This window comes from Neovison vison, chromosome 1, assembly GCF_020171115.1.
Source record: "Neovison vison isolate M4711 chromosome 1, ASM_NN_V1, whole genome shotgun sequence".
NCBI lineage: Eukaryota > Metazoa > Chordata > Mammalia > Carnivora > Mustelidae > Neogale > Neogale vison.
In genome coordinates, this window is record NC_058091.1 from 276,767,547 (window position 1) to 276,839,635 (window position 72,089).

The 72,089-nt window shown below is 36.2% G+C and overlaps 1 protein-coding gene across 1 annotated transcript; it reads right to left on the reverse strand.

Moving 5' to 3' along the window:
• Nucleotides 1-11,100: 11,100 nt before the first annotated feature.
• Nucleotides 11,101-14,376, reverse strand: SPINK13 (serine peptidase inhibitor Kazal type 13). Its single transcript, XM_044230095.1, has 3 exons — nucleotides 14,307-14,376; nucleotides 11,881-11,918; nucleotides 11,101-11,232 (listed from the first exon to the last, which is right to left on the reverse strand). The coding sequence occupies exons 1-3, from the start codon at nucleotides 14,374-14,376 to the stop codon at nucleotides 11,101-11,103; spliced, it is 240 nt and encodes a 79-aa protein (XP_044086030.1).
• Nucleotides 14,377-72,089: the final 57,713 nt, after the last annotated feature.

The window sequence follows — 72,089 nt, forward strand, 5'->3', positions numbered from 1 at the left end:
TTTAAGGTGCCACACGGAAGAGAAAGATGAGCCATCAGAAGGTTGGAGATGAGTAGTAGAATTAAATTTGTGCAGGACCAGATTAAAGACGTTCTGGGTCAGTTAGCTGGAGGGAAAGAAGGAAGTAGCACCATGGCTGGGCAGTAATCCAGGTATAGTATAATGGCTGTAAGAGGGGAAAGGTACAGTAAGAAATTTAACCATATATTATGCACTTACTACGTGCTGCACTGTGTTACACTTGGCATGTGCGTTATCTCATTTAAGATTTAAAATAATCCTATGAGATTGGTGTAATTATTTGTCCTGTTATTTAGCTGAGGCAATAGGGACTTAGAGAAATGGCTAGTTTAAGGTTAAAAGCCAGGGCATTTTAATTGCTCTTGTGTATTGCCTTTAAATCTAAATCTAAGAGATAGATTTGGAGACACATTGGAAATTAGAATAATAGGAGTGAAACTGGTCAAATCAGGGAAGTCAAGAAGGACAGCTAATGTTTTAAATGAGCAGGCAGAAGGAACTGAGCGCTGGATCAGAGTATGTCACCTTTTCATGGGTGAGGATCATCTGGAAAGAAGCAGGGTCCCAGTGGGGAGAGAGGGTGATCTAGAGTCAGAGGACAAGTGTTCCTTCTGCATCATTCCACTCTCATCTGTCTAAGGTGCAATGCTGTGACAGTTCCTTCTCTACACTGTGCTTCCTGCTTCTCCCACATCTCCTGCGATGGTTTGAGATGGGTGCTTCAGGTTTTCAAGTTAAAAACCCTTCCTTGAAACACTAATATGTACAACTGATAAATAAGTCTGTGGATTGGAGGTGGTAGAGAAGAAGCTGCAGCTCTACTATTTAATTCTGTATTTACCTCCTAATTGCTGTATCAGCCCATTCCAAACCCCCTAGGTTCCTTCCTTCCTGGCCTCTATCACATACTCCATCCAACACCCTCAAGGCCTTCTTGTGATCATTTTAAAATCAATGGCCTAGATTTGGGTGGACTAGCTCTTGCCTTTTGTTTCTCTTCTCTTTCTTCCCTATGTGGCTCCTTCACATTCTAGCTCTTTTTCTTCTTCCTTTCCTTTTCCTTCACCTCTTCCTCCTACTTCTTTTTCTCTACCTCCCCCTCCTCTGCCTTCACCTCTTCCTCTCCACCCTGCCCCTCCTCCTCTTTCACCCCTCCCCCTTCTTTCTCCCTGCCCCTCCCTTGCTTCCCTACTCCTCCCTCTTTCCCTCTTTCCCCCTCCCCCTTCTTCTTTGTAATCCTCACTGTTCCTGCCCTTTCGTGTACTGGGACACTATAACCTAGAGATATGGATATTTGCATTTTGATCTTGTGTCTGGCAAGAACTTGTTCCTTGATTTTCGCAGCAACAAGGAGTTAGCACATCCAGGGACCCTATGCTTTGATTCTCTTTAATATTTTTTTGGAATTGCTGAGGCCAAACAGTTTCAATTATGGGACAAGGTGATGTAAATGAAAGGTAACAACTCTTTTTCCTGTTGGTTCCTTTTGCTCCTGTGTGACCTCACACTATCAGGATTTAGTTTTACACATACACACACAGCTTCCAGCTCCTACTGGTAAAGATCACGCCTATCAGTCTATCATGCTCGGTGCTGAAGGAAACATTGTTTCTTTTGGGAAGACCCACAATGCACTTTATTTTATTAGCTTCATTAAACATCTGTAATACTTTAACTCCATTTTCTCCAAAGTTAATTTGCCATAGTTTACTTTACAAAATCTACAGAGATGTTAGTGTTGAGAACTAAGGATTTACTCTAATTTCCTCGAGGGTTATGATGTACAATATAAAGATTTGTTACTAAGGAAGATCACTGAATTTTTGGTCTGTTTGGCCTGCTTAGCAGTTCTTCATCATATGGAACAGAACTCCACCTCGGTAGGGCTTCTATATGGCTGTCTAGTGTCCTCAGTGGAGACTGAGGGAATGAGTCTGCTCTCTCTTTCCAAGTCTATCCCTTCAGATATTCAAAGGCAGCTCTGGAGGTTCTAGTCAAAGTCCTTTTTCTACAGATGATACAGATCAGCTTCTTTAAAAGTTCTTTTACAGTGTAGAATCCCTTAGGTTCTCTAGACCCATTACTTAATAACAGTGAAACACAAGCCGTAATCACCCTCACCATTTCCCTTTGCTATTCTGGTCAGTGTCATCCTCACTGGAGATAACAGAGAGAAATAAGGAAGACAAAAATCCTACTTCTTAGAACTTCCTTTCTTGTAGGATAAAAAAGGGAAAATAATAAAAAATAGTAAGACAATTTCATATTTCGACAAGTATTTAAAAGAAATTGTATCATGGCATTGGAAGAGTAAAATGTGGAAATAAGGAATGTATTGCATTGGGTGATTCGAGAAGTCTTCTCAGAGCCTGAATGATGAGGACAGACACCTGCATGATGACAAGGAGCCATTTTGGAAGAGCCAGGGAATCAGTGGTGCAGAGAGAAGAGTTAGTATGATGACCATAGACACATCAAGCCTATGGAGGGATTCCATTTTCTCCAATTCCAGGATTATATAAAGTGGCTGGCTTTTCTTTAAGAGTCAACTTATAAGTCAGTGAGGCTCCAGCCCATGTCCTTTGTGATTAGGCTACATGTTTTCCACTGAATTCTATGGGAAATTGAATTACTAAATTCTTTCATCTATTTTTTCTTCTTTAGATGTTTTTTCCTCCATGTGTCTCTTCTTATTTCCTATCATAATCTTTCCTCCTGGTGACTTCAATTAGTGTCTGTGTCTGGGAGCTTATGGTCTCACACATCCATTTAATGTCTACTTACCGAACTCCCATTATATGCCTCACTTATTATTATATGACCTTGTTTTATTCATTTTCATCACAGCATTCATTGTTACCTGTTATTGCCTGTTGCTTTACTTGCACATTATTCATCTCTGGCTCCTGCGATGCAGGTTCCATGAGAACAGGATCTTGCCTGCCTTGTTTGCTTGCTTCACTAGCCCCTAGTATACAGTACATTGCAGAGTAAGAACTGCTCCACAAATCATTACCAAATGAATGAATGAACAATTTTAAGATTCCACATCATGAGTCACAAGGTAGAGTAACAACAGAATTCATCCAGCATTGGGAAGAAATCATCCAGCTTGCATCACTGAATTTAAAAAGAAAGAAAGCATACCTCACTGGAACTGACACAAATTTCTTCATTTTAAGATTGAACTTTAGATTAACTTCATTAAGAAGAGGAAATTGTGAAATATTTAACATATTCTCCTCCACTTTGTTTCCCAGATGACACAGAATCTCCTTTAAGTTGAGTGCTCGCTTCGGCAGCACATATACTAAAATAAGTTGAAATCACTATTGTCTGAGTGAACAGGGGCTCTTTTGCAGGGCCCCCTTCAGTGGCAGAGCCCAGAGGGTAAATGTACCCACTGGAGCTGAAAGAGAGTCTCTGCCCTGTTCCTCAGCTGCTACCATCAATGCCAGGAAGCTACCAATCCTAGTGGTACCCATAAATAGATAAAAAGATTTATCAGTTAAGCAAAAGTTTCTATGAATTAAGGTTATACCTACGTATTTTACGGTGGGTGCTATCTAAATGTAGCATGTCAGATGGCCAGGCTAGAAAGAAATACATAACTATGTCCCCATCTTCTCTTACCAAACTTCTCTCTCTTTGACAGTCCTGCCTGGAAGGCAATTAATTTCCATTCCTTGACTTTTAACTTGGTGGAGTTACTGTTCTACTGTTCCATTTCTTTGGTATGCCTTTTATTATTTTTGAAAATAGAGATGGAAAGATGAAATAATAAAATAATGTTAAATTACACAAGATGATCAAAATTAGCAAGAGAAGATCTGTATTTTAGGAGACTCTTTGAGAAAACAGAAAGACTTGAAACAATTTTCCCCAGCTCCAAAGATATCCAACCTGATAGGCCCTACTGACCAGGGGTGCCAGGGGAAGGAGAGAGGATGATGTAAGAGGACAAAAGCCCTGTTGCTAGCAAAACTGAGCTGTGTCATAGCCGGAAAGGGGAGGGGGAAAGCAGAACTGTAGGGACCATCCCGTCAAAGAACCGGTCAGATTAAGATAAAAGAGTGAGGCTGACATCTAGTGGCAGCAGTAGGTAATGGTACGGAGGCCATGAAGTGAAATTTCCCCAGCCTCAAAAGTACAATAATGGCTTCATCTCCCTGTATTAGTCAAGATCTTTCCGTTATAAGTGAGAGCTTATAAGACGGATTAAGCAAAAATTAAAAATGAATTTATTGACCAATGTTTTCGGAACAGCGGAATGATTAAGGATTAAAAATGCTAAAACTAAGGGGTCAAATGATATTTACTCTTCCTCTGAAAAACATACTTTCCCCCAGAAGTTCTTGCGACTCCTCCCTCCTTCTATTAGCATATGAACATTTTTTTCCTCTAGTGAAGGTGAGCTTCATTTACGAGTACGAGGTAGAAAGTCTTAAACAGCCGTGTTTGTATGTGTGCTTGAGATGTTTTCTTATGCTCATCTTTAGGTGAGATTAGTGGGGCCGGGTCAGATCTCACAGGTGAGCCTGCACTTTGGGGTTGAGTTTAATTCAGGAAGTGACAGATCTAAGACGCAAGGAAAATGAAAGCTTATTTTAAACAATCATTTACACAGGGTAAATGCCACCTCTTTCATTATTATCTTTATTTGTAATAAATGTATCAGTTCTTCATTTGTTTGATTCCTTGATTTTTAGCTTTGTTCCAAATTTGGGTGTAGCATAGATGTCATTTATCATATGCCCTTAAATTCCAAAAGAAATAGTTTTTGGAATTAAGTAGTGAAATGAATAAGCAACTGTAGTACTCCGTCACTCATTAACCACATTTTCCATATTTATAAAACTTAATATGAGGACCAAGTTCCCTAAAGAGAAGAGATTTTTAAAAATGAGATTAGTATCATAAGGAAAGTAGGTATTGCTTCACATTCTCTCATCTTCCAAATGTAGTCCTGAGCAAGGGAGCTGCTTTGCAATTCCCTTTATACCCTTCTCTTCCTGCCAACCACTCCACATTCCTTCTCTATATCTTAATTATTCAAAATGGTGTTCTGTGAAGTTTTTCAACAGAGAATCTTTCATCTTCTAACTCATTCCCATTTTGATACCTTTGGATTCAACATAACAATGCCAGATTTTTTTTTTTAACCAAGATGTAAAAGATGACCATAACAAGAATGTTATGCCTAATAATTCACATAATTCACACACTGTCCAAATTTTCACCAGGTTTACACTGCTCATAGACCACAGTCTATTCTCCTTACTCTGGTATATATTTTCTCAGAGGGCTAGCTTCCGCCTAACCTTCCCCTTTGAGGTATTACTGTTCTCTAATATACAACATTCATCTCAACACAATTTTTCTCTTAAATTTCCCTAAAGACCCCGCACCATTTTCTCGGTTCCAGATGTTTTCCAAAGCAGAGAGCCCTGTAAAATTTCCCATTCTATTTTCTCTTGCATTTTTAAAAGAATCCTTGAAACTTAGCTTCTTTCAAGAGACTCCCCACCCTGACCCCCATCTCAGGCTGGCCGTTGATGTATATCTGATCAACTCACTTGGGTAAGGGATTGCAAACATGTTAACTTGTAGGAGCCAAGCTGGTAATATAAATAAGTGGAGGGGGTCACCTTCACCACAGAAGAGAGGTGGGACTGTCTGAAATGCCTGAACTCCATTTAGATGGGCAGCGGCTACTAGGCAGCTGTTGCTACTTTTTTTTTTTTTTTTTTCCCCATGTGAAATCCTAACTTCCTATTAGCACAACTTTAATTTTTCAAAATAAATTGGAGATCTATATTTTGGTTAAAATCTGATTTTTGAAATGCTGTCAACCATTTCAAGACTTACTAAAATGTTGTTTGGTTGAACAAAACCAGTGTTGTTTTCTATTATCATACTTTCTATTATCATACTTTTCTTAGGCCTGTATTCTTTTTGCCAAATGAGATCAAAAACTTCTGAAGCACCTGGGATATTTTTCACTCTATTTTCTTGGTAGTTATTATGAGAGTCCTACACTGAGTAGGCTTGAGGGATTCTTTTAAGGATAGCAGCTATGACTGTGTATCAATTCTAGCCAAGACTTGCACTCTTCTGTTTTCTTTTGTCTAGTTTCAAGTTTTTATTTAAAACTTTAGTTTTAAAGTTCTTTTGTCTAGTTTCAAGTTTTATTTAAAACTTGAAAAAGTGCAAGAGTGTTCCCCTTTCTCCACATCCTCACCAACACTTGCTGTTTCTTGTGTTGTTAATTTTAGCCATCCTGACAGGTGTGAGATGATATCTCATCATGGTTTTCATTTGTATTTCCCTCATGATGAGTGAGATTGAGTATCTTTTTGTGTGTCAGCCATCTGCATGTCTTTTTTGGAGAAATGTCTGTTCCTGTCTTCTGCCCATTTCTTAAGTGGACTATTTGTTTTTTGCAGGGGGTGGATATTGAGTTTGATAAGTTCTTTATAGATTTTGGATACCAATCCTTTATTAGATGTTCCATTTACAAATACCTTCTCCCATTCTCAAGGTTGCCTTTTAGTTTTGCTGATTTTTTTCTTTCACTGTGCAGATTTTTATCTTGATGAAGTCCCAGTAGTTCATTTTTGCTTTTGTTTCTCTTGTTTGTGGTGATGTATCTAGTAAGAAATTGCTACAACTGAAGTCAAAGAGGTTTCTGCCTGTGCTATCCTCTTGGACTTTGTTGGATTCCTATCTCATATTTAGGTTTTTCATCCCTAAGAAATTTACTTTTGTGTATGATATGAGAAAGTGGTCCAGTTTCATTCTTCTGCATGTGGCTGTCCAATTTTCCTAACACCTTTTTGTTGAAGAGACTGTCTTTTTTCCAGTGGGTGTTCTTTCCTGCTTTGTTGAAGATTGGATGACCATAGATTTGAGGGTCCATTTTTGGGTTTTCCGTTCTGTTCCATTGATCTATGTGTCTGTTTTTGTGCCAGTACCATACTGTCTTGATCACTACATATTTGTAATACAGCTTGAAGTTTGGACTTGTGATGCTTCCAGTTTTGCTTTGCTTTTTCAAGATTGCTTTGGCTATTTGGGGTCTTTTGTGGTTTCATACAAATTTTAGGATTTTTTTTTTTTGTTCCATGAAAAATGCTGGTGGTATTTTGATAGGGATTGCATTAAATATGTAGACTCCTTTGGGTAGTATAGACATTGTAACAATATTTGTTCTTCCAATCCATGAACATGGAATATTTTTCCATTTCTTTGTGTCCTTTTCAGTTTCTTTCATAAGTGTTCTAATTTTCAAAGTACAGATCTTTTACCTCTTCAGTTAGGTTTATTCCTATATATTTATCTTATGGTTTTTGGTGCAGTTATAAATGAGATTGATTCCCTCCTTTCTCTTTCTGTTTCTTTATCATTGGTGTATAGAAATACAACAAATTTCTTTACATTGATTGTATATCTTGTTACTTTGCCAAAATTGTGTATCAGTTCTAGCAATTTTTTGGTGGAGTCTTTTGGGTTTTCTACATAGAGCATCATGTTGTCTGTGAATAGTGAAATTTTTACTTCTTCCTTGCTGATTTGGATGCCTTTTATTTCTTTTTGTTGTCTGAGAGTTGAGGCTAGAACTTCCAGTACTATGTTAAATAACAATGGTGAGAGTGGACACCCCTGTCTATTTCCTGACCAGAGAGGAAAAGCTCTCAGTTTTTCCTCATTGAGTATAATATTAGCTGTGGGTCTTTCATATATGGCCTTTATGATGTTGAGGTATGTTCCCTCTGTCCCTACTTTGTTGAGGGTTTTTTTCAAGAATGGATGCTGTACTTTGTCAAATGTTTTTTCTGCATCTATTGACAGGATCATTTGATTTTTGTTCTTTGTTTTTTTAATGCGGTATATCAGGTCGATTGATTTATAAATATTAAGCCACTCTTGCAGCCCCGGAATAAATCCCACTTGATCATGATGAATGATTGTTTTAATGTACTGTTTGATTTGATTTGCTAGTATTTAATTGAGAATGTTTGCATCCATGTTCATCAGGGATATTGGCCTGTAATTTTCTTTCTTAGTGGGGTCTTTGGTTTTGGAATCAAGGTAAAGCTGGCCTCATAGAATGAATTTAGAAGTTTTCCTTCCATTTTTATTTTTTGGAACAGTTTGAGAAGACTAGGTATTAACTCTTCTTTAAAAGTTTGACAGAATTTGTCTGTGAAGCCACCTGGTCCTGGACTTTTGTTTGCTGGGAGATTTTTGATTATTGATTCAATTTCTTTGCTGGTTATCTGTCTGTTCAAGTTTTATACTACTTTCTGTTTCAGTTTTGGTAGTTTATATGTTTCTAAGAATTTATCCATTTCTTCCAGATTTTTCAGTTTGCTGGTATATAATTTTCCATAGTATTCTCTTATAATTATTCATAATTTTGTGGTGTTGGTTGTGATCTCTTCTCTCATTCATGATTTTATTTATTCGGGTCCTTTCTCTTTTCTTTTTGATAAGTCTGGCTAGGGGGTTATCAATTGCATTAATTCTTTCAAAGAACCAGCTCCTGGTTTCATTGATCTCTTGAACTGTTGATTTTTGTTCGCTTGTTTGTTTCTATATCATTTATTTCTGCTCTAATCTTTATTATTTCCCTTCTGCTGCCTTTAGACTTCATTTTTTGTTCTTTTTCTAGATATTTTAGGTATAATGTTAAATTTGTATGTTTGAGACTTTTCTTACCTCTTGAGGTAGGCCTGTATTGCTACAAACTTCCCTTATAGAACTGCTCTTACTGCACCCCCAAAGGTTTTGGACCATCATGTTGTCATTTTCATTTATTTCCATGTATTTTTTAAAATTTCTTCCTTAATTTCCTGGTTAATCCATTCATTCCTTAGTAGGATATTCTTTAACCTCAATGTATGTGTGGTCTCTCCAAATTTTTTTCTCTTGGTTGACTTTCAAGTTTCATAGCATGTGGTCAGAAAATAGGCATGGTATGATCTCAATCTTTTTATACTTGTTGAGGCCTGATTTGTGACTCAGTATGTGATCTATCCTGGAGATTGTTCCATGTGCATGTGAAGACAATATGTATTCTGCTGTTTTAGGATGAAATGTTTTGAATATAACTATTAAGTCGATCTTGTCCAGTGTGTCATTCAAAACAATGTGTCATTGTTTTTCTGTCGATTTTCTGCTTAGATGATCTGTATATTGATGTAAGTGGGATGTTAAAGTCCCCTACTATTATTGTATTGTTATCAATGAGTTTCTTTATGTTCATTATTGTTTAATATATTTGGGTGCTCCCAAAATGGGGGAATAAATATTTACAACTGTTAGATCTTGTTGGATAGACCCTTTTACTATGATATAATTCCCTTCTTCACCTCTTGTTACAGTCTTTGGTTTAAAATCAGATTTTTCTCTAAGTATGGCTATTCCAGCTTTCTTTTGGAAGCTAAGAAAGCACTTCCAAGTGTCTTGCCTAATTAGCTCATGCCTAAGAAAGTGACAGCAGCTATTAGGAAGAAATGCTAATGTAACTTAATTATTCCACATAGTCTGGTAACATTCATGAATTCTCGTTCATCTTGCTTTGTGATGGTAGATACATGGTTATTCTCCATTTTTTTCAGTTCCCATTCTTTTCCTTTAAATGACATTTAAATCATCCTTTGCGTCTAGCACTTGCTCTGAAGATGAGCACATATTTCCTTTATTGGACTAGCTTCTACACCCCATTTCCTTCAGCGCTTAGCAATAACAACCTCATGGGTTGGAAACATGACACTGGAAGCCCATAAAAATTCTTTTCAAAGGAAGATATGCACTAAAAAGTTAGTTCAACAGACTTGGGAAGTTCAAATTAGCTCCTGGGAAGTAACCATGAGCCCTTGGAATATCCCTCCTGATAAGAGTGATTTTATAACCTGAGGTCATAGGCCATACCATATAGTTTATGATCAAGTGAATGTCTGTTGTTATTCCCTGTGGTCATGAGTTGCTTTGTGTCAATTTGACCTCTGGGAATTCAGGGTGGCTGGAAACAGTAGTTGTCAGTCATTCAGGTGCCACAAGATTAGGTGATTGGCTTCTAATGAAAGGGCTGGGTACCAAGGTGTTGGTGAGCTTCCCAAGTTGGCAAAACTTCATATGTGTTGTCACACATCATAGATGGGAGAATTAAATACTGTCTGTGTGAGTCCACTGGGAAAGGTCAACTGGAAGCTTGTGATTGCTCTCTCCTGGACTCCACCCTGTGAGCTTTCTGCCTTTGTTGATTTTACTTATATCCTTTCATCATAATAAACTGCTGCCATATATATAATAGCTTTTCTAAGGTCTATGTGTCCTACTAGCAAATCATCCAACCTGAGGATAGTCTTGGGGATTTTAATACAGAAGATCAAACAGGTCATGGAAGAGTTACTAACAAGACATAAATTGGTTTTCAAAAACAACTTCAAATGGAGTTAAAATTTATTATGAGGAATATTATTAATTTTTTATCTAATTTTACTATTGAACTTACTTGAAAGGCAAAGGAATATATAATTCAACAGTCATTTTTATCTATGTATGCCCACATAACCATTTTATTATTTAGATGTATATTTATACCTTTATCTATGTCTTTACCTATGTCTGTGTTGTTATCTATATCTATTTATGTCTACCAAGCAATATTTATGGGCACTATTCAGAGGCATGTCAATGTTATTTCTTATAAGTTTTTGAGTGATTTGAAAAAATGGATTTCTATTCATCATTTGGGTATAATCTATAGATATCTATTAATATGATCTTTGTTCAGTTCTGCCAAAACACCACTTAAGCTTTTCTTTCTTTTTTTTAAATAAGTCAACTTTGAATGTTAACTGAAATTTTCAGAAAGACTTTTCTCTTTATACATAGTATGTTCTCAATCTTTTATGAACAATAGAGGTTATTTAAAATAAATATCCCATCCATCAGTAAATCCAGTTCCTTGGCTAAGATTATTTGATATTCCATGTGCTCGCTTCGGCAGCACATATATTTGATATTCCTGTGAGGAAAAACAAAGAAAAAAAATGGTATTTTATTTTGAACTTACCACTGATCAACACAAAAAAAACACTCATTCTTGTAAGTGTGGCCATTTGTAGCACAAACATACGATATCACATCTGGACACTCTGATGTATAAGAAGGATCCAGTGGGTAGTACATTTTACATGGGGGCTGCAAATATCAAAAAAATGTCATATGAATAACAGTCGATAGATTTTCTTCCATCTATTCCTGGCCTGTCAGTTCCTCCCCCCTAGAAATAATATCAAATATATCTATTCATTGATCTTTTTCAACATTTTCTTCTGGGCTTTGGTCAGGCAGGTTTTTTGCTGACTGCAGTGTCAGAAAATGCGGTGACGCATTCATCTCCTAAAGTCATAAGCATTATAAAATCCCCACTTAAATCCCCTTTGTAAAGTTTCCACTTAAACTTGGAATCCCAATGCCATGAATTCATTCTAAGAAGTTTGTGAGTAAAGATATGTATGTATTTGTGAAATTCTAGGGGAAGGAGCTCCAATATAATTGTTGAGAGTGAGGGTTCTGTATTGAGGCTGGGAATAAATCCTGTATTTACCATGGTTTAACTTTATGACCTTGAGCAATGGACAGGTGTCATTTCATTTAATGCTCGGAGATGCATTTTACTGTTATGATGTTTGTGCTACATTAGATTAAATGTAAGTCTGAAAAGGTTATACATGCCCAAGGTCACATGGAAAACTTTTGTTCTACTTACCCTGTGAAGTTTTAGGTCTCTCATATCAAGAGAGTGATCAGATTAGCATCACAATTCACTGAGAAATTTAAATTTACCTTAGGCCATTTATTTATATCACGTGGCTTGAAGAATGCTGCAGACAAAGTACATACACAATAGGTTAAAAGAAAATCGTTCTTCATGGGGTTTGATTTCACCCACTGAAGTTACTAGCTGAATAAAAAAAAAAGTAATTACTCCTTTGCACAAAAGTATACAAAATAATTTATAGCAACAGAATTTGTGGGTGGTGTTCTTTTGTTAACTAGCTTATTCATTTATTCTTTCTTTCCTTCATTTTCACAGTCCTGACTTTATAAATTTTCTATGTCACTGAGGAAAGAGTAAAAACCAGTTGAGGTTGTAGGTGTAACTTGCAGACTATGTTATTTTCATTAAGTTACCTGATTTTTTTTTTTAAAGATTTTATTTATTTATTTGACAGAGAGAGATCACAAGTAGGCAGAGAGGCAGGCAGACAGAGAGAGTGGAGGAAGCAGGCTCCCCGCTGAGCAGAGAGCCCGATGCGGGACTCGATCCCAGGACCCTGAGATCATGACCTGAGCCGAAGGCAGAGGCTTAACCCACTGAGCCACCCAGGCGCCCAAGTTACCTGATTTTTGTTGGCTTTATAGTTTCCTCTTCATTGCATTGGGATGAGTGTATGTACTTTGAAGTTTTTTTAATTAAATATGTTATGATAAATAAAATACTGGGCTTATTCCTACCAAGATGCCAAACTAAAGAGGATAGTAAGGTGATGATCAGAAACTTTAAGGGCTCCTTGGCTCTGGAGAGACTGACTGATTTTGGCAAACTAGTTTGTGTGAGGATGCTGGTGTTGCCTGGGGATAGAGGGTGGCCAGCTGGCTGTGGGAGAGGGAAATAAGAAAAGACTTATTATCGTCCTGCTCTTCCTTATCTCTCACTGTAATATGATTTTTAAATAGTCTAGAAAATTCTAGCTTTCCAAAAGTTAGACTTTCCAAAGTTCAAAGAGAAACTTGAATTATATTTTAAAATTTTTCCCAGAGGAAAGAAGAAGCCTACCAACCTTTCCAGGAATAGACTATGCCAATTGCATATATAATCTTTCTAAAAATTTTTTAAAAAAGAATACTTCTTTCTAATTAAAAAAAAAACCCAGAATCTTTTAATCACAAAAGTGGCTAGATATAGTAATAAAAAAGAAAAATAAAGGCATCCATGTAGTAGAAATGAAATAAAGTAAAAATATATACTGCATACCATATATAAAAATAAACCTCAAATACATCTGAACCTAAGAAATGAGACCATGCAAAGATCAACTGAATTTCTTTTTAATCTTAGTATAGGAAAGGCTATCTAGTAGGTGAGGTGCTTGAGCATGGTTTTGATTAGCATTTTTTTTATAATGAAGTTGAATATCTTATACAGATTTAAGAGCCATTTCTGTATTTTGGGGGTATGTGTATGTGTGTGTGAATTGTATATGTAAGCATATTACTCATTTGACAATTGGTTTTATTTTTTTTTTCTCAGTTTTTTTTTTAATTTTTTTCCAATTTATTTATTTTCAGAAAAACAGTATTCATTATTTTTTCACCACACCCAGTGCTCCATGCAAGCTGTGCCCTCTATAATACCCACCACCTGGTACCCCAACCTCCCACCCTATTTTTTTTTCTCAGTTTTAAGTATTCTTGGGTATTAGATATATTAGTCCTTTATCTGTGATATGTGTTATAGATATTTTCTTCCAGTCTATCATATATCTTTTAGTTTAAGGAATTTACACTAAAGATACACTTCGAACAATACAAAATACATAAATATAAGATTATTGCAGCATAGTTTGTAATTGCAAAATATTGGAAAACACTAAATGCCCATATGTAGAAAACTGATAGATTAAACTTTAGTATACCCACCCAAGGAAGTTCTGTATCATTGGATAAAAGAATGAGGAAGCTCCCTGTGAATTGATATGTACTGATTTACAGGATATTTGTATATTGAGAAAAGCAAGTTGCAAACAGGTATCTGTAATATGCTATCTTTTATATAAGAAAGTAGGAGAATGACACAATGTGCACACATATGTTTCTATTTAACACAGTAAAGACAGAGATCAAAGAGGTTGGTTCTGTGAAGACGGCTGTGGGGTTGGAATGAAAGGGAAAAGGGGTATGGAGGCAATGACACTTCTCTGAACCTAAACTTTTGCTCATTTTGTTTTATTTTCCTTGTGTTCAAAATAATTTTGAATTGCCTTTTGAATTTTTCTTGACCCATGCATTATGTAGAAACATGTTATTTCATTTTCAAATTTTGGAGGGTTTTCCACAGTAACTCCCTTCCCTAACAGGGATACCCAGTTGATGCCCACTTTGCATGGTCCAGCCTAACATTCCCCACTTGGTCACACATGGCAATTTTTCTTTTCTACAACTTAAAGAATATCACTTGTTTCTCTCCCAAGACTTGTAAGTTTGCTTACCTGAAAAACCAGTATGTGCCAAAGTGGAGGAAACCAGGAAAAATATGGTCGTGTAGGAAAAAGCAGCCATTTTGATCTCATCCAATGTCCTGCTCTGGTGAGACCTGGGAAAAGGCTTGAGAGAGTTTGTTCCTAACATCTTGCACAGGTGGATTTCCAAACATGAGAGAACCTACTACGCTGAGGTGTTGCATTCCTATAAATTTGACCATGATGGTCTCCACTGGCCTGATCCACTGATCAGGATCCACTGATCCACTGGCCTGATTCAGACCTGAGGGCCCTTCTGCTCCAAAGAGAGAAAGTAAACCACTAATCTTTTTTTTTTCCCCTCCCAGAAGCCATGTGTAATCCCAGTCCCGGCTGGGAGAGGAAATGGGCTCAGGGCTCTCATCAGGGCTGGCCCAGGCATGTTCCTTTTACATAAGTTCACCCTATAATCTACCAACTACACTGGAGTGTTCATATGAAACAGTCTACTTATTTATAAAAAATTTTGAATAAACATGTGTGAACTGAGGACTGTCCTGAATTATCAGGGACAAGTCATTTTATAATGTGAGTCCTTTGATTTCCTGGGATAGACCAGTTTCTTCAGTCCTTCATTTCCTAGCTGGGTGTCTTCTTGCAGACCACTTACACATGCTCAAATACAAAAAATGAATAGAATTGTTGGCCTTGGATCATAAAAATTATGTATACCTTCCCTGAAGCAAGAATCAGGATACATATTTAGATCTAAATATAATTTTTTATGATTCTTATATAGGTGTATATATATATATATGCATATATATGCATATATATATATATACATCAGAGAAATCCAAGTTCAAATTCTAGCTTCAACATCTCCTAGAAGTGTCTTAGAAAAAATATGAACTTCAAAGCATATTGAGATGGTCAACTGATACTATTTAAGTAAAGAGTTTATCTATATTAAATTGTCAGTTTATTTAACCAAACTCTTCTCTTGCAGGGACAGAAATACTTAGGCCCAGAGAGAAGATGTTTTTCCAAGTCATTTCCTCAACTTCCTCCTGTCCTACTCTGTCCATTCTGTCTCTTCTCCAGATTGTAGCTGGTGGGGGGGGCATGCAGAGAAATGAAGGAGAACCCTATTAGCTGCTAGTGAATTTTCCCCTACCTTCATGTGCAGAGGAAGCAAAAGGAGGATACTGGAAGAGAATAAACACATGGGAAAACCTACTGACAGTGAAGAAATGCAGATATCCTACCACCAATGTGAACTAAGGATGGAGGAGATGAAGAAATATTACCTGAGTGAGTTGCTGCAGAATGTGAGCCTGCTCTAGTCACCCTGAGGTCAGAGCTAGCCTGGAGTATAGTTGCTGTTCTGTGAATCTGTGGCCAGGGGCATGCTGAACACAGGGAACAGCCTCCTAGCTCAGTTGAGTAACCACTTACTTGGCATGAAATTAATCTAACCGCTCTTTCCTACTTTGATCCCTCTCTTGAACCACCTCCTCTGGTGTTTCCTGTTCCAGCAGGCAGGGACAGATCTTAAGGTTCCAACCTTGTGGTTTCTGATTGTGAATCATGAGAACAAGAAGGACCATATTTGCAAAGGCTTGACCATATGACCATATGTGCAAGGGTTAATTGCCTACCACATTCCAGATGATCTGGTGGACTTTCTTGCCTACTTCAAGGCTAATTCATTGTTCTGGTCTCTTCCGCCTCCTGAGGTCCCTTAGTCCATTCTGCTTCTCAGGAGGTTTACCAGTTTTATCTTTCTAGGACATGATTTCTCACATTAGCCTGGGAAACGAGGGTACCATAACCAGTAATCTTTGCAGGACTCAAGCCTCCCAGTTTCTCCACTTGTCCCTCTACTTCAGCATAGGAAAGCTTAAAAATGTGCCATTAACTGGAAAGTTTCTATACATAAACCTTAAACTCTCTCAAGTAGTTAGCACACCTTTTGCTGTTTTGCCTTTTCTTCTCAACCTGAGTCCCATAGTTTGACGTTTATATTTAACTTCTTGATATGGCCGTACTTTCTTGATATCCTTCCCTTTATTCTTCCCTTCTTTCAAGTCAGAATAAACTCAACTTCCTGTTTTCCTACACCAGACATCAGTTTATCTTAGTTGGTCACCTAAACCTGCCAGATTCCTAAGGAAGCCTCTTATTTAATATCATGCTGCGAATTATGCCACCCATATCTATGTAATTATTTTTAATCCATTTTTTCAACGATCTGACCATGCCTCCCCTATATGTCTTTGAGTAGAAAAGTTCACCTCTTCTTTATCAAGTAGGAAAGCTTCAGGACGAACCAACTCCACTTTTTTTTCTCTTTGCCTTGTAATTCTGGAAATTTTATCATTTACCTTTCTTTATATTTTTCTGCCTCTCTTCATATCACCTTAGGAGGGATCTACACATTCATCCATCCCTTTCTTTCTGCCAATACCTAGTTATGTGGTATTGTGGTATTATGTGGTATCATTACATTTATTCCTTATAATAATCCCGCGAGGTTCATAGCATTGTGAGACTTATATAAAAGAAAAAGAGACTGGGGCACCTGGGTGGCTCAGAGGGTTAAGCCTCTGCCTTCAGCTCAGGTCATGGTCTCAGGGTCCTGGGATCGAGCCCCGCATCGGGCTCTCTGCTTGATAGGGAGCCTGCTTCACCCCCTCTCTCTGTCTGCCTCTCTGCCTACTTGTGATCTCTATCTCTGTGTCAAATAAATAAATAAAATCTTTTAAAAAAGAAAAAGAAAAAGAGACTGAAGCTTAGAAGAGTATATTCATTTGCTGGAGCTAACTAGCTACTAATGAGTGGTATGAAGTAACTAGCTACTGATGGTCAGAGATGGGATTCAAACACAAGTGTGTTTAACTACAAAGCCTGTATTCGTTTACTTTCACCACACTTTCTCTCATCTTAGAGAATGAATGTTCCCTTTAACATCTAGCAGTCTTCTTAGATCAACACCATGAACGCCTTTTATGATATCTTATGCTTTTCTTGGCGGCATCTTTGATTTTCTCCTCTTTGTCCCTCCTTCCAAAGCCAGTCCTCTTAGTCTCTACATAACACTGCCTCCTAGGTAATTAGATTGTATGCCCCATGAAGGAAAAGATCTTACCTGTACCCGATATAAACCTTGTAATTGTAGTACATTGCAAGGGGGTTTTATAAGCCACTTAAAAGGTATTCAGTAATATGTATGCAAGGGAAAAAGGAAGAAATCTATTCATTATTTTTGTGTGTTTCACTTTGTTCTCTGATTTTTTTGTTGTTGTTTTTGTTTTTTTGAAGATTTTATTTAGTTAGTTATTTGTCAGAGAAAGAGAGTGTGCACACAAGCAAGCAGAGGCAGAGAGAGAAGCAGGCTCCCTGCCGAGCAAGGAGCCCAATGTGGGACTTGATCCCAGGACCCTGGGATCATGACCTGAACAAAAGGCAGCAGTTTAACTGACTAAGCCACCCAGGCGTCTCGTTCTTGGATGTTTTTGAGAATGTATTTTCCCAGATGTGTTTTGGAGATATTATGTCTTGTCCACTAAGATATAACCCTCCAGGAATTTTGAGTGGAGTCAGTAACATCTTTATAATGCAGTCTTTTCATACATGAATGTGACATGCCTTCTTTTCAACTTGCAGGGGAATTCTTCTACGTGCTCAATGTATATGAATTCCTAGAGTGCAATTTTTAAAACACAACCTGATCTTGTTGCCGTATTCAAATCTTCCATTGGCTCTTTCTTGGTTATATTATGGGGTTATTATTTATGGTAAAACCAGAATGTGAAGAAACTTAACATCTTATTTTTTATAACTGAAATAAACTTTTTCATGAATATCTAAATTCAGTTAACGACAGAGAAAAATTATCTTGGGGACCTATGACTTTGGGAGCAGGAGATGGAGGTTTAGTGAAGTATGGATCATAAGAAGAGTGACAATAAGGGAAGAAGATGATTAGGGTTTTGGATCTGCTTAGCACGAGTCTCAAACTTTCTAGTGTCTGTAGAATCAGTTACTTTAGACATTAATTCAAGTGAGAAAAGAAAACTGCATACACTTTCCAACTAAAAAAAAAAAACTTTAAAAAAAAGATATTTATTTATTTATTTGACAGACAGATCACAAGTAGTCAGAGAGGTAGGCAGAGAGAGAGAGAGAGGAGGAAGCAGGCTCCCTGCTGAGCAGAGAGCCTGACGCTGGGCTCAATCCTAGGACCCTGAGACCATGACCTGAGCCAAAGGAAGAGGCTTTAACACACTGAGACACCCAGGCACCCCAAACAGTTTTATCTGTTGAAGATACAAAGAGGTCTTTGGTTAATAATTACCTGTTGCTTCTGTGAAGCTCCATTTCCCTGGTTTTCAAAAGCTTAAAAGATCCTTTGTGTACTGGCATAATGTTAGTTTTGCCAGATAGGAAAGGCACTAACATTAAGAAGATGATCTCTCCTGATCTTTGTAGGAAAATGGTGGCTGGCAAAGTTAGATTTCTTCACCCATCTTTCAGAAAAAAAAATAAAAAAAAGAAAAAAAAAAAGAACTTAATCTAAATCTGGAGAGTACATAAAGTTGCCCAATGTCCACATCTGCAGTAAAACTGGAAAACAGACAATATTATCTACTTTGCATTCTGTGCAATTGGGGATGTACACTCCCAACACCAGCAACATTAACACAAAAGATAGAAAGAAAGGTTACAAATGACTGGAATAACACTATTTACCAGGTTGACATAATTGAAATTTATAAAACAATACAGCTACATCTGGTTCTGTAATAGGTATACTTTCCCTATTTTTACCACTAAGTACAAATGAAGTATATGTAAAATAAACATAGGAAGACAGTAAGCAAGAGAAAAAGCAGATTGGCTAGACCCGGGAATTGAAAAATAATACGGTGGTGAGTTTCCTTGATTTTCTTTTTCCTTCATGTATCCCAGACTTGAAGCTGAAGAAGAGAGCAACCTGGAAACACCAGGAGACACAGGCTAAAAAACAACCCTGCCAAAAGCCTGTTCTCTCTAGCCTAAGGACCAAGAAAGGAACACGAATGACCTTTTTTTTTTTTTTTTTGCCTCAAAACATTATATTCAAGAAGCTATCATTCTCACCAGCCTAGGTTTACAGTTGGGTTTCTTGTAGGATCTGTTTCATTAGTGGTAGAAACTGTAGGCAAACCATGGGTAGCTCAACCCTCTATAAGGCACTAACGCCTTATCAACATATTTCTACCTTTTTGTTTAACTGGTAGGGTCTTATTCCTGATGGAACTAAGTAATACGCTCATTATTACTGTTTATATGTAATGTCCCATAGGTCTGGTCATGTCATTGACATTAACCAGACACCAACAGGTAGAAAAAAGGATGGCCAGAATTCAATTTGACTCTACCATTCCTTACTGATTACCCATTTAATGCCAGGCTTTATGCTAGGTCATAGAAATGGCCTAGTATCCATTAAATCACTGCTGACATAAATCTTAGCATTTTATTAAAAGCAGGTGACAAGAAGAAATTCAAAAAAGTAGAAAGGCAGCCAGCTAGGAGATGTGGCAGTTGGTGAGGAAAACCTGAGTCATGTGTGGAACTAATAGCAGAAGAAGAGACAGAACCCGCCCAACACAAGATAATTAAAAGAACAGAACAATTTCTTCTCTTTGCCTGAATAAAAACTGGGGAAATCAAAGGCTCATGTTTAAGAACATAATTGAATCCTTACTGAAATGTCTTTTTATTCAAAGATATTTGGCCTTTTTAAAAATTTATGACAGGATCAATGTAGCATAGATGTTCTTGAAGCCTGAAAGAAAATAGGAAAAGATGAGAATCTTGCAGTTAGAAGTTTTTATATGTTTATATGTGTTTACATTATTTTTAATGCAACCCATAGTTTAAGAAAGAAATTTTAGGGGCGCCTGGGTGGCTCAGTGGGTTAAAGCCTCTGCCTTCGGCTCGGGTCATGATCCCAGGGTCCTGGGATGGAGCCCCATGTCGGGCTCTCTGCTCTGCAGGGAGCCTGCTTCCTCCTCCTCTCTCTCTCTCTGCCTGCCTCTCTGCCTACTTGTGATCTCTGTCTGTCAAATAAACAAATAAAATCTTAAAAAAAAAAAAGAAAGAACATGCTATTAAAAAAAAAGAAAGAAATTTTAAATTACAAACAAAACACAAATATACATATACTCACATATCTGAAGCATTATAAAATCCTAGTTACACTGTGTGCAATGCACTCTGGTATTTTCTATTGTATTCTGTTTTCTTCTAGTTTATTCCATTAAGATGCATGTCGTAACGCACTTTGATTCACAATGTATTTGTCAATCAGAGCCTTTAGTAGAAAAGATATTGGTTTAAACAGTGGGAATTAATGTAAGCATTAATACTTGGGGCACCTGGGTGACTCAGTGGGTTAAGCTTCTGCCTTCAGCTCAGGTCATGATCTCAGGGTCCTGGGATGAGCCCCACATCAGGCTCTATGCTCAGCGGGGAGGCTGCTTCCCCCTCTCTCTCTATGCCTGCCTCTCCCTACTTGTGATCTCTGTCAAATAAATAACTAAAATCTTAAAAAAAAAAAAAAAGAATTAATACTTGATCTTGGCAGATGTGTGTGTGCACTTTGTGTGTGTGTGTGCACATCCGTGCAAGCTCATTCCTGGGAAATAGGCAACTCACATGGATTAGAATATTGAAAAGAAAAAATCCCCTAGCAAGACCACACCAGCTCTGGACCTCCTCCAGTCTGGGATGTTAATGGTGGGTGGAGATTCCAAGCTGAGAAAAACCCGACACTTTGAAAGATAAACCATAAATCAGAGGGAAGAGGAGCCAGGTTAAACAGTGGACATAAATCCACCCAATGTGATTTATGTTGCAGAATCTCCTGACTTTCTTTCTGAAGAATTCATGTATATGCTGTAGTTTTAACTTTATCCTTTGATGCTGTATTTCCTTTTGAATAGTAAACAACTTTTCTATTAAAAAAAAAAAGACATTTACCCATGTGCCTCTAAATGTGCTGGGTAGTATGCAGTGAAGTCAAAGGACAGCCTCATGGATTCACCTTGAGTGGATAGTGGGGCAGCAGGGAAGTTGGAAAGGAGTGCTCTGTGCCAGATTTTTGGGCAGAAATAATTGGTGAAGTGTGTGGATATGGCAGCATGGGGATGAAAATGACAGGAAAGGAGAACAACAATTTAGGAAAGCATTGAGGCAAAAATATGTTTTCCTTCTCATTTTATGCTTGAGAAAAAAGTATGACCTTTGAAAGTTAAAGCAGCAAACACTTGGGCTACACAAGGCTAAGCTTTAGTCTCTTGGAAAAAGGATTCCTGGTAATGTCAGGAAAGCATGGATTCTTTTTTTTTTTAATTTTTTAAATTTATTTTCAGTGTAACAGTATTCATTGTTTTTGCACCACACCCAGTGTTCCATGCAATCCGTGCCCTCTCCAATACCCAAGCATGGATTCTACCCGAAGAAAACATAAAAAATTAGCTACTGAATGGTATATAAGGTGGACCTTAAAGCAAATCAGGAGCAGGGTTATCATAATCAGGACCCATAACCCTAGTGGGAGAATGTGCAAATTTGTCAAATTTGGAATCGTCTAAACTGCACCTAGCACTTTTTCAAAATCCATAACTAGGATCAGTCTGAGCCTCATACTCTGGAGTGGAGCTAAACTTAATTAAGGGGTTTCAACGTCTTGGCTGAGGGAAGAGAGCAGTTTTCTGGATGAGAGGTGGACAGTCAGGACAGTGATGATGAACAGAATAAGTTCAGACCTTGAAAATCCCTAATATTAAAGCTGGGGGTCCAGAGAGCTATAGGCCTATCTTATGATCTAGAAGTTACCAGCAACCCTGACAGTAGATGGTGAGAAATGCTTTGGAGAATAATTTTATTGTGAAGATATTGTTTGAGATACCATGGGAACATCCAAGTAGATGGAGCTCATACTCTAATGGGACTTGAGGGGCTTCTGGGGTCGTGATAATGTCTGATTTCTTAGTCTGGGTGATTTTTAATTGGGTGTGTTGATTTTGTGAAATTCTTCAATCTGTTAACTTTCAACCTGTGCAAGTTGCTATACACACACACACACACACACACACACACATATGTACATACATACATATATATGAAATATCAATGCTATTTTATATTAGAAATCTTAGAAATACGTTAAGATAATAAAGATTAGCCAATTAAACTTAACAGTATGCCAAAGAATAGTTTACAATGAAGACATAGGATTTATATCAAGAATGAAAGGACTGGGGCACCTGGGTGGCTCAGTGGGTTAAAGCCTCTGCCTTCGGCTCAGGTCATGATCCCAGGGTCCTGGGATGGAGCCCCACATTGGGCTCTCTGCTCAGCGGGGAGCCTGCTTCCTCCTCTCTCTCTGCCTGCCTCTCTGCCTACTTGTGATCTCTATCTGTCAAATAAATAAATAAAATCTTTAAAAAAAAGAATGAAAGGACAGTTACATATTAGAAAGGAGATTACTATAATATATCAGTAGGTTAAAAGACAGTTTCTATATAAAAAATAGATAAATATTGGAAGTGAATTGAATAAAATCTCTATATTGGAATATTATTTGCAATAAATAGACAAAATGTCAAAGATTTTAAAATATTGTAAACAAACTGCTGGTGAGTAGATAAATTTGTAGAACTTTTAAACTCCCAAATGAGAATTCATCATGGGTGGCTCAGTCAGTTAAGCATCTGCCTTCAGCTCGGGTCATGATCCCAGAGTCCCAGGTTCAAACCCCACATTGAGCCACATGTCAAGCCCTATGTCAAGCCCCACGTCCAGCTCCCTACTCAAGAGTGGTGTCTGCTTCTCTCTGACCCTCACCCTACTAGTTCTCTCTCTCACACACACTCTCTCTCAAATAAATAAGTACAATCTTTAAAAAAAAAAAGTTGTTTCTATAAATATTCACAACAGGACTTTTTGTGACACTGCTTAATGGAAATCACCTTACAGAGAGTTGGTCACAGTTTGGTTTATCTATGAATGAAAATATAAGTAACTATTAAAAAATAATATTGTAAAAGAATATTTATTGACATGGAACTATTTCTTCATATACTATGTGACATATAAGTGCTCAGAAACCATACTACAGCTGAGTAAAGAGTCAGTGAGTGATAAAGACACAATGACAGTGATGGTAGAAAAGGAATGGAAAGCCAGCTAGGAATATGAATAATGTTAAGCTGCTATCATTCACTGTATTTATTAAATGAGTCAAACAAATTCTCATTCTTAACAACTCAGTCAACACACATAGAAAACAGTACCTCCCAAGCTCATCATATTATGGCCCACATAAAAAATACTATTTATAAGTTAGAGCAAAGAGATTAGGTTAGCTGCCACTGACAATCACCCTGAAGGGTCCAGGCACACCAGGTCATGGTGCCATCCAAAGGAATCAATATTTCATCAATGTTCCATAATATACATGTCAATAATTCATTTGATGACTGTAGTCCTATTCAGCTCCTAAGACACAGAGACCAGCAGCAACAGCCCAGGCTTCCAGTGTCCACACATAATATCAGGTTGTTGCAAAAGCACTGCTTTAGCTAGGAGTTCATTCTGGCAGTTGCAACTAGCCACCTTCCTTTGGATATTCCTGCCTCTAACTCCTTCCCCTCCAAACTCCCCAGGCTGCTGCTTCCCAGTGTTGCACACGTCAAAGAGTTAGAGCTGACTTTGACTAGAGGAGGTCCCAGATTTGGTGGTAGCAATGGGAGTGGATACCAAAGGTTCTGTCTAGGCCTCTCTGCCTTTAGTCTTATCTCCACCTTTCTCCTTACAGACACTAGAAAAGAACTTGGGCAACTGCCTGACTTTAGCTCATCCTTTGTACAAGTTACAGACAGAATTCATGGAAACATGGGTTCCCACACCAAATCACTTAGACTCTTAAGAAGCATTCTCACTGTAAAAAACCAGAATACTAAAAACCAATAAAAAACATTTGTTCCAAATAAGTATAACTTAAATAAGTATAATTATCTTGGATTTTTAGATATATGTAGAACATTATGTCAAACAAAATAAATTCTCTTTTTAAGCACACAGAGAACATTTATAAAATTAGACTATCTTTTAGGTCATATGGGAAGCCTTAATAAATTCCAAGACATCACAGACTGTGTATTCTGAAATACATATGGTAATATATATTATCCATATGCCTGCAAATTAATGAATATTCTCTGAGTTTATAAGAGAATCTTGATGGGAATTACACAATATTTAATACTTATGACAAAGCAAATATTCGTATCATTTAAAAAATTTTTTATTTATTTGACAGAGAAGCAGAGGGAGAGGGAGAAGCAGGCTTCCCGCTGAGCAGGGAACCCAATGCAAGACTTGATTCCAGGACCCCAGATCATGACCTGAGCCAAAAACAGATGCTTAACCAACTGAGCCACCCAGATGCCCAAAAATATTCATATTAATATAAGCAAAATGTTGTAGCAAATAATCTTAAAATGCAATCCTAAAATGGCTCAACATACAGTATATATATACATATGTATATATATATGTATATATATATATCCACTTTTGTATAAATAATTAAATGTGGTTCCATATGTTGGAGAAGTAGTGTTCTCTTCCATACAATTATTCAGAGAGATGACATGGAGGCCCTTCAGTCTTTCAAAGGTGGCTTTCATGGTACTGCATCATGAGAAACAATGAATACTGTTATGCTGAAAATAAATTTTAAAAAATTTAAAAAATAAATAAATAGGGACATTAAAAAATTTTAAAAATAAAAAATGGGTTTCTTTGTCTTTTTTTAAAAATGAGATTTTGTTTTCCAGAATAGTTTTAGGTTCATAGCAAAATTGAGAAGAAGGTGCAGAGATTTCCTATATATCCTCTTCCCTCACACATTCATGGCCTCCCTCATTATCAATGTCTGTCACGAAAGCTGTGCGTTTGGTGTAGTTTATGAAGCTACGCTGACACATCATAATCACGCAAAGTCAGAATAAACAGGAATGTTTATTCTCAGTGTTGTATATTCTGTGGATTTGGACAAATGTATAATGACTTGTATTCATCATTATGACACACAGAATATTTTCACTATCTTAAAACTCCTCTATGTTCCACCATTCATCCCTTCCTCCCCCAGCTCCTGGCAACAACTGATTTTTTTACTGTCTACATAGCTTTACCTTTTACAGAATATCATAGGTTTGGAATCATAAAGTATATATCCATTCTCAGATTGGCTTCTTTCTTTTAGTAATATATATTTAAGTTCCTCCATGTTTTTTCATGACTTAATAGCTCATTTGTTTTTGTGTCTGAATAATAATCCATTGTCGGGATGTACCGCTGTATCTATTCATCACTGATGGAAATTTTGGTTGCTTTCAAGTTTTGGCAATTATTACTAAATTATTTGGCAATTATTACTAAAGTTTCTGTAACCATTGGTTACAGCAATGTGAAGGTTTTTGTGTGGAAATTATTACTAAATTAATTTGGCAATTATTACTAAAGTTGCTATAACCATTGCTGTGAAGGTTTTTGTGTGGAAATAAGTTTTCAACTCTTTTGGGTAAATACCAAGAAGCATGGTTCCTGGATCATGTGAATGACAGTTCTTCATCAGACATGTCTTTTGGAAATATTTTCTCCCAGTCTGAGACCTGTCTTCTTATTTTCTGGATATTGTCATTTGCAGAATAGCAGTTTTTAATTTTCTTGAAGTCCAGCTTATCAATTATTGCTCTCACAGATCAAACCTTTGTGTTGTGTCAGATTTTTCCTTCAGTCATGTTCAATCTATGAAGAAGCTCTCCACCTTTATTCATACATGGAATTGGGAGCCATATCCAGAACAATTAGGCAAGAAAAAGAAAAGTATCCAAATTGGAAAGTAAGGAGAAAACTGCCACTGTTTGCAGATGACACGATATCATATATAGAAAATACTAAAAACTCGATAAAAAAACTATTAGCACTAATAAACAAATTTAACGAAGTTGCAGGATACAAAATGGATCCACAAAAACTTTTGCATTTTCATATACTAATAATGAACTATCAGAGAAAACAAGAAAACAATCCTATTTACAATTGAATCAAAAAGAATCAAATACTGAGGAATAAATTTAAGGAAGTGAAAGATGTATATATTGAAAACTAGAAGACATTAAGGGAAGAAATTGAAGAAGACACAAATAAATGGAAGTATATTCCATGCTCATGGATTAGAAGAATTAATATTGTTAAAATATCCTCAAAGTAATATATAGACTCAATATAATCTCTATTAAAATTCCAGTGATGGGCACTTGGGTGACTCAGTAGGTTAGTGTCTGACTCTTGATTTCAGTGCTCAAGTTGCAAGTCTGCTGGAGATTTTCTCTCTCTCTCCCTCCTTCTACCCCTCCCCCCACTCATGCTCTCCCCTCTCTCTCCTGTCTCTTAAATAAATAAATCTAAAAAAAAAAAAATTCCATGACATTTTTCACAAAAATAGAACAAACAATCCTAACAGTTTTGTGAAGCCATAAATGACCTCAAAAGCCAAAGCAATCTTGAAAAAGAAGAACCAACTGGAGGTACTATGCTCCCTGATTTCAAATGCTATTACAAAGTTATAGTAATTAAAACAGTATGGTACTGGCATAAAAACAGACACATAGATCAATAGAACAGAATAGGGGGCCCAGAATAAACCCATGCATGTATGGTCAATTAGTTTACAACAAAGAGCCAAGAATAGGAGCACATGGGTGACTCAGTGGGTTAAAGCCTCTGTCTTCAGCTCAGGTCCTGATCCCAGGGCCTGGGATCGAGCCCTGCATTGAACTCTCTATTCAGCAGTGATCCTGCTCCCCACCCCCCACACTTTCTCTGCCTGCCTCTCTGTCTACTTTTGATCTCTGTCTGTCACCTCTCCTCTCCTCTCCTCTGGTATGGCCATTATACAACTGTTAGTGAGCCACATGGTGTCCCATATCTCTCTGGGGCTCTGTTCATTTTTCTTTATTTCTTCTTTTCTCTTTTCAGCTTACATAATGTTTCTTGATAAATCCTGAAAATTCACTAATTATTTCTTCTGCCAGCTCAAATCTACTATTGTTCCCTTCTAGTGAATTTTTTATTTCAGGAACTGTATCTTTTAATTTCCAGAATTTCCACTTCCCTCTCTTTATTGATATTCTTTATTTAAAGTGGCATTGTTATCATACCTTCCATTATTACTACTTTAATAAAGATTTTCCTGAATATTCTGAAATACTAATAATGACTACTTCTAAATATTCTCTGGTTATACCCAACATCTGGCCTCTCTCACAGGCAATTCTGTTGCCTGTTTTTTTTTTTTTTTCATTGTGATGGGTCATGCTTTCCTGTTTCTTTGCATGCCTCCTAATATTTTGTCACAAACTAAACATATTGTAATGACTCTAATATTTCTGGGTACTTCTTCCCCTATGAGAACTGTTTTTCTTGTTTGCTTATTTGTTCAGTGATAAGCTGGATAGTTGTAGTGCCCTTTACTCCCCTATCTTCCCCTAAATGTTAAGTCTTTGATGCTAATTTTTAAGGAGGCACAACTTTGGGTATGCCTACAGTTCCCCTGAATAATAGTGGTACAGATTGGGCTTCTTCCACTCTGTCTCTGAATTGACATTCCACTAATTGCCAGTGGATCATTCTATTGTTTACAACAATGTCTTGGGACATAAATACCTCTACCGACTAATCTAATCAAATTGTATTTCCTTGTGTGGAATAGTCTCTGAGGTCAGTGTTTTATATTTATTCTTACCACAGAAAGGCTCTTCCCAGCTATGTTATTCCTGATTTGTGTCCTGCAAACTAGCTAATGTGTAGTCTAGGCTGTCTTCATTAAGTCCACAAACCTCCTAATTTCCTTCACGATAACCCCCATAGTTTTTGAAAGAGCTCTGAGGTTTCAATTTTTTTTTTCACTCTATTGTAAATGAATTTCCTTTGGGAAGAGATACAGAGCTATCTGTTTCATGGCCTGCTTCTCCCCCAAGCAAAACCTCTGAACCAAGACTCTGGAGCTGGTTGTGAGGACAATGACAAGGTTTTCTCCGAGTGACACCCATTCTGTAGGATGTAGGCATTCAGGGGAATTGTAGCAGTAGCCTCAGGTTAATTTCATTTGCCTCTCTTGGTGTAGGACTATCACCTCATGAACTGGGGGAAGGGCCATAGGTGTACAGTATTCACTATAAGCCATACCCAAGGCAGAGCCTCCATTCCACAATAAGGAGTTGAATGGAGGAGGAAGCCTCCAGTTCTAGAGTCCACTCACTCAGAAGTTAGCCTCAGCAACAGACAGTTGGAAGTAAGAAGAGAAAGGCTGAAGGTCTGCTCTTCCTTGAAAGAAAATTTTCCAGCTTGGAGCTGGGTAAAGAGATATTCCTGTGTTCTTGGAGAGCAGTCTAGAATGGAGTCTCCACCTTATTGACTGGGAGAAAGGGAAAGGGAGAAGGAGTTTGGTTCATATACTGCAGAGTCTTGCCTTTCTTATGAATTTGTATAGATTTTTTAAAAGTAGATGCTTCTTTATTTGCTGTTTGCTCTTAAAACCATTTCCATAGACTTGACTAAAAAAAATATTTATACCAGTTTCATTGGAGAATGGGTCAGTAGAATTTCTCATGCTATCATTCCAGAAGTTGATTGCACATGTTTTTTCATGTGGATGCAAAATACTATCTGATATCACTTTCTTTCACCTAAAAATAGTTCCATTAATGTTTCTTGTAAGTCAAGACCAAGGTCTTATACCAACAAATTATTTTAGTATTTTTCTCTCTGAAAATGTCTTTATTTTGTTAAGATCATTGATCTGAGTATAAGATTCTTGGTTGAATTTTTTTTTTCTTTTAGTACTTGGAATATGTTAAGCCACCAACTTTGGCCTCTATATTTCCTGATGGGAAGTTAGAAGTTAATTATATTTTTATTCTTCTATATATGCTGGGTCATTTTTTTCTTTTGCTGCTTTCACTTTATCTTTGACTTTTAGTATTTTGAATATCATATGTCTGGATTTAGATTTTTTTTTATTTACCATAATTATAATTCACTGTCTTAAATTGTAGAATAGTGTTTTTAAAACAAAATCTGAGAATTTTTCAGTCTTCATTTCAATAATATTTTCCTGCTCTTTTCTCTCTCTCATATTATTCTGCTACTCCTATTATGCATATGTTGGTACATTTAATGGTATTCAAGATTCTTTGATATTGTGTTCAATTTATCTTATTGTTTTATTTTCTGTTCAGATTTCTTACTGCCTGTTGATCTAACCTCAGTTCACTGATACTTCCTTCTGCTAGCCCTAGTCTATTGTGAATTTTTAAGTTTTGGTTATTGTACTTTTCAATTCAGAAATTCCATTTATTTATTTCAAATAAGTTTGTATCTTAATGATATTCTCTATTTGTTAAAATATTATCATTCCATTCTTTAATTCTATAAATACAGTTTTCCTCAGATCCTTAATTATAAAAGCTACCTTGAATTTTTTTATTAAATCCAACATCTTAGCTCCTTGAAGAGAATTTTTATCCTTGCATCTTTTTCATTTACAGTGTATGGGACATGCTTTCCTGTATCATGAATTGCTCATATATTTTGTTGAAAATGGACATTGTAATAGTATTTTATAGTGACTCTTTTTTTTTAACATTTTATTTATTTATTTGACAGTCAGAGATCACAAGTAGGCAGAAAGGCAGGCAGAGAGAGAGAGGAGGAAGCAGGCTCCCCACGGAGCAGAGAGCCCGATGTGGGGCTCGATCCCAGGACCCTGGGATCATGACCTGAGCCGAAAGCAGAGGCTTAACCCACTGAGCCACCCAGGCGCCCCCCTTATAGTGTCTCTTTATGATGACTTTCCCCCTAAACTCCTGGTGTTTGTGCTATTGTTTTGGTTTTTGGTCTCTTTTGTGCCAGTAAAATCTATTCCCCTTGAAGTTTAGAGTCTCTGATATTTCTAAATTCTGGGCTTCTTCAGTGCTAATTACTGGTAGTTTAGGGTGGCAAATGCAATCCTCACACACAAGTACAGACAGTTCTAGTATTTTAACTCCAATATTTATGATAAACTTGTCAGACAGGAGTTATGATTCTCATATTTAAAATAAGCAAAATATGCCTTATAATATCTAGATGTTGAGTCCAGTTTATTCATTGGTAGATGGCATTTAAACTGATCTCTCAAAGCTTTTTCCACTGAATCAGGCTGTAAAGCCAATGGGTCAGTTAGGAAGAAAATAACGGAAAAAGCTTTTCTTTATATCAAAAGCCTTTAGTGTTTCTCATTTACCTCTGAAGTAAAGATCAAATTATTTATAAAATAATTTAGGGTAATGCCTCATCTGGTTTCAGCTTTAATCTCCAGATTTCTTGCTCCTATTCTAGCAATTTCTATGCTGTAATATTACACTCTTTGCTAAATAAGCAGCATTTAAATAAAAACTTTAAAATTGGTATCTTTAAGTAGGTATTAGGAGCTGTTAAAAATAATATATGACACCATTTTTCACAGATCTAGGTTAATTTGGGGATTAATTTTTTCTAAAATTTGGAGACATTCGAAATTTTTTATTTTTGTTACTGCCACAAAATTCTGACCTCATTTGTGGCAGTTCTACTGATGATATATGTGTGGCCTTTTTATTTTTTTTAAACTGTTCTTTGGTTATTGAAACTGCTTTTTAAAAATCATCACATTTAAGACATTTGGTAAGTAATTACTGGTTCATTTGGAAGTTGAAACATGTAAATTTTTAACCATTTTCTATTTTTTTCAAATCACAGCAAAATTGATCAAGCAAAATGTACAAAAACCCCAATTCTCCAAAAAGTAAAATTATGTATTATTATTACACCAAGGTTAAGAAATAGAATCTAATACCATCTAAAACTATTTAGCATTATCTATACTAAGTGATGGTGTATTTACCCTATTATCCCCAAATTCCAAACTATTCCATAGGTGGTTATTTGTGCACAAAACTAAGAGATGTAAAAGTCTATTGAGAGTAGACTTATTCATCCAACAAAACATGGAAAACAAATAACACCTCAAGTATCAGTTTGTAGAAAAATAAATAGCAATGATTTCTATACATCCACATAGTGAAATATTAGGTAGGGGTGAAAGTAAAGAAACTACAGCTCTAAACATCAGTATATATTCATGTCACAGAGAATGTAGAAAAAAAGACATGTATGATGCATACACTTTGGGGTTTTTTGCATGAATTATCAAAATATCCAAAACTGTACATGGGCATATGCATTGTTATGAATTCTCAAGGAAGACAGGGAATCATAAATAGAAAATTTGGTTAGGTGACTTCCTCTGGTATATGTGGGGAGAAAGGAATGAGAAAGGGGTAAACTGGGAAGGGTGAGGATGGGGAGTTGATTACATGATACAAACAGTCAGCCAGTTGCATGAACTTTCTTGGGTTTTTAAAACAATATTGTAACATTTTATTATTTACTGGAATGTGACTACAGAAGTGCTTGTTTTTAGACCAACATATAGATTATATTTATCCTTTTTTTGATATATGGCATCTCTTATCTATCTTACACCATTTACAAAATAATCAACTCAAAACAGATTAAAAACTTAAAAGGTGAGACTTGAAACTGTGTAACTCCTAGAAGAAAACATAAGGGGAAAAAAGCTGACATTGTTCTTGGTAATGATTTCATCAATGTGATATCAAAAGTAAAGGCAATGAAAGCAAAGGTAGATGAGTAGGACTACTTCACTGAAACAGTTTCTGTACAACAAAGGAAACTATCAATAGAGTAAAAAGACAACTTGTAGAGGGGAGAAAATATTTGCTAACCACCTATCTGGTAAGTCTTAGTTTCCAAAATAGAAAAGGAACTCTTTCAACTCAATGGCAGAAAGCAAATCACCAGGTTTAAAAATGGCCAAAACACTGGAGATAACAAATGTTGGCAAAGATGTAGACATTGGAACTCTTGCACACTGTTAGTGCTATGGTCTGAATGTGCCCTTCCCAAATTCATGTGTTGAGATCCTAATTCCCAAAGGTGATGATATTCTTGGGGTCTTTGGGAGGTACTTCAGTAATGCAGGTGAAACCTTCATAAATTGAATTGATATTTTAAAAGAGAGGCTACAGAGAGAACACTAACCCCCTTACCCAAGTGAGGGCACAGGAAAAAGGCACTAGCTATGAAATAGGATGAGAATTGTCATCAGAATGCAACCATACTTGCACCTTGACCTCAGACTTCTCAGCCTCCAAAACCATTCATTTTTTTGTTGTTAAAAGCTACCCAGTTGTGGCATTTTGTTATAGCACTCCAAACGGACCAAGACATTGGTGGGAATGTAAAGTGGTGCACCTACCATGGAAAACGTAATGAAAGTGCCTCAAAAAATTGAAGATGGAACTACCATATGATCTAGCAATTCTGTTCCTAAGTAAATATCCCCAAGATTGAAATAAGGATCTTAAAGAGATATCTACCCTCCTCTGTTAATGGCAGCATTATTCACAATAATCAAACTATGGAAATAAGCCAAATGTCAACAGACAAAAGGATGAAGGATGAAGGTATACATATACAATGGAATTTTATTCAACCTTAAAATTAAAGGGAATGCTACAATTTGCTATAATGTGGATAGACCCGGAAGATATTATGCTAAATGAAATATTAGTCGCAGAAGAACAAATACTGGCGTGATTTCTCCTGTATGAGTTATCTAAAGTAGTCAAACTTATAGCAGCAGAAAATAAAGTGGTGGTTGCCAGGGGGCTGAAGGAGGAAGAAGAGGAGAAACTGTTGCTCAGTGGATATAAAGTTATAGTTACACAAGATGAAAAACTTCTAGATTTCTGCTGTGAAACTTGGTGTCTACAGTAACAATATGGTGTTGTGCCATATTGTTATCAAGAGGATTATATACCCAGAAATGGGATTGCTCCAATATATGGTAATTCTATATTTAATTTTTTGAGTAACTCCCATACTATTTTCCATAATGCTGTACCAATTTCCATTCCCACCAGTAGTGCACAAGGGTTCCACTTTATTCCATGGCATTGCCAACATTTACTATCTCTTGTGTTTTTGAAGACAGCCCTTCTGGCAGGTATGAAGTAACACCTCATTGTGGTTTTGATTTGCATTACCATGATCATGAGTGGTACTGAGCAGCTTTTTACATATCTATTGGCCCTTTTTATGTTTTTTTGGAAGAATATCTATTCAGTTCCTCTGCCTATTTTTTTTTAAAGATTTTATTTGTCAGAAAGAGAGAGAACAAGCAGGGAGAGCAGCAGGCAGAGGGAGAAGCAGGCTCCCTCTGAGCAAGGAACTCAGTCCCAGGACCCTGGGATCTTGATCTGAGCCAAAGGCGGATACTTAACCAACTGCACCACCCAGGCCCTCCTCTGCCCATATTTTAATCAGATGCTTGTGAGATTTTTGTGTGTTTTTTTGAGGGGGGGGGAGAGTTTGTTATTTAGTTGTATGAGTTATTATTATATTTTAGAAATTAACTCCTTGTCAGATAGATGATTTTTAAATATTTTCTCCCATTCTGTATCATTATTCATGATATCCAAGATAAAAAACGACTGAAGTGTCTGTCCATGGATGAATAGATAAAGATACGGTGTGTGTATAAATGCAATGAAACATCATTCAGCCACGAAAAAGAAGGAAATCCTGTTATAGGTGAGAACATGGATGGACCTTGAGGGCATGATTCTAAGTATAAGCCAGACAGAGAAAGACAAATACTGTATCACTTATATGTGGAATTTAAAGGAAAAAAAAACCACCAAAACCCTATACTAAGAAATAGAGTAGAATTGTAGTTTTCAGGGGCTGGGGAATGGGAAAAATGGAAAGATGTTAGTCAAAAGGTACAAACTTTCTGTTATAAGATGAGTAAATTCCAGAGATCTAATGTATAGCAGAGTGACTATAATTAGTGCTACTTACTATACACTTGAAAGTTGCTAAGAGAGTGGATCTTAAATATTCTCACCACAAAAAAGAAAAATGTAATTATGTGACAGGGTAAACGTTAGCTAATACTGTGGTGGCAATATATGATATATTTACAATATAAAAGTACATCAAATCAACACGTGCACAAGTTAAAGTTAACAATATATATTAACTCTATTTCAATAAAGTTGGAATATATATATATATATATATATATATATATATATACACACACACACACACACACACACAAATACATCTCTGTGCACCTTGTAACAGTATAAAATGAACTGTGGGGTCTTTTTCTCAGGAATCATGCAGTCTGGGACCTCATTCGTTGTCAGCTGTGTCAAGGACACTCTGCTAGCATCTTGGATTCCTCCATTCATCATCCTTCCTTCCACACCCCCAGCCAGATGTTAACACTGAATTGGCTACCACACAAGCATTGCAGGATGTTGAGGACCACTCCTCCTAGGATCCTAATGCTTTGTAAGTCTTTCCTAATCTATTAGGACCCTAAGTAGGAGTTATCTTGTTGATAACCAAGGACAAGGGGAGGATGAAAATTCACCAGGACCACACATTCTAAAGAAAAACAACAGCCAGACTCCCCTGTGCTAATGGCTTACTAAGAAGCAACCAAAGGGGCCCTGCTGCCAGGAACCACTGCTTAGCCTGCAGACTTACTTCCCAGAATGGAGGAAGATTCTTGAATATCACTGACTTTCTAAGGAAAGCCATGTTTATGTGAGAATCCCTCCAGCTCTGCTGTGGAGGCAGGAGCTCAAAGAGAAGGGGAGAACTGCATGAAGGGGAGACTGCATTCTCTGCCCTCCACCACCCCCTGTACCTCTCCCCTGCCCACTGTGTAGTGGGTGGGGTTGGTGGGTTTCACAGTAGTTTCACAAATGAATGATAGTTCCCTAAATCTGTCACTTAAATTTATATTTCTAGGTATGAAGGGAAAGAAATGTGATTTAACCTATGGGCTCTTCGAGGTCAAGTGTAATTTCTTTCCTATGCATTTCTAGACATCATTTTGAAAAAAATGACACCATGAAAAGGTTATTTTAAATTAGATGATCTACATTAAATAGTTACAAATTTTAAAATGTTGGTTTTCAGGTAAGATCAGATAGTTGGTTACTGTACTGTTTTTTAAAATGGAAATTTCTAATTTAATTTTTAAATTAAATTATATATGGTAAAATTCATTGTTTCTGGTATGCCTTTCCGAGTTTTGACAAATACACATGGTCATGTAACCACCGTCAAAATCAAGATGCAAAACCATTCTGTGACCATCCCCACATTCCTTTGTGAAAATTCCATAAAGGAATTTTCTTTATGGCAGGTAAGATATTGCCTGTTTTCTGACAAGGCAATTTTCTTCAAAGACAGACTTGGGCTTATGTGCAGGAGGAAAGTGAGGCAAAATATCCCACAGAGAGCATCAATGAATCTGATTTTTCGGAAGAAAGTAATATCTTTGAGTTTATTAGTTTGGATAATGACATACGCCTTCCCATAAGAGGTACTCTAAGTGTGTCTACCTTTGATTCTTTAAGAATAAAGTTCATTGGCTGACCATGGTTTTCTTTTCTTTTCTTTATTTTTTTTTTAAGATTTTTTTATTTTGAGAGAGAGAGAGAGCACAAGCAGGGGAAGGGACAAAGGGAGAAAGAGTAGCAGATTCCCTGCTCAGCAGGGAGCCCGCCCTGGGACTCTATCCCAGGACGCTGAGATTATGACCTGCGCTGAAGGCAGATGCCTGACTGAGCCATCCAGATGCCCCTGACCATCGTTTTTCAACTGTATCCAGCTACAAGATGTGATTACCAAACCTGCCTCTGATGATCAGATTTAGTTTCTTTTGCTTCTTGGATATTGGGAATTGCCTGCTTCTACAGAATCCCATGGTCAATTCTCTTGCCTATATTGATCTCCTTATATTTGCTATTTTGTTTCCAGTATCTAAAAGGATCTCCTAAGTGCTATAAATTTTGGAACATTGGAGAGGAGACATAAATAAGCATGTAGTCGGGGTGCCTGGGTGGCTCAGTGGGTTAAGCCTGAGCCTTCGGCTCAGGTCATGATCTCAGGGTCCTGGGATCGAGCCCCGCATCGGGCTCTCTGCTCAGCGGGGAGCCTGCTTCCCTCTCTCTCTCTCCCTGCCTGCCTCTCCGTCTACTTGTGATTTCTCTCTGTCAAATAAATAAATAAAATCTTTAAAAAAAAAAAAAAAGCATGTAGTCAGCATTTTCCAGCAAGAGTTAATATTCAGAGCTTTTCAGTGGGTACAATAGGCAGCCTGTCAAAAGTTCACACATCACCAGTTCAGATAAGCTGGTCCACTTGTATATGTCATGTGTGACAAGAGCTTCCACCACAGACTCAGAATTTCTCATTTTGCAGAGAAGAAAATCACAGTGAATTTTATTAATTAGTAAAAAAAATCACTTCTTCACACATTCAGGACTTACATAGGGAGGTAAAACATGTTTGTAGACAAAAATTGATACAAGTAATAAAAAATAGAAATTGTGGTTTCATTAACTTTTAATTTTAACTTAATTCCCAAATGAAGAAATTCTGTAACTAGAAAACATCATCCAAATATATATATTTTGTATGTGTGTATATATTTAGATGTGTGTGTGGAAACATGAATATTTAAGAAGATATTCATTGGATGAGGTGTGGAGAAACAGTCACGACTGTAATTTATCTTTTTCATAGTGAAAAACTACAAGGGTGCTGGAAGTAATTTGCTCTTATCTGTAAATTTTAAACTGCGTATATTATTTGACTCAAAATTCAGCTTCTAATTGTCTAGATTGTATTGAATGAGCGTATAATGACCTGTACAGTCATGTTCAATACAACATTGCTAGCAAAAGTCCTTAATAATACCTTAAAAGGAATTGTGTATGTACTTGTATATTATAATTACGTACATATTTATACAAGGATATATGATTGACTGTTAAATGAAAAAAGATAGTTACAGAGAAATATCTTTGTTTATTCTTCTGTTTCTATTTTTATCTGTTCATCTGTTATCTATCTATATCTATCTACTATCTATCATATCTATCTCTATATATTATCTATTACCTATCATCTTTAAATCTTCAAATATTTCTCAACTCTATCTTCATAAGACCTTTTCTTTGTGTGTCTGCATCAAATTTCCTTTTGCCTCTTCTTTATAAAAATACTTGTGATGACATTCAGAGCTCACCTAGATAATTTAGGTGTATAGATATGTATATAAAGATATACACATATGTATATGTACTATGTGTAGTATGCATATTATATGTAATATGTAGTATATATACATATACTGTGTATGTGTGTATATGTATATAAGTATATAGGTATCTATGAATGTGTAGATGTAATAATATATATTATTACAAATATATGTGTTATTATACATAGATACATATATAGATATATACATGCATATAAATACACATACATGGACACATATCTATATATACACTATGTATATATTTGTGTGAGGTATTAGCATAGTTAAATATCTGTACATTTATGCATATATTCAACCATTTGTGCATATTAAACATTTTCAAGGAGGATAGTTATGCATTAAATAATCCATACATTTAGCATTCTCTTTTGTGGTTAATTTAAAAACTTCTGACCTGTTGTGCAACATAGGCAGTCTCTCCTGCTCTTAACCTCTGCTGATCAATATGTGTAAGAAAACTTCAGTTTAATTTCTCCATAAATGTGCCAAAGGATTTGCCTGCATGGATATCTTTGATGGTGTCTAGTTAAATATTTCAAAGGACAAATGCAAACACAATAGTCACTTTATTATAATAAAGGAACACTTTTTGCACTTACCAGATTTGGTACCCTCCCATTGAGTTGGCATGGAATGGTGCTAGATTCAAGGATTCTTTTCTAAACCTTGGCTTTCTTCACTGATTACAAAAAATGCAGCTTAGATTAGGGTGACAAATTTAAGTCTGACACACAACCTATGCATAAACTTTTAATACTTTAACCTTAATATTTATGCAAGCCTATGAGACAGAAATTATTTTCACATTTAAAATTAGGAAGTTGTAGCTTAGAAGGTCTGAATATTGTGTCAAGTTTACTCAGTGGTAGATAGGATTTGAAATTAAGACTTTCATCTGCCAAATCTCTTACCACTGAGCCAGACTGCAACGCAGATAAGTTAAATAGCTCTGATTAAATCTCTTCCTACTTCAAACCCTGTAGGGTCTTCCACTTAACTTTGAGGTAAAGATCGAATTACCCATCATACAATTCAGGGCACACACTGTCCTCTAGCCCAGGTCCCCAAAGTGGACCATTCCAATGGTCAAGTAGGATTTTTTTTTTAACATTTCAGGTTGTGAATTTGTACTATCATTTTACAAGATGTTCCCATTAGGGGAAGTTGATTAACGGGAACATGAGAACTCCCTGCATTAGTACTTAAGGTTAGGAGAAACTCCACTGATCTCAAAATAAAAAGGTTAACACAAATCAAATCTTCAATTAAGTCCTGTGTGCTCCTGGCATTGCAAAATACTGAGTCCAAGTTATATTTCTAATTACAATTCCCCAAATCCTTCTCTTCTTTTGATTCTCCTTTTCTTCCCAACTCAATAGCTTGGAAAGATTTCACATCTCTCTTCTATCTTGGTTTCAAAGCACTATTACCATCTCCCCTCCCCATACTTCTGGATACATCTGATCAAACTATCCCAAATTTGCTGCTTAGAGACGACCTATGGATAATGCATTTGTGAGGCATCTCTCACGGCTGTTTTAGAGCCTCTAGACAGAACACAGAATACCTCAGCATCTTACCTACTAGGAGCCATCTCACCCCCATTAAGCTCCTCACCATCAGATGGAAAAAGGGGATTCCTCAGATGGGTGGAAATAGTGGAGAAGTAAAGTGAACCCAACAGGTACCGTCCTTAGAGCTGGAGACTCCAGTCTCCACTGCCTCCTCTGTATGGAGATTTGATGGAAAGACTGCTGTGGGTCAGTCTTTCCCGAAATAATGGCTTTTACTTTCTGATGAAAAACATTCTGAAAGTGCATGTTTCCATAAATGCAGCCTGGCTCCTTGTGGGCTGAGCCAAGGGTTGGGAGAGTAAACAGCTCCTACTTAAATATGCACAGAGAACTTGCCTGGTGTTCCTTTCAAGTCCATACAAGGTCTTCTGTTACCATGTATGTCTTGTTGAAACTGTGGGTTGAGGGAAGGAAAAGGGAATAGTCCACACTAAGTAGGAGTCTAGGAAAGTGGAAAAGTTCCTTCACCTATAAGCAAGTTTCATTTGGAAATGGGTGGATTGTCCCTGTGCCATATGTTATAACGTCTCTGTGGGTTTCTTCCACAGACTTGGTAAAAATGTCTTTCTTCTTGACATGGATCAAAGCTATTTTTATCATTGCTTTGGCATTTCCTCATTATTCCGGTAAGTACATTTTTCAGTCCTGGATGAAGCATTTCCCATATCTTAGAAATGCAGCAAATAACTGCTATTATCTAGAAATGGAGGAATTTGATTTATAGGATTTATAAATCTTAAACTGGCAAAATGAAACTGAGTATGTTAGAAATACCTTTTGAAATTGTGTCAGTGAGTTCCCTTATCTCATCTCCCACCTTAGAGATGTGGAGACAAAGAGGTGGGTTCGGATGAATTTATAGAAGGAACTTATTTTTTTGTTGATCTATGACAAAAGATATTTACTTTTTTTTTTTTTTTCCTTTTTGGAGGTCAGATTCCATGGTTGTTAAATGCAGAGTGTGGGAAGTAATGGTGTCATCTAGGTCTGACATTCCTTGAAAATCTGATTTGTTGTTTGCTACCTCTGAGTCAAGGGCTTGTATAAGGAAAGAATGATTCCTCTGCTAACAACTTATGCTCCTTAAAGCCCAAGGTAGCCCATGAATTTCAGAATAAAGTACCTGTGAGGTAGTGGAGAGATCTCTGATATTAGACCTGAGTACTAATTAATTAAATAATAATCAATTTTCTTCATATTAAGCGACTTTTTGCAAGGCATATAAGTGGCACTAAGCAAATCATTCTCTTCTCCAACTAAGATGTCTTATCTATAAAAATGGGGAAAAATCACAATTACAGTTTTTATAGGAGGGTTTGATTATTATTAAATAATACATAAGATAATTTTCACAGTGCGAGGCTAATTTGGAATTATTTTTCATATCTGAATTTAGTTTGTGAACTTACTGTTTTGATACTGCTATAAAAGGCTTATCTCATTATTTGCAGGGTCTTGATTAGGCAATTTGTGTAATATTTTGCTACTAAAAGATGTGGGTGCTTTTCACCAGAGACTCTGATGGTGTTCTCTTCTTCCTCATCTTATTTTTAATTTGTGGGGGGGGGGGTTGGTTGCAGAAACTTCTTTTAAAGGTTTCCCAAAAAGTCGTCAAATGGTAAGTTAATACTGATTACTTCAGGAATTAAATTTCATTTTTTATATTGTAAGTTTTAACAGCAAATTTCACTGTGTACGACAGAATGATCCTTCAAAAGTAACAAACAGTTTTATTATTACATTAAGTTCAAGAAACAGAATCTTGCCAGACAAAATCATTTGACATTAAAGAAAAGGTAAGGGGCACCTGGGTGGTTCAGTGGGTTAAAGCCTCTGCCTTTGGCACAGGTCATGATCCCAGGGTCCTGGGATCGAACCCCGCATTGGGCTCTCTGCCCGTCAGGGAGCCTGCGTCCTCTTCTCTCTCTGACTGCTTCTCTGTCTACTTGTGATCTCCATCTGTCAAATAAATAAATAAAATCTTAAAAAAAAAAGAAAGAAAAGGTAAAAATATCTCATTACTTAAAAATTCCAATATTAGTTAAAGCCTTGTTATAGACAAGTGTCCGTTATGGGTTAAAGAGTGTTTAAAGTACAACTGTTTATTCTAGCAAAATAAGAGGATTAAAAAAAAAACAAAGACATTTAGAAAGCAGGTTATGTAAGAATATACACATTATTGTTTACTTCTGTAAATAATCAACACTTCCATCATTAAGCAAATTACATATCTATATGGTTATATACACATATGCAAACACTCATATATATGAATTCATACAACTGGGGTAATAATCTGAAACTATTGAGAAAGACAAGGGAATTATTAAAATTTTTCTTATGATTTCCTGTTGTATGAAATATAGTTGGTTTTTAAACTGCATGGGTCCACTTATACACAGACTTTTTTTTTTACAGGACAGTACAGTCTGTCATCCTTATGATTTTCTTAATATTTTCTTTTCTCTAGCTTTATTGTAAGAACATCATATATAATACATATACAAAATATGTGTTAATTGACTGTTTACGTTGTCATAAGGCTTCTGGTCAACAGTAGAGTATTGGTATTTAAGTTTTGGGGGAGACAAAAGTTATATGTGGAATTTCAACTGTGTAAGGTAGGAGGGTCCATACCTCTAAGACCCTCACTGATCAAGGGCCAACTGGGGAAAATCTGACCTTAGTAATGAGGAGAAGTGCAGGCAAAGTGCCCAAATTATAAAAATACATTTAGCCATTTGAATTTTTTTTAGAAAAATAATGAGTGTGTAAAAATATACTAAAAATATTTAATGTGTAAGTGGACTTGTGCGTACCTTGATGTTTATTTTTAAACCTCAATTAGAATATATTTATTCTATTTAAATGCATAACATTTTCTATTAAGATTAAAGGACATTTTATTTAAAAAGTTCATTACTTGATACATGTTGTGTTGTCTCTTTATGTTTAACAGCCAAGCTGTGAGGTCTATATGCATCCATCACATTTCTGCACAAGAGAAAAGGATCCAGTCTGTGCAACCAATGGTCAGACTTATTCCAACACATGCGTTTTCTGCAATGAACAACTGTAAGAACAACTGTAAAACTAAATATGGCTCTCCCAAAATAATGAAGAAACCATCACAGAATGATAGGAAAACCCATGTTTTTGATAGCCCAGGCACAGTATGTACAGAAAATAACTACTCTCTTTGTAAAAGCCACAGAAACACACTTGTACTTTTCCCTGAAATTCTCATTTCTGGAAGCAGTTTTGTATTTGAACTCTCAAATATAACTCTGTGGATATTCTGCAAATGTATAAGTCAACTAGTTGAACTTAATTTAATTATCATGATTTACTAATGACAGTCTAGTGACTGATATAATTCCAAAGTCCAGATGATAAATGGTAGGTAGTCTCCCTGGTGTAACTGCAAGCTAATATGGGCATTACTGAGGAAGCTACAGAACTCTGAAATCCATCACAGCGGGCTTGTTCATGCTAAGAAGTGCTTCCCTGATGCTCCGCTCTGTCTCTTGAACTCCACGACACACTCCAAACCTTTTTTTAGAAGCAGGGCATTCTGGAACCTTCCATGCAAACCCCTTTCCTGTATCCTTCACTCAAAAGGAGTTTGCAGTCTTTCAGTTTGGCCAATTTTTCTGAGTCACTATTTTCTATCACATATATTTCCTCTCCTTTACTCTGAAAATCTCTACTCCTCTCCTCTCTCAGGTCTGTGCAGGTTCCAAGCTGTGGTGTAGTGTGTAGAAAGAGCTAAGCAGCCTCAGGTGTGGGGAGAACATGTGCAGTGCCGCTGAGCAGGCAAAGCCCACCTGCTTGTGGTACAACCTCTACACACTATGCCTTTTTTAATTTCTCTTCATTATGGAGCACTTAGTGCAATACCTAGAGATTTTAAATGTTGTTGTTTTTTTAATTTCCTTTTTTTTCTTTCTTTACAGTGAAAGTGGTGGAGCATTTCAGTTTGGTTATTACGGTCGATGCTGATTTTGCCTGAGCTACACATTCCTACGGCTTTTATTGTGATCCAGTTTTGTGGTAGATTCTACAACCAGTTAGAATCTACTCAGTCAGGGTTTTAAATTCCTAGATAACCAAACAAAGACTTCTATTGTATTAAGATGGAATATAGGTTGTTGAAGAATTTTCCTAAGACCCTGTGATTGAGAGATTTTTTTTTCTTTTCTATCTCCAGTTATTCAAAGACAACTGAAAAATTATCTTAATTGTGTGATTCTTAACTGAGCAAGATAAAACCTAATGCAATTTAAAAGCATAAATATTTCAATCAACACAATGTTCAATAATATTATCTTTTTAAAATACCCTTTCTTTCATTGGTTAGTGGATAAAAAGACATGAATACTTTTGGTAACTATAATTAAAGAAATATTTTCAAAGGTGAACAAATAATAAATTTCTTGTGTATTTATTACAAATACATACACTTGGGCTCCTCTTTATCCTAAATAATCAAAACCTCTAAGAGAGGGATCTGGGAATTTGATTCTAATATATACTCCAGGTTAGCCTTACGATTGCAAGTGTCAGGCAATATGTGCTTAAATTCTAAAACATGGGTCTATCATTGAATGACTTAGAGAGTCTGTTCAAAGATATTGTAAGATTTCTGAGGTTTGTAAGATAATTTATATAATTTTCTTTTTCTCTCATGGATCTATCAAGAGAAAAGTTGGTGATCCTGGGGTGCCAGACAACTCTGTGTTCATCAATACAGTCTATCCATTTGTGCTCCAAGTCCAGTGATTCTCCATTTCTTTGATCTCTCAGCCAACAAGAAACAAGCTTTATTTGGGTGGTTATATGTTCATTTGAAGCTTGATTTTAATGGCAGAAATGTAGACGGATTACTAGAAGACAAGTATCAATCTGCTACACTATCAGGCCTGCTCTCCTTTTCACTAAACACTTCCACCTCTAAAAGATTGATGTATGTGGGAGTTACCTATTCATTTACATCTTTAGTATTGATTCTTAATGAAAATGTCCATTAGAATGTAGACATTAGAGCCATATTATAGAAATGCTTTCAGTTGGGGTGCCTGGGTGGCTAAGTGGGTTAAAGCCTCTGCCTTTGGCTCAGGTCTTGGTCTCAGGGTCCTGAAATCCAGCCCCGCATTGCATAGGGCTCTCTGCTCAGCAGGAAGCCTGCTTCCTCCTCTCTCTCTGTGCCTGCCTCTCTGACTACTTGTGATCTGTCTGTCAAATAAATAAATAAATAAATAAAAATATTTTTTAAAAAATGCCTTCAGCCATTTTCATAGACTTTTTTTGTTATAGAGGACATGTATAAAAAACATTCAGTGAATGCTGGTAAATTTATACATGTATTGTTTTTCCTTTTATTTAACATACTATTTTTAAAAAATCACTACCATCTGTTAAGCCCTGTATTAATGGTAGGGAAATGTTGCTAGGAAAAGTAGGTACTACTATTGTCTTCTAGGATCTTTGGGTATACTGGTGGAAGTTAGTATCCATCAGCGATGGGAATTCTACCTCATTGATTGTCCTCCTTTGTATTTACCCAAAGGAATTAAAAATTTGTGTCCACACAAAAATCTTTATAATGTAGTAGCTTTATCCATAATTGCCAAAACTTAGAAGAAACCAGGTTATCCTTCAGTATGTGAATGGGTAAAAAAAAAAACTGTGGTAATCCAGACAACAGAATATTATTCAGCCGTAAAAAGATGAACTATCAAGCCATGAAAGACATAGAGGAAACTTAAATGCATATTACTAAGTGACAGAAGCCAATCTGGAAAGGCATATTTTTTATGATTCCAACCATATGGCATTCATGAAGAAGCAAAACTATGGAGACGGTAAAAAGTTCAGTATTTGTCAGGGGAGAGACATAAAAAGGAAGAGCACAGGGAATGTTTAAGCTAATGAAAATACTCTCTTGTGATATTATAATGATAAATATATTTCATTAAACATTTGTCCATACTTATAAATGTACAATATCAAGAGTAAGCCATAAGGAAAACTATGGCTTTAGGGTAAGTATGATGTGTCAGTGTAGATTCATCCTTGGTAAAAATATACCATTTTAGGCGCCTGGGTGGCTCAGTCAGTTAAGCTTCTGCCTTCAGCTCAGGTCATGATCCCAGGGTCCTCAGATTGAGTCCCGCCTCGGGCTCCCTGCTAAGTGGGGAGCCTGCTTCCCCCTCTCCCTCGGCCTGCCTCTCTGCCTACTTGTGCTCTTTCTCCCTCTGTCAAATAAATAAAATCTTAAAATATATATATATATATATATATATATATACACCATTTTAGTGAATGATGATAACAGGAGAGCCTATACATGAGGAAGGAGCAGAGAGTATAAAGGAAATCTCTATATCTTCCTCTCAATTTTCTTATAAATCTAAAACTGCACTAAAACAGTAAGGTCATAAAATACCAATTGAGATGTGTATGAATTTATTTTGACTCCTTACTCTATTTTATTATTCTGTGTCAATCTTTATGCCAGTACCGTACTTTCTTCACTGTATCTTTGTAGTGTGTGTTAAATCTAGGTATGTAAATCCTCCAACTTTGTGCTTTTTCAAGATTGTTTTGGCTACCCAGAGTCCCTTGAAATCCAATATGAATTTTAGTATTAGATTGTCAATTTTGGCAAAAAACAAGGTGGGAATTTTGATCAGGATTACATTAAATGTACAAATTGCTTTAGGGATTATTGGTATTTTAACAAGATTAAGTCTTCCAAACTATTACCATGGGATCTGTTTCCATTTCTTTAAGTTTTCTTTAATTTCTTTTAGCAGTGCTTTTTAATGTTCTTAAATTTTTTTTAAAAAATCTCTTAAAAATTCAGCTTGTATTTGTTTCTTCTTTAAAAAATGTTTTTATTTGAGGATAGATGATACACAATGTTATTTTGGTTTCAAGTATACAACATAGGGATTCAATATCTCTATATGCTGTGCTCACCAATTGTACCTACCTAATCTGTCAATATAACAACTCTATTACGTATCATTGACTGTATTCTTTATGCTGTGTCCTTTATTCCTGTGACTTATTCATCCATCTCCCACTCCCCTTCACCCTTTTTGTCCATCCCTCCAACCCCCTTTTCTCTTGCATTCCTCACTTTGTTCTCTGTATTTTTAGGTCTGTTTCTTAACAATTTTTTTTTTAATTCTTAGTGTACAAAGGTTTCATCGGTTAAATTTATTTCTAAATGTTTTTACTATTTTAGATATGTGTAACTTGTGTAAATGGAATTGGTTTTCTTCATTTTGGGGGAAATTATTCATCATTAGAGCATGAAATACAATGGATTTGTTAAATATTGATTTTTATGGTCTCTAATTTTGCTGAACTTTTGCTCTAATAGATTTTAAATTTGTTTTATTGTGGTAAAAAACACATAACCAAAATTCATCATCTCAACCATTTCCAAATGTGCAACTCAGTAATGTTAAATATATTAACATTTTTTACAACTACTCTCCAGAAATTTTTCATCTTGTAAAACTGAAACTTTACCCTCATTAAACAACTGTCCACTTCTTCTCCCCAAATCTCCTGGCAGGTAGGATTCTACTTTCTATTTCTATGAATTTGACTGATTATATGAATTTTATGAGTGGAATCATGCAGTGTTTGTCTTTTTGTAACTGGTTTATGTCACTTTGCATAGTATCTTCAATATTTATCCACATTATAGTATTGTCACGATTTACGTCCTTTTCAAGGGTGAAAACCATTTCATCATAGTACATGCCACATTTTATTTACCAATTCATCTATTGATGGACACTTGGATTGTGTCCTATTCTTGACTATTGAGAATAGTGCTGCTATAAATATGAATATGTCAATATTTCTTCAAGATCCTCATTTTAGTATTTTTGGAAATATACTTTTAGTGACCATGTGTCTATGTGTTTTGGTGTGGACTTCCTGGGATTGATTTTTTTGGGGAATCTCTACACCTCCTGGATCTGGATTTCTGTTTCCTTCCCTAGATTATGAAAATTTTCAGTTATTATTTCTTCATAAATATTCTGCCAAAATTGTTCTGGGATCCCTATAATGCAAATGTTATTATTATGCTTGAAGGAGTCGCTGAGTTCTCTAAGTCTCTTCTCATTTTGCATAATTCTTTTCTTCACTTTCTTAGCTTGATTACTTTCCATTACTCTGTCTTCCAGGTCATTAATTCATTCCTCTGTTTCCTTTAGCCTGCTATTCATTCCATCAGCTGTATTTTTAATTGTATTCATTGTGTTCTTCATCTCTGATTGGTTCCTTTTATCTCAGTGTAAGGGTCTCACTCCTCTATTCTTTTCTCAAGTCCAGTGAGTGTCTTTATGATCATCAAATTCTTTCAACTCTCAACTCTCTATTAGGTATATTACTTATCTCAGTTTTGCTTGTGATTTTGTCTTATCCTTTCATTAGGGAGACATTCCTCTGTCTTTTATTTTTCCTAGTTCTCTATGTCTGTTTCTACATGTTAGGAAAGCCAGCTACTTCTCCTGCTCTTGAAAGTGGTGGGTGGGACACGCACTTTTAAAAAGGTGGCACTGGTCCTCTTTCACAGGGGATATGCAGCTGCTATGGAGACCAGGGCCAGTCAGGGCTGCTCCAGCAAGAGTGCCAGAGCTAGAAGAGGCAAGTGCAGCTGACTTTTACTGTTTTAAATACTCACAAACTTCAGTGTCTCTGATTTCCACAACCAAATGTTATGGGGACTTTTCTTCCCTATGCATGTTCCCTGGTGTCATAGTCTCTTTCTTGCCCCTCTCCACACTCCTTCCTTCCAGCTCCCTTCCTCCTGTGGCTTGCAGATTTTAGCTCCCCACCCTGTCTCTGCCCTTCCTACCCTCTTCTTTGTGGCCTCTTCTCTACATTTAGCTGTGCAGTTTGTTCTGCCAGTCTTTGGGTTGATTTCTGGGTTATTTGTACTGGTGTGAGTGTTATCTAGTTGTATCTGTGGGATGAGGTAAACTTAGGGTCCTCTTATTTTGCCATTTCTCCCAGATATTCCAGTTTATGATTTTTGCTTGGGGAGTTTAATTTATTCACATTTAAATAGCTATTAATAGGGAAGAAATTTTTATTGCCATTTTAACTTGTTTTCTCTATATCTTATAGATCTTCTGTTCCTCATTTCCTTCCTTACTGCTTTCCTTTGTGTTTAGTTGATTTTTTTTGTAGTGACATATTTTAACTCCCTTCTTATTTTCTATGTATATGCTGTAGAAATTTTCATTGTTGTTTCCATAAGAACTACATATGACATACTAAAGTTGTAACATAAATATACTATTGGTTTTTTTTTTTTTTTCCCAATTTATTTATTTTCAGAAAAACAGTATTCATTATTTTTTCACCACACCCAGTGCTCCATGCAAGCTGTGCCCTCTATAATACCCACCACCTGGTACCCCAACCTCCCACCCCCCCGCCACTTCAAACCCCTCAGACTGTTTTTCAGAGTCCATAGTCTCTCATGGTTCACCTCCCCTTCCAATTTACCCAAATTCCCTACTACTCTCTAACGCCCCTTGTCCTCCATGCTATTGGTTATGCTCCACAAATGAGTGAAACCATATGATAATTGACTCTCTCTGCTTGACTGATTTCACTCAGCATAATCTCTTCCAGTCCCGTCCATGTTGCTACAAAAGTTGGATATTCGTCCTTTCTGATGGAGGCATAATACTCCATAGTGTATATGGACCACATCTTCCTTATCCATTCATCCGTTGAAGGGCATCTTGGTTCTTTCCATAGTTTGGCGACTGTGGCCATTTTTTTAGAGTTTTTATTTTAATTCCAGTTATTTAACTATTTGAATATACTATTGTTATAACTATCTATTTTAAATGGATAACACATAACTTTAATTGTATAAAGTTTACTCCATTCCAGGCCTGCCCCTTCACTTTATTGATTTTATTTATTGAATATTGATTTTATTTATTGAATATTATTTATTGATCTCACAATTTCTCTTTTAATATTGCCTATCAACTAACATAAATTTAAAATAATTTTTATGCCCTAGTCTTTTAAATCCTATAAAAGAATGAAAAGTGGATTTATGGACCAAAATTACAATAATATGGGGTTTTATCATTGTCCATGCATTTATATTCACTGGAGAACATTTTCATATCATTTTGAGTTATTCTCTATTGGCCTTTCACTTCAAATTGAAAGTCTCTCTTCATAATTTCTTGTAGGGTAGCTTTAAAGGTAATGAGCACATTCATCTTTATTTCTCCGGGGGTGTCTTAATTTACTCCCTCATTTTTGAAGGACAATTTTGCCAAACATAGAATTCTCACTTGGCAGTTTTTTTTCTTTCCCACCTTAAATTTATCATCCACTATCTTCTGTCCTTCAAGATTTCTACTGAGAATTCTTGGTCATAATCCCTGCTGACAAATACATAGAAGAAGGGAAGTCTAATGTATATCTTTATGTATATCTATGTATATCTAATGTATATCTTTCCTGCAGATTCAGTTCTAGGCCTCAGTTTGCTCTTTTCTCAAATCCCCTGCACCAGAAGGTTTGTCAGCCACAGGCATTTTTAATGGTGTCTGTGTAAATAATTCAAAGACCTACAGTAAGCATAATACTCATTTTACTATAAAAAAGGGTATTTTCTCTATTCATGAGATGTGAGTTCTTCAGTTAAATTGGCACAAAACATTACTAGTCTCAAAGTTTCTTTCTAAATTCTGGGCTTCCTCACTACTAAATATAGCAGATAGGATTAAGGTGGCACATGCCTACCAAACACACAACTTAACTGCAGATGGTTTAAATGTTTTATCCCTATTCTTCACACACATATAAGGTAGATACTATACTTCTCATAAAAACAAACTGTGGATTCAAACTATGATTGAATACTGAGTCAAGATTACTCAGTGATAGACAGGATTTGTACTTGGGTTTTTCAATGGCCAGAGCTCTTTCCACTGAGTCAGACTGAGGAAGGTTAGTTAATAAAGAAGAAACTAATAATGAACAAATATCTCCCTTTTCTTTTTTTCTTTTTAAAGTTTTATTTATTTGAGAGAGAGAGAAGGAATGAGTAAGGGGAGGGGCAGAGGAAGAGGGAGACAAGCAGACTGCCAGATGAGCAGGGAGCCCGACACAGGGCTCCAACCCAGGACCCTGAGATCATGATCTTGAGCCAAAACCAAGAGTTGTATGCTCAACCAATCGAGACACCCAGGCACCCCTCTCCGTTTCCTTTAAAAGCTTCCTGCGTCTCTCAGATATCTCTGATGGAAAGAACAAATTTTAACCACATAATTTAAGACAGTGTCCCATCCTATTTCAACTTCATTTCCCAGATTTCTCTCTCCTGCTCTAAAAAAATGACTTCTGGAGACCAAATACACAGGATAGTTATTATAGTCAACAATACTGTTTTATGAACTTTAAAGCTGTTAGGAGTCTAGATTTTAATTGTTCTCACTACAAGAAGAGGAAGAAGAAGAAGAAGAACAAGAATAAGAAGAAGAAGAAAAAGGAAGAGTGGGGGAGGGAGAGGAGGAGATTTAAGTGATGTGATAGAGGTGTTAGCTAATACTCCATTGATAACCATATTGCAATATGTTAATGTACTAAGTCAACATTTGGCTCATCTTAAATTTACACAATATTGTATGTCAATTGTATTTCTATTACAAAAACATATTTGCATCCTGTCTTCTTAACAATCTTCCTTAAACCTGGCTGCCCTTGAAACTCATTGGGAACTCTTATAATGTACTAATGCCCAGGACTCACCTACTAATAATCAATTCACAATTTTGACTGCAGGACAAGGTATTCATACTCTTGAAGTTTCCCATATAATTCTAATATGCCTGTAGTTGTAAAAAAAATACTAAATGCTTAGGTCACTATTTATCAGATTATCATTCCCAAACTCTTCTTTTTCCTGCTTTTGATCCTTGTCCTTTTTCCATTCACTTTCTAGTAAAGCTTTCCTGTGTATCTTTGGATCTGATCTTAGGATAAGATATCTTAGAGCATAACAAATAGCATGGAGGACAAGGGGTGTTAGAGAGGAGAAGGGAGTTGGGGTAAATTGGAAGGGGAGGTGAACCACGAGAGACTATGGACTCTGAAAAACAATCTGAGGGGTTTGAAGTGGCGGGGGGGGGGAGGTTGGGGTACCAGGTGGTGGGTATTATAGAGGACACGGATTGCATGGGGCACTGGGTGTGGTGAAAAAAATAATGAATACTGTTTTTTCTGAAAATAAATAAATTGAAAAAAAAAAAGATATCTTAGGGTCTAGGATCTTAGGATCTAAGATGCTTCTCTGTACCTCTGGGGATTAAGTTGTCCTCAAACCTCCTGTTGAGGAAGATCTATTGAGAAGTAGTGTGACCTACTTTACAGTCCCAAAGAAAGACAAGAATATCTCTGTGTCTTTTCTGCCCTGGGGCCATCAATCTTACCCCATCAATCTCCTCCCCCACAGACAAAGAAAAGAAACTTAACTGGAAGGAGATGGCTGAGGAGGAAACGTAAACAAGGTAGCCATAGTGTCCAGAGCTGTTGACTCCCTATTACCACTCTGTGTCAGGTGAGTCAGGTGGGGTATCTATAGAGGTGGCCCTGGTGTGTGGCACTGCTGTGAGGATTGCTCCAGGTCTGTATTTCCAGAGATAATCGGTTCCTATTTCCTGAGGAAAAGAACAGAGATTCAAATGTGTAGTTTTTAAAAATGCAGCTTAGCTTTTTCTTGACTAACTACAAGTTGGGAGAATAACCAGTCCTCCATTTTGTTAATAGATATTATGGGGGACTCTCTTGTATATCTTTGTGGGGAGGTTCCATCTGATGAGACTTAATGCTTTACTGAATCATAGGATTGTAGGAAGGTAAAAGGGAATAGTAATTCCTTCAGAAGTAAGACATATTTAAAAACTGGTTTCTGGATTCTTTCCGGGTATCCCATTTAGCATATATCAATGTTATAAATGTTCTTAAAGCTTTCTTCCACAGACTTAATTAAATGTCCCTCTTGTCTTCAAGAATCAAAGTTTTTTTCATCATTGCTTTCTTATTTCCTTTTATTCTGGTGGGTTGATTTTTATTCCTGGATGGAACACTATGTATACTAGAAAAAAATGCAAGAAGCAATTGCTATAATTTTGGAAAAGAGAAACTGATTTTATGGAGTTTGGAATTCATAAACCAGTAAAATGAAACAGGCACATGATCCAAATGCCTTCAATTACTTTCGTTATTCTCATTTCCTACATTATAGACGTGCAAGGGAATGGTAGGTTACAATAAGCAGTAGTTTTTAGGTCTTTATTCATCTGTAACTCAAGAACTTCAACTAAATTCTTTTTCCTTGTAGGGTCCAGATTTTATGATTTCTAAGTATAAATGTGGGAAGAATAATTTCTTCTAGGTCCGACATTTCTTGATAACCTGCTTTGCTGTTTGCCAGCTCTGAGTCTACTAAGTTAAAGCTTTGTGAAGAGGAGGATTCATTGATTCTTTTTTTTCTGACAACTTATCTACCTATGAAGCTCAAGATTATTGATGAATTTCAGAATAAGGTAGTTGTGAGATATCTATTGGAGCCCCCCAAATAGGGCAAGTACTGATTAATTTTTCCTACTTAAGTAAATGCATGCAAAGCATTTTCTTCCTTGATAGTAGGATAGCTCCTTTAAAAATTTATTTAAAAGATAGTATCTTCAAGCAGAGTATGAGATGTTATTAAGAAATAGCATACACACTGGTTTTCACATAGCTAGATTAACTTGGAAATTAAATTTTTAAAAAGATTTGTCTCATTATAAATTTGTTTAACTACTCCCACAAAATTCTCATTTATTAGGTGCAATGAGTAGGCAATTTACTTCAATTTCTGCTGCAAATAGATCTGGATGCCTCTTACCAGAGACTACATCATTTGTTTGCTTGTTTGTTTACTTGTTTTTAACTTTTCTTCTCTTCATTGGTCGCAGAAAATGGCTTTGTAAAATCATCCATATTTAGAACAAAGTTTCAGTAAGTTATTACTGATTGATTTGGAAGTAAGATAAAATTTTAATCTTATTTTATTGAAAACTTTAACACTAAATTTACCAAATGTACAATAGAATGAGGTTTCCAAAAGTAAAACATCTATTTTTTTATTATACCAAATTCAAGAAATATAATCTAGCCGGCAATACAAAACCATTTTCCACTACCTACTTTATTATATAAGATGATAAAATGAATATTATTCTACCCCAAGATGCTATTTATTGGCAATAAGATGCTGTTGTGCACAAGAATCTGAGAAAGGAAAGCTGGGTGGCTCAGTTGGTTAAGCATCTACCTTTGGCTCAGGTCATGATCCCAGGGTCATGGGATTGTGTGCCACATGGGGCTCCCTGCTCAGCAGAGAGCCTGCTTCTCCCTCTGCCTCTGCTGATCACCTTCCTTGTGGCCTCTCACTTTCTCTCTGTCAAATAAATAAATAAAATCTTTTTTTTCAAAAAGAGTCTAAAAAGAGAAGAGTGTGTTGAAGTAGAATTATTCATCCTCATAAAACAAGTTAAAAAAATGAACAACCAAATGATAAATTTAGTGTTAAAAAATAATGACTCCATACATTCACATAGAGGAATGTTACACAGAGGTGAAACTATAGCTCTAAATAATAGCAGCATATATATATATATATATATATATATATATATGATCACAAAGAATTGTAAAAAGCAAGTCCTATAAGAATATATTGTTTTCATTGTATAAATTACTAAGATACCCTAAAGCAAACATATATATGAATACATGTATGAATTTGAAATATATAAATATTGAACTTTAGTGAATATATTTATTGATATGCAGTGAAATTACAGAGGAATACAGGAACTACTCAACAGAAATTCAGTTTGGTGATTTCCTCTGGTAAAGGGGGCTGAAGATGTGATCTGCTGGAGAAGATCATTAAGTATGGATTTGCTACATAATAAAAATACTTGTGCCAATTACTTGGCCTTTTTCTTAGCAGAGTGTTTATATATTTAAAGAAATGATAATTTTTAAAACTTCCTACTGGGTTGTATATACACAGATATTTGTCTTTGTACCTATATATTGATTATACTTACCTTATTGTGTATATATGATGTTTCATATAAAAATGAATTTTATTCAAATGTTCATTATCCAGTAAACTTATGTTGCCTTTCTGTTTTACAGTCACTTTGTGGAGTATATGATAATCCAGCACAAACTTTCAAACTTGCAGAGAATATTATCCAATATGGGCAACCAATGGCCAAACTTATTGGAATAAATGTGTTTTTTGCCTTGTCGTGATGTAAGACTATGGTAGTAAATGTGTGCTTTCTAAGAAATGAAATGACAATTGTAGAATCTTAGTACTTCTGTGTTTCTGATACTCTAAACACAGAATACACAGAAAATTACTAATATTTCTGTAAAAGTCAAAGAAACACACTTGTATCTTTCCTTGAAATTGTAATTTCCAGAAGTTTCATATTTGAGCTCTCAGACCATAATCATGCTGGGTGTTCTGCAAACATATAAATCAATTAATTTAACTCACTATGAATTACTAATGACAAATGCACAACCAGTATGATAGGATTCCAAAGCTCTGATGCTATTCAGTAGATCTCTGCTATACTCTAAAATCCATCAAAAGGAGCCCACTCGTGCCGGAAAGAAACTACTCTGATGGTCAGGTTTGTCCCCTGTACTTCATGAAAACTTTTCAAACCTTCTTCAGACTGCAGGGCGTTCTGGTATACTTGTACCAAAACTTCCTCCCCTTTCTCTTTATCCTGAAAGAATTTGTGGTCTAATGGCTCTGCCAAGCTTTCTTGCCTTGTCCACATTTTTTTTTTCTCAGATGTCTTGTCTCCTAAAAATCTTTTCCTTTACAATCCCGATAGTCATCTGTTTCACAAGAACCTCTCTCACAATCCCTAATCCTTTCCTTTCTCAGGCAAGTGGTAGGTTCTGATCCTGAAGGCAGGGCTGAGCAAGTAGGAAGGGTCCGTATCCTCAGAGCAGGGGGCCTGGATAGCTCAGTCTGTTAAGCCTCCAACTCCTGATTTCAGCTCAGGTCATGATCTCAGGGTCAGGAGATTGAGACCCATAATGGGGTCTGTGCTGTGCATAGAGCCTGCTTGGGATTCTCTCAGTCCCTCTCCCTCTGCCCCTCCCCGCCCCACCTTGCCTGCATACTCTCTTGCTCTGTCTCTCAAAAAAAGAAAAAAAAAAATCCTCACGCAAAGACCTGCAGGTTTGGGAGCAGGCGGGGCCCAGAAGTTTCTAGAAGCGGGGGCGCCTGGGTGGCTCAGTGGGTTAAAGCCTCTGCCTTCAGCTCAGGTCATGGTCCCAGGGTCCTGGGATCGAGCCCCACATCAGGCTCTCTGCTGAGCAGAGAGCCTGCTTCCTCCTCTCTCTCTCTGCCTGCCTCTCTGCCTACTTGTGAGCTGTCAAATAAACAAATAAATAAATAAATCTTAAAAAAAAAAAAGAAGAAGAAGAGGTTTCTAGAAGCGAAGCACAATGGCTACTGGAGTCCGCATTCCAGACTTCTTCATGAAGGAGCACTTTGTGCATTTCTCAGGAGTTTAATGTGTTCTTTTAATAATGTTTTTTCTTTCTCTTTCTTTCTACAGAGAAAGTAGTAACAAATTTAAATTGTCTCATTTTGGTGAATGCTGAATTTTAATGGAGTTATATTTTTGTAGGGATTTTATTATAACCCCATTTTGCAGTGGGTTCTACAGTATGCACAGTTAGAGTTTTTAAAATCAGGGTCTTAAATTCCTAGAAAACCCAGGTAAATCCTCTTATTGGGCACAAGATGGAATACTGGACATACTAGTTTTTTCCAATTCTAAGATCCTGAGATTTCAGGGTTTTTATTTTCTATGCTCAATTATCCAATGATAGCTTGAAAAGTAATATATTAATTACATGTTTGGTAACATAAAACCTAATGCAATCAAACTCCTAATATTTTGCTTAATAAATTTTTAAGTGGTATTAGTTTTATTAAAATGCCCTTTATGTCTTTGGCTGAATAGTGGGTTAACACAAATGCATACTCTTGGTAATTATATGGAGAAAAATTTTGGAACTAAAAAGTTAATTTCCAAATATTATATTACTTGGATATTTATAAAAAGTAGAGATATTGGAGATCTTCTCTTCCCAAACTATCAGAAACTCTTTTGTTTTTTATAGTTAGTTTTGATTTATTTTTTAATTTAAATTCAATTCACCAACATAGAGTACTTCATTAGTTTTTGATGTCAACGAGAGAAAGATAATTATCCTATGGTTTCACTCATATGTGGAATATAAGAACTAGCACAGAGGCTCAGAGCAGAGAGCCTGATGTGGGGCTTGATCCCAGCACCCTGGAGTCATGACCTAAGCCAAAGACAGAGGCTTTAACTCACTGAGCCACCCAGGCGCCCCTATGAAGCTAAGTATCTTAACAGAGCCATTCATGGAAGGGTCTGAAGGAGTTTGGAAATGAATGCTTTTTCCCATCTCCATGAAAAAAAGTTGATTTATAGAGATAGCCATTATTGACCATAGAGTTATCAGTCGATAACCCACATTATGGAACCCACATTATGGAGGTACTGTTTGCCTAAAGACAAGTATCTAGTGGCCAAAATCAAGGAAAGAGCTTTTCCATTTTTCCCATACCTAACTTCTAACTGGCTGGCTGTTCTCTTCCCAACTTCCTTTCATCTTTAGTTACTTTCAGGGCACCTATACAAAGACTATATACCAAGCTTTTTCCTGAGACAACCACCAATACAAAAGGCAAGGGCACTATCACTCAACATTTTTCAGATCCAGAAATATCTAAATGTCATAAAAATGTTGTTTGTTCTACACCATGGCATTGTACTTATAAGCCCTACAAGAAAATGTAAATAAGTAGGGAAACATGGCATTTATGATTGGAAGATTTGAAATAATAAAGATGCCAATTTTTCCTAAAGTGACTCAGAATCAAGAAAAAAATCTGTCAAAATCCCAGCAAGATTTTCTGTAGATAACACCAAGTTTATCTTAAAATTTGCATGAAGTTATGAAGAACTAAAATTGCCAAGATAATTTGAAGGAACAATTTGGAAGAGTCAAAACACCTGATTTTGAGTCTTAGTATCTACTTCTTATATAGATATGATAATTAAGACCGTGTGGTATTGGTGGATATGCCTATTTGATGTGCATATTCAGTATGTATATATGTTTAATGTATAGATTCTATTCCATTGATATGTATATATGTGTATTTTAGAGAGCAAAATAGGGTCTTTCTTGTCAAGCAGGGACCTGTGTTAAACAATAACACAAATAGTTAAAGGTACTGCAGCTAAGAGATATCAATATTGGGAGACATCATGGGGATGTCTGCTGTCTGCTGTCTGCCCAGAATTGATAACAGGCAGAGCCAGAGGAGGTCTGCAGGAGCCTGAGATCAATTAAATCCCTTTCAAAAGGAGAGGATTTTGGCAACAAACTGCCAGACTCTTCAGACATGACCTTTTAAAAACGGCAGCTGCCCCCGGAGGCTCTGCTCAGTTGATGCCCATAGAGACCCGAGAGCCTTTGCTGCTTGCATACCAGAAGCAGTAGGTGCCGAGGGCTGACCGAGACTTTATGTCAACTGTGGGCCCACCAACTGACTTCGTGTTTGGTTCGTTCATTTCCTACACTCTTCTGTTACCTTGTTTGTTGTGTGGTTTGTCTTCTGTCCTGCTCTGTGTGCTGTGTAAGAAGCCAGGTTTAATCACATGGTGAAATACCATTGACTTTAGAATTCTGAACTTGCTTTCTAATTGTGACTTAACTTTGCCTTATGATTGAATAAAGCTGACATTGTGGAAAGACACAACTTGTGGTATTTTTGTTATAGCAGCTTAGAAACCATTCATTCCATAATGCTTTTTGAACCAGTAAGTGGACACTCAGAAATGAGCTTTTCTGAACCATCTTGTTCTTCTTCAAGAGTCTTCTTGGTGTTGTGACTTTCCAACTCTATGTTAGGGCTATTACCCTGTATAAGGCACACAACTGCAAGTACTTTTGTGTTTTGCCAATCATTACAACAGCCGCCTCACCAGACATAATTGTAAATGGCAGTTAGTACCTAAACTGGGAAGCTTGTCCAAAATAATATTTTCAAGTCATACAACAAATATTAATTGTGCAACCTGAGATTATAGAGCAAGAGTTGGACATGGAACCCAAAGTCTAGGGAGAACAGGACGGCTTAAGAAAAGTATATTGTGGCCAAGACCAAGGAAAGACCCTTGTGTTTCCTTCACCTAGCATCCGACTCATATGCATAAGTTCTGCTCCTCCCTCAGAGTCATCACCAAGACTCCTCTTGCCTCTAGTTAACTCCAGATACATATACAAAGTCTAGGTATCCAGAACTGAATAAATGCTTCAGATAACCATGTGTCCAAATGCAGGTAGAGAGTGTACTTTAACAAAGCTCTCCACTATGAAAAATCCAAACCAGAGTTTTATTTGTTCTATACCATGACATGGCACTTAAAATTCATACATCCTGTGAGGTAATAATATTTTCAAAAAGATGCATAGAATAACATTTAATAAAAGACCGTATTTCAAATGCCATTGTTCTATGTTGTAGGTTATAGTAGTTGAATTATTTGAAATGACAAAACAAAACTTGCAAATACGTTTCTGTGGTATTTGTCTGATAAATAATTTATACTCAATAGTAAGTCATTCAATTCACCAAGGGTGAATTAGTTAGTATTGAAGGACCACTTTTATTTTTTCCTCTTTCGTTTTGTAATTTAAATTCAATTAGCCAACATTTAGTATATCATTAGTCTTAGATAGTGTTCAACAATTTATCAGTTGCATATAACACCCAGTGTTCATCACATCACATGCCTTCCTTAATGCCCATCACCCAATTACCCCATACCCCAACCACCTCCCCTCCAGCAACCCGCAGTTTGTTTCCCATAGCTGAGAGTCTCTCGTGGTTTTTCTCCCTCTTTGATGACTTCCCATTCAATTTTCTTTCCCTTCCCCTACACATAATTCACTTGTAAAACTGTGACATATTCTTCATCTGAGGATTCAGAAATGCTTGGGATACTTAACACTGTGAAGGGCCATAACTCTGGATTACCATATCCACATAACATTATTCAGTAAAAACCAGAAAGGTGTAGAGTTTACTAATTTCACTGCTCTAAGCTAAAAAAAAACAAAAAAAAATTTTGCTCTTCTAATAGTAGTAAATGTTTGTTAACCCCGCCAGAATTAAGTATAGAAGATCTGTCTATTATAAGGTTTGACTGATTTTCATTGTTTTAGGTTTATTGAAGTAAATTCACACATAATAAAATGCAACTTTTTAAGCTATAAATTAGACACACACAATTATGTAAGCTCCACTATTAAGTTATAGAATTTTTCCATCATTCTAAAAAATTACCTTTCACCATCTTGTCAATTCCTTCCATCAACCCCAGCCTCTGAAAACCACTTACCTAATTTCTGTGTTTATTGACGATATTTGTGTTGAATTCAATTTATAGCAAAAATTCCATAAAGAGAAGTGAGTTTCTCATAGTCTTTAACCAGCTTCACGCAATGCTAACCCTTTACATAACCAAGACATGATGACAAAATCAGAAAATTGTCATGGCATACTAGTATTGACTAAAGTAATGACAATACTAAGATTTCAAATTTTTAAAAATGGATTCTACTTCTGTTTTTCCTTTTGGTGCCTCATTCTATGAAATTTTCCATTTAAGGGGAGCAGTGACACTGGGAAGACTGGACCCTACTCTCTGTTCCCATTTGCCTTATTTTCATCATCTCGGTCTCAAAGTCATAGTATTCTCTACCTTTTCCACAACGTTGGTGGCAAGTGCGTTATGTTCTTCATGAAACTGCATTACATAATCCATTGTCTAACATTAACTTTACTGATTTATATCAAAACCTTTTAGCCTTCTGTACTAATAGACAGTTTTTCTTACTTGCTTTCTGCTGATAAATACATATAAAAGAAGTCCATAAGTACATAAGCGCTTCCCACTATTTTCAATTCTTGACTTGCATTTACTTTTTCCACAAACATCTTACATCAGAACAATCAGTTAGCTGCACATTTTTCTGATGGTATCTACATAAAAAATTTATGTATGCATAATTTCTTTTTAGGATACTAAAGGAACATTTTCTAGACTTGAAAGAATTTAGGTTCTTGTATTGAACTGGCTATGAACATTACCAGTTTCAAATTTTTTTCTAAATTCTAGATTTCTTCAGTGTTAAAAAAAAATCACTGGAAGGCTTTCAGGTGACAAATAGGGTCCTCGCGCACTCAACTGAAGTGTGGACAGTTTTAATATATAGCTCTAGTATTTGTGACAAATCTATGGGTCAGAAATTATTGCTCTCATATTTAAAATAAGTAAATGTGGGGCACCTGGGCGGTTCAGAGGGTTAAGTGTCTGCTTGGTTTCAGCTCAGGTTGTGATCTCAGGTTGTGGGGCTCTGCATTCCATGTGAAGTCTGCTTGAGGACTCTCTCCCTCTGCCCTTAGCCCCGGTACTCTCACACTTTCTCTCTCTCAAATAAATGGTTTTAAAAACCTTAAAATACATAATGTATATTAAAAAGTTTAGACATAGGTGGGATTTGAACCGAGCTCCCAAAGTACTTTCCATTGAGTCAGTCTGTAAAGCTGTTTGATTAGTTAAAAAGAAAATAACTGAAAAATCTCTCCTTTACTTGAAAACCTTTCAGTATCTCCCATGTACCCCTGAAGTAAAGATACATTCATTTAACCTATAACATAGGTCAGTATCCTGTCTGGTCTCAATTTCTGTCCCCAACCTTTCTTTTCTCCTATCCCAGAATTCACATTCTGCATTCTGCATTCTATCCCTGGGGTTCTCACACATGCCTGCAATTAAATTTCACATAAGAGCCTTTAAAACACACCAATATCAGGGATTCGTGTATTAATCATTGATTTACAGTTTTGATGGCGAGTTGGTACATCCTCAGGCTTCAAGATGTTTCCAGGTGACTCTAATATTCATGGAGTTTTTAAAACCACTAAGAAATTAAATACCTGTTGGGGCACCTGGGTGGCTCAGTGGGTTAGTCCTCTTCCTTCGGCTCAGGTCATGATCTCAGGGTCCTGGGATTGACCCCCCACATCGGGCTCTCTGCTCGGCAGAGGGCCTGCTTCCTCCTCTCTGCCTCCTCTCTGCCTGTGTCTCTGCCTACTTGTGATCTCTTTCTGTCAAATAAATAAATTTGAAAAAAAAAGAAATTAAATACCTGTTGAATTAACATTTGCAAACTCCTTTTTCCCTGCTTGATGCCCTTGTTCTTTCCTTGCTCACCTGCCTGGAGTTTTCACATATCTGACCTATCTTACAATCTATAACCACACTTACTACCCTCCTCTCTTCTCATACTTCAGGGTTCATCAGATTAAATTGTCTCCAAGCTTCCTGCTGAGTAAAGACGTAGAGTGAAATATTTGTGAGGCATCTCTCATGACCTTGTGTTGTGACCCAAGCTAAATGTATATTATCTTGGAGAATGTTCCATGGGTGCTTGAGTAGAATGTGTATTTTGATTCTGTTGGGTGCAATGTTGGGATATATCTGTTAGGTCCCTTCAGTCTGCAGTGTTGTTCACATCTGTTGCTTTCTTACTGATCCGTCTGGATGTTCTTTTATTGAAAATGGGTATTAAAATACCCCGTTATTATTTGTTGCTGTGATATGCTTTGATTTCATTCCCTATTTCTTTTGCATATCTTTTAGAGATAATATCTTTTTGATTACCATGGGGCTTACCTAAAGCATCTTATGGTAATAGCAATCTAATTTATGCTGCTGATATTTTAACTCCAATCACATACAAAAACTCTACATTTTTATTTCTCCCATACTTTATGTTATTGTTATCATACTTTGCCCACTTTTAAATGTAACTTTTTTATTGTTGAGAAAAACACTATTTTTTAAATTGTTGAGTTATAAGAGTTCTTATATGTTCTGGATACAAGTCTCTTTTAGATATATGGTTTATAAATATTTCTTCCTGTTCTGTGGGCTGCTTTTTCTCTTCATGGTGTCCTTTGAAGCATAAAACTTTTAGTTTAATTTATCTATTTTTTTTTTTGCTTTGTTGTTTATGCTCTTGATGTCAAATAACAGAAATGATCACCTTATCCAAGATCGGAAAGATTTTCTCCTACATTATCTTCTAGGTGTCTTATAATTTTAACTCTTGTCTTGTTTACACTTAGTCAATAATCCATTAATATTTGTGTATAGGGTAAGAAGGTGTCCAACTATATTATTTTGCGTGTGGACATCCAAATGTATCAACACTTTAAAATTATAAATTGCTTAGGAACAAATTAAACAAAGAAGTGTAGAATTTATGTACTGAAAAAAATCAAAATATTGTTGAAGAAATTAAAGAACACATTGAGATATCACCTTACACCAGTTAGAATGGCCAAAATTAACAAAACAGGAAACAACATGTCTTGGAGAGGAGGTGGAGAAAGGGGAACCCTCTTACACTGTTGGTGGGAATGCAAGTTGGTGCAGCCTCTTTGGAGAACAGCGTGGAGATTCCTCAAGAAATTAAAAATAGAACTTCCCTATGACCCTGCAATTGCACTACTGGGTATTTACCCCAAAGATACAGATATCGTGAAAAGAAGGGCCATCTGTACCCCAATGTTTATAGCAGCAATGGCCACAGTCGCCAAACTATGGGAAGAACCAAGATGCCCTTAAACGGACGAATGGATAAGGAAGATGTGGTCCATATACACTATGGAGTATTATGCCTCCATCAGAAAGGACGAATACCCAACTTTTGTAGCAACATGGACGGGACTGGAAGAGATTATGCTGAGTGAAATAAGTCAAGCAGAGAGAGTCAATTATCATATGGTTTCACTTATTTGTGGAGCATAACAAATATCATGGAAGACAAGGGGTGTTAGAGAGGAGAAGGGAGTTGGGGTAAATTGAAAGGGGAGGTGAATCATGAAAGACTATGGACTCTGAAAAACAATCTGAGGGGTTTGAAGTGGCTGGGGGGTAGGAGGTTGGGGTACCAGGTGGTGGGTAAAATAGAGGGCACGGATTGCATGGAGCACTGGGTGTGGTGAAAAAATAATGAATACTGTTTTTCTGAAAATAAATTAATAAAAATTAAAAAAAATATGATTAAAGTATGATGAAAAGAAGAAAAAAAGAAATTAAAGAAGACCTACATAACTAACATAAATGGCAATAGTTTTAGACTTACTATTATCTAGTCATACTTCCCAAAATGATCTACAGATTCAACACATTTAAAATTTCAGATGGCTTTTTTTGCACAGAAATTCAGAAGGTTATTGAACATACTTTCCATAATTTCAATCCTCTGAAATTTAGTCAAGTTTATGTCATAATCTAAAATTTGTTATATTCTATAGAATGTTCTTGTGTGCTAGAAAAGAAATAGTGTTCTGTTCTTTGGGGTGGAATTCCCTTTAGTTATCTTTAGATCTGTTGGTTTATAGTGATCTTCAAGTCTTTAATTTCCTGACTTGTGAGTCTTCTGACTACTTGTTCTATCTCCTTGAACATGGAATATAGAAGTTTCTAAGTACCACTGTCAAATAGTTTATTTTTCTTTTCAGTTCTCTCAGGTTTTCCTTCATGTGTTTCAGGCTCAATTATTAAATGGATATATGTCTTAATTTTATGTCTTTCTGACTGATTGACACTTTTCTCATAAAACTTTCTTTTTATCAACCAATAATTTTTGTCTTATACTTCATCTGATACTGGTGTAAATACTTCACCTCTCTTCTTTAAAAAAAAATTTATTTGTTTGAGAGAGAGGGAGAGACTGTATCAAACAGACTTTGTGCTGAATGTGACTCCCAACACAGCTTGATTTCACGTATCTGAGATCAAGACCTGAGCCAAAAGCAAGAGTAGGACGCTTAACCATCTTCACCATGCATGCGCCCCTCAGCTCTTTTCTTATTATTTGCATGGTATAACTTTTTTCATTATTTTACTTTCACATTATTTGTGTCTTTAAATCAAAAGTGTATCTGTTGTAGACAGCATTCTCAACAGATGTTGATAATTAGAATTCATTAATTCATTCATAATTCATTTTTCTTTTATCTATTCTGCAAATCTCTGCCTTCTGATGGAAATGTGTAGTTCTGCTCACCTGTCATATAATTAGTGGTAAGTTAAGGCTTATTCTGTTCTGCTGTTTTGCTGTTTATTTTTCAAATCTCTAATTTCTCCTCTATTCCTACCTTACTTTGTTAAGCATTTGTTTTCTGGAATAGCATTTTCATTCCTTTATAATTTATTTACTATATACTTTGAAGTTATACTCCAACATGAGATGCTCTGAGCATGTCTGTTTTGGAGTTCTTTAGGAATAGGATCCATTTGTTGGCCACATTCTTCCACTTACATACAGTTATAAGAGGATTATAAGCCTGCTCCAGTTTCAAAGTCTAGCTTCTTTGATTTCCCCAATAATTAAAATTATCTGCCTCCATGGAATTCCATGGTCAGTTTTTCTGTTTTATCGTTCTCCATAAATTTGACTCTTTGTCTTCAATTTCTAAAACACTCTCCTAAGCATCATAGATTTCAGGATATTGGAAAGGGAAACATGATGTTCATCTAGTTCACCATTCTCAAGCTGGCATTATTTTGGGAACTTCTAAATTGATGTGACTAGGTGGATGTGAAAGATTCTCTCATCACCACTTCCAATAGGATCTTTTATTTTCCTCTCTATATATAGATATAAATTTCAAAAGGTAGAGTTAATGCTAGGGCATTTTGTAAATCATCTTTGTACTCCAAGGCTGTCATTCTACAGAAGACAAAATACCTATGAATCAATTTAATCAGATAGATTTCTTCACACATAGAGGACTTTAAAAATAGAAAGACATATTGTGTTTTTAGATGGAAATACTTGAAAGTATAAAAGACAAATATTGTGACTCTATTAACTTGTTTGGACAGGTTTATTTTAACTTCTCATGGATAAATCTTATAATTGAACAAAAAGACTTTAAGATAAAAAATACAACAATTTCCTAGATAATTTTGATATTAGAAATAACGTAATTCTATGTAGGTATTAAATATTTATTATAGAGTATAGATCTATAAATACTTATAAACCTTATTTAAATCTGTAATTGTTTGATAATAAAAGATTAAAATAAAAAATTAAATTGCTCTGCTGAGTCTAATATGCTTGTAGTGTTGAAACATAGGTCATGCCTATGTCTAATTATAGTTTCCCAAACTCTTTTTTCTTGTTCTGAGACTCTTGTCCCTTTCAAGGCCACTTGCTTAGAGAAGTTGTGCATCTCTTCTATATCTTAGAACCTGTAACCATTCTTGTTACTACTTCCTTCCCCATATTTCTGGGTTTATCACATCAAACGGTCTTCAAGTTGTCTCTAACCTCATATGAGCTACTATAGAGCCTCTAGGCAGAACACAGACTACACCTATGACTTATTCTTGGGCCATTTGTTTTACCCATCAAGTTCCTCACACACAAATAGATCAAAGAACTCCTCAGCTGGTTCTGTGCAAATGAGGAAAAAGAAGTCAAGCAAGATAACCAATCTCCAGAGCTGTTAACCTCCATCTTCACTACCTTCTCTGTGGGAGGTAGGTCATGTGGGGGATCTTGAAACGCAGCCTCGGTGTATAACATTTCTTCCAGGAACAATATAGCTCCTATTTTCCTGAGGAAAATACTGAGATTCAAGAGTAAACATTTTCTGTAAATGGAGCAAACAGTCTCATAGGCTAACCAGAGGACTAGGAGAGTAAGTTACTCTTTCTTATTTATGAAAAGAGGACTTTACACCTACATTTTTTCCTTGCTAACTACATAGTTAGGAGGTCTTCTGTTCACAAGTGTCTTGTTGATCTTTGGGTTGGGGTAAGAAAAAGGGACTAGTTGACTTTAATTTGGATTCTAGGTGTTAGAAAAGTTCCTTTACAAGTAATAAAATTTTGAAAAAGTGGACCCAGATTCTGTTTGTTTGTCCATTGGAAATGTGAAGGACATATACATACATCTCTTTGCTCTGTCAGCTGAAACAACCTGGGAACAGCAAAGAGCATACCTAATACCTAGATTGTGATTTCTAAATCCTAGTCTCCCATAAAGGGAAATCAGAGTCTTTGGGGAAATGGCTGATTTTAGGACTGGGGCATGAGATTAACAAATTGAGCCTGAGGCATCTTGCAGTGCCCTAAAATAGGGAAGTGAAACAGCAAAACAATGCCAAAGAAACACGGATCCCAATGTCCAAAACTGGAAAGAAGTATGCTTTGGTAAAAAGTGTTCTTATGAGGACAGCATATATTTCAGGGTAGAGACTGTTCAAATGAACATCATGAGTTCAAATTGACTTTTTGGAATATGATTAGCAAATTGAATGTGAGTTGCTTGAGGCAAATGATCTTATCTCTTTTGTTTACCATTCTACCCCTACTGTCTCTCCCCACAGCTAGCATAGAATAGACATTTAATAACGTATATTGAATTTTTTAAAAGCCTTAATGCAGATATTAACAAATATTAGTTCTTGTGCATCTACTGCCTAGAGGAAAGGATATTGCATAGCCTATTGTAAAAATTTCTACAAGAGCTTGTAAGAATTTGGTCACACAGTTCTCTAGCTGCCTGCACTAATTTAAGGATGGAATGGAGAAGTAAATGTCTACTATTTACTTAAAAAAAATTTTTTTTAAGATTTTATTTATTTATTTGACAGACAGAGATCTCAAGTAGGCAGAGAGGCAGGCAAAGGGGGTGGGGGAGGCAGGCTCCCTGCTGAGCAGAGAGCCTGATGTGGGGCTCCATCCCAGGACCCTGGGATCATGCCTGAGCCGAAGGCAGTGGTGCCCTTGTTTTTTAAAATTTTCATTTAAGTTCTGTTTAGTTAACACATGGTGTATTCTTAGTTTCAGGGGTAGAATTTAGTGATTTATCAGTTGCATACAATACCTGATACTCATTACATCAAGTGCCCTCCTTAATGTCCTTCACTCAATTATCCCATCCCTCACCAACCTCACCTCCAGCAAACTTCAGTTTGTTTCCCCTATTTAAGTCTCTTAGAGTTTGCCTCCCTCTCTGTTTTTATCTTATATTATTTTTCCCTCTCTTCCCCTCTATTCATCAGTTTTGTTTCTTAAATATGCCATATGAGTGAAATCATATGGCATTTGTTTTTCTCTGACTGACTTATTTCATTTAGCACAATACCCTTTTGTTCATTCCACATCATTGCAAATGGCAAGATTTCATTCTTTTTGAAGACTGAGTAATATTCAACTGTGTGTGTGTATGTGCGCGCGCGCGCACGCGCGCGCGTGTGTTGTGTGTGCATTTACACCATCTTCTTTATTCATTCATCTGCCAATGGATATCTGGGTTCTTTCCAAAGTTTAGCTATTGTGGACATTGCTGCTATAAACATTGGAGTGATGTTTATACACTATTTTTGTAACCTTTGGATAAATACCTAGAGGTGCAATAGCAGGGTCCTAAGTAGTTCTATTTTTAGTTTTTTGAGGAACCTCCATACTGTTTTCCAGAGTGAATACACCAGCTTGCATTCCCACCAACAGTGCAAGAGGGTTCCCCTTCCTCCACATCCTCACCAACAACTGTCATTTCCCGACTTGTTAATTTTAGCCATTCTGACTGGTGTGAGGTGGTATCTCATTGTGATTTTGATTTGTATTTCCCTGATGCTGAGTGATGTGGAGCATTTTTCACGTGTCTGTTAGCCACTTGTATGTCTTCTTTGGAGAAATGTCTCTTCATGTTTTCTGCCAATTTCTTGACTGGCTTCTTTGTTTTTTGTGTCTTGAGTTTGATAAGTTCTTTATAAGTTTTGGCTACTAGCCTTTTATCTGATAATACATTTGTAAATATCTTCTCTCATCCTGTAGGTTGCCTTTTTGTTTTGTTGATTGTTTCCTTTGTCGTGCAAAAGCTTTTTATCTTGATGAAGTTCTAATAGTTTGGTTTAGCTTTTGTTTCTCTTGCCTCTGGAGAGTCTCAGAAGTTGCTACAGCTGAGGTGGAAGAGGTTGCTGCCTGTGTTCTCCTCTAGGATTTTGATGGATTCCTATCTCACATTTAGGTCTTTCATCCATTTTGAATTTATTTTTGTGAATGATATAAGAAAATGGTCCAGTTTCATGCTTCTACATGCCCAATTTTTCCGATACCACTTGTTGAAGAGACTGTCTTTTTTCCATTGGATATTCTTTTCTGCTTTGTCAAAGATTAGTTGACTAAAGAGTTGGAGGGTCCATTTCTGGGTTCTCTGTTCTGTTTCATTGATCTATGTGTCCTTTTTTGTGTCAGTACCATACTGTCTTGATGATTACAGCTTTGTAATACAGCCTGGGGTCTGGAATTATGATGCCTCCAGCTTTGGTTTTCTTTTTCAACATTATTTTGGCTATGCAGGGTCTTCTAGGGTCCCATACAAGTATTAAGATTGTCCCAGCTCTGTGAAATATGTCGATGGTATTTTGGAAGGGACGGTATTGAATGTGTATATTGCTTTGGGTACTATAGACATTTTAACAATATTCGTTCTTCCAATCTGTGAAAGCATGGACTATTTTTCCATTTCTTGGTGTCTTCTTCAATTTCTTTCATAAGTGTTCTATAGTTTTCAGAGTACAAATATTTTACCTCCTTGGTTAGGTTTATTCCTAGTTTATGGTTTTTGGTGTGATTCTAAATGGTATCAATTCCTTGATTTCTATTTCTGCTGCTCCATTTTTGGTGTATAGAAATTCAAATGACTTTTGTGTGTTGATTTTATATCCTGCAGCTTTGCTGAATTCCTGTTATCAGTTCTAGCAATTTTTTGATGGCATCTTTTGGGTTTTCTACATAGAGTATCATATCCTCTGTGAAGATTGAAACTTTTACTTCTTCTTTATCAGTTTGGAAGACTTTTATTTCTTTTTGTTATCTGATTGCTGAAGCTAGGACTTACAGTACTATGTTGAACAACAGTGGTGAGAGTGGACATCCCTGTTTTGTTCCTGATCTTAGGGGGGAAGCCCTCAGTTTTCCCCCTGTTAAGGATATTTGCTGTGTATCTTTTGTATATGGTTTTTATGATGTTGAGGTATGTTCTTTTTATTCCTACATGGTGGAGGGATTTTATCGAGAAAGAATACTGTATTTTGTCAAATGCTTTTTCTGCATCTATTGTAAGGATCATATGGTTCTACTTACTTAAATATTCATTGAGCAAATTCAATTTGTCTTGCCTGGTAAATATTTTCTAAACACCAGATGTCTCACAGGATTTCTATTTAGATGCAGCATTTCATTCAGTCAAACACACATACTATGTTCTGAAGTTCTCTGATCATAAGATTTATATGATCCATTAATCCACTGTAACTCAATGACATCCTAGAAATTTTAGTGGATATGAATGTTGTGATCTCAGGAATCTATTATGTAAAGGCACTCAGATTATTCTCATCAATGTGTGTATTTGGAACATCCTATTATGTGATAACCATTTCCCCAGGCTTCCATTAAAGAATGATAAATAATATAGTAAATATATATCATATAACCTTTTTATTTAAAACAATGTCTAATGACAGAACTGTTTAATATTTTTTAAGTCTCAAGCAAATGAGTAATAATATATTTTAGAAGTTCAGTTAAAAACTTGACACAATAGTATTTTAGAAACATAATATCACCTAATCTTATAATTGGATGAAACATGAAAGAGCCTCAAGTCCCATTTTTCCTAGAAATAATGTGTCTCCTAACCAGTAGGAATTTCTAAGGTTTAGTTGAGAAGTTCACATGTAACTGTAAGTAATATGTGAGAAAATGGGATGGCAAGAGGAGCCACGACACAGCATCAGCAGTTAGTATAAGAAGCAAATCTAAATAGACTTTCTACTTTCTTTAAGGCAAGTTAGAGACCTTAGCAATCAGTTATAACAGACTAGCTTGTCTCAAAATAACCTTTTCTTTGAAAAAAACTAGAAAAACTAGGTTAAATAATAATATATATAATTTGTATATACTTATATATTTTATGTAATATAAATATAATATAAAATCATATATATATATATTCCAACCCTTTGTGACAGATGAAGAAATGGAAGCCCACACTGATGAAGTGACTTAGTCAAGGTTACACAGTTCATGGAAGAGTAGGGATCAGAGACCATATTTCACTAATTTCCAGAGTTCTAGTGCTTTCTTCCATGTGCATCTGAAGTGGGTAGGATCTTGATTTGTTTCTTTGGTCTTAGTCTAAACTCCCTGTAATCAATACCACTAATTCTATGGGGAAGCATTCTACTTTCACATGAAATTTTCAGTCTTTCCTGTACAAGGAGAAAGGAACTAATAAATAGTGTGTTGAGGGAGTGAAGAGACTTTAAAATAGTCAGCATAATTGGCTGAAGAAAACATCATAGTGGGAGTGGTGATTCATGTTTGGTAGTGAAGAAAGCTGCAAGTCAACCCTGAGTTTGTGAGTGGCCTCTGGAATCAGACGATCTGAGCTTGAATTCATGCTCTATCACTTACTAGCTATGGGACCTTGAACAAGTTATCAATCTTTGTACCTCTGTACTCTGTATCCTCTGCAATGAAGATAATTATAACACCTACATCATGGTGTTGTTGTGAAGGCTGAATGGATTAGTACAAGTAAAATTCTTAGATGAATGCCTGATGCCATTCAGCCAAAGCTAGCTTTGATCTAAGATCAAAGCTTTAACTGAATGTAAGTAGTAATCATTGGGCATGACCTATAGGGCTTTCCTAGGAGGCCATTAGGTATCTTAGAAATTTCCAATATGATTTGCTTGTTGAACCTTCTTGAGGGTATGATTTTTAGGGTATTAAAAATTTCCTTCAATCCAGAACTGATACAGTACCTGAAAATCTCAACCCTAGATAATGACATTAAAGACTATGTTATCATTAAATGTGTTATCTAGAAGTAGTACATGTAATCATATGTCATTACCACCTCATCACCGATTCACTTATCAGCTGAGACAGCTAGTCATTTTAGCCAAGACTTTGCAGTAGGAAGCAATGCCAAGAATGATATGGTGAGTACCTCCAAAACAATCATAGCAGATACTGTAGGTATCCATATCCCCTTGACATTCACCTCTACACACCAGAAGGCTGCTCATTCAAAAACCTATGCAAGGTGGAAATGCAAGAAAGTTAATGATCCTGAGTGACATTTTAACAATGATGGTAGGAATGTCTGTGGCTCATATCCCAACTTCCTAGCCTCATAGTTGGAACAACTAGGAAGTGTATTCTATAATGTCACCGAGAGCTCCCCGTGGGATTGAGCTCTCATTGCCCATATTGGTAACTGGCATGAAAGTGTGTACTTTTGTTGGATTTGTATTCTTTCCCTTCTCATTCCACTACTCTTTTATTTGTTTCCTGGTGTGCCTCATGACTACACTACTCATACACTAAATTCTGGTATCAGTTCCAATGTGTGTAGAAGGGGCAGTGTTTCTCCTGTACCACCAAGCAATGCTCTGACACCAAATGGATATTCTACAACTTGACTCAGTTCTGACACTATCTACCTGGAGATAGCATCTGGTTGTACAGG

Coding starts and splice junctions, on each gene's coding strand:
- SPINK13 (XM_044230095.1), bottom strand. CDS start 14,376: ATGGCTGCTTTTTCCTACACGACCATATTTTTCCTGGTTTCCTCCACT. Junction 11,919..14,306: donor GGCACATACTGGTTTTTCAG/GTAAGCAAACTT, acceptor CTTTGTCTGCAG/CATTCTTCAAGCCACGTGAT. Junction 11,233..11,880: donor ATATAAATAAATGGCCTAAG/GTAAATTTAAAT, acceptor TGATATTTGCAG/CCCCCATGTAAAATGTACTA.